Source organism: Camellia sinensis, chromosome 13 (genome assembly GCF_055761805.1).
Source record: "Camellia sinensis isolate YWXY chromosome 13, ASM5576180v1, whole genome shotgun sequence".
NCBI classification, from domain to species: Eukaryota; Viridiplantae; Streptophyta; class Magnoliopsida; order Ericales; family Theaceae; genus Camellia; species Camellia sinensis.
This window is the reverse complement of record NC_138973.1, coordinates 120,656,557-120,728,645: the sequence shown is the minus strand read 5'-3', so window position 1 is coordinate 120,728,645 and position 72,089 is coordinate 120,656,557. Positions and strand designations below refer to the sequence as shown.

At 39.5% G+C, this 72,089-nt stretch overlaps 2 protein-coding genes and 1 pseudogene across 4 annotated transcripts; all 3 read right to left on the bottom strand.

Moving 5' to 3' along the window:
- Nucleotides 1-3,279: 3,279 nt before the first annotated feature.
- Nucleotides 3,280-10,720, bottom strand: LOC114271869 (zinc finger CCCH domain-containing protein 32). The gene is made up of 3 exons (XM_028213514.2): nt 10,425-10,720; nt 9,565-9,675; nt 3,280-5,302 (listed from the first exon to the last, which is right to left on the bottom strand). Exons 1-3 carry the CDS (start codon nt 10,494-10,496, stop codon nt 3,857-3,859), a joined length of 1,629 nt encoding a protein of 542 aa, XP_028069315.2. The 5' UTR covers nt 10,497-10,720; the 3' UTR covers nt 3,280-3,856.
- A 26,537-nt stretch (nt 10,721-37,257) lies between these two features.
- On the bottom strand, nt 37,258-38,118 carry LOC145806413 (uncharacterized). Of its 2 annotated transcripts, none has more exons than XM_082903284.1 (3): nt 37,885-38,118; nt 37,672-37,787; nt 37,258-37,566 (listed from the first exon to the last, which is right to left on the bottom strand). In XM_082903284.1, the coding sequence occupies exons 1-3, from the start codon at nt 37,981-37,983 to the stop codon at nt 37,407-37,409; spliced, it is 375 nt and encodes a 124-aa protein (XP_082759410.1). In that variant the 5' UTR covers nt 37,984-38,118; the 3' UTR covers nt 37,258-37,406. The 2 variants fall into 2 exon arrangements, with proteins under 2 accessions (XP_082759410.1, XP_082759411.1); XM_082903285.1 differs by having other exon boundaries at nt 37,270-37,546.
- A 1,160-nt stretch (nt 38,119-39,278) lies between these two features.
- LOC114313721 (GEM-like protein 1 pseudogene) lies at nt 39,279-41,447 on the bottom strand (annotated as a pseudogene). The gene is made up of 2 exons (XR_014349500.1): nt 40,597-41,447; nt 39,279-39,495 (listed from the first exon to the last, which is right to left on the bottom strand). The product of XR_014349500.1 is annotated as a GEM-like protein 1 pseudogene (transcript).
- Nucleotides 41,448-72,089: the final 30,642 nt, after the last annotated feature.

The window sequence follows — 72,089 nt, the reverse complement described above, 5'->3', positions numbered from 1 at the left end:
ACGGTGTGATATGTATGTTCTCTGTTGGATCGACTGCGTTGCATTTGTGATGCTCTGTGATCTCTCTTTCCTTCATCTGCTTGTTGATGATCTTTTGGCTTTGTTTGGTTCAGCTTTCCAGATAAGAACTTGTCATCCCATACTAATCCTGATGAGCCTTGTCTTCTGAATGATATTGCAGACCTTTGCAATCCATCCATTCTCTCTCTCTCTCTCTCTCATATGATCTAAGGTATTCTATGGTCTTAAATGAAAAGAAAGAGAGCTCAACTCTAGTCGAAGTTTTGGACTGGTTGGTCTAGTTTTCATGGTTGTAGGTTAACTTTGGATCTATTTTGGTGATCCAAGGCAGCAAATTGTAAATTTTACTGAGCAGATCATCCATGATAAAAATTAAATTGATCAAACATTATAAGCTACTTAATCGGACTACATTTCATTTTAAAATTTTTAAAATAGTGAATATTCGAAAATGAATCATTCATTTTTTCAGACTAATATAAATTGATCGTGTGATTATCCATATTCAATTAATCTAATTTTTTTCATAGATAATTTGCTCACGAGCGTTACAAGAACAATTAGGATCACTATGATGAGCCCAAATTGGGCCCACACCCATGAAAACCTACCGTTCATACAAAAACTAGGACCGGAGATAATCGTGATTCAACTAATAAACTGGATGTCTACTTTTATCATGTGGAAATTTGTTCTTAAATTCTAAACCTAAACAATGTTTGACTCCAAGCATACAATGTGCGTATATAAATACGGATTAAAAACAGCTAAACTGTAACAGCCAAGTTGTTTACAAGGCGTGAGAGATTTTAATATCTGAATTAGAAATTTAAATTTTTAAAATCATACTAAATTGTTGTATTATTTTTATGTAATAGTACACATATAGCAAAATGGAAAATGATAATCGAAGAAATAAGGGGTGAGATGATGAGGTGGCATGCACGAGCTGACGATCATATTAAAAAATTCTACCTAAAAATACAATTAAGTCTACCAAACCCTCACATCTTTTTGCTTTGTTAACAAAACCACAACACATGGGGTATGTTCTTAGAAATCTTCTCTTTGTTGACTTAGAATAAAAATTTATTAATAGCTGGTATCCGCATGGAGCACTAGGAAGCATAACTCACTCCCCAACCCTAATCTAACCCCTAATCCAAGCAACCTTCTAACTCAACCACGGTTGTTCATTGGCCTAACCTTATATATATATATATATATACACTGATATATAACTCCCTATTTAGATTAGCCTTTAACAGGATAAATACAGTGTTATCAACACTGCATTTTGTGTATTTTTAATAAAAATCTCAATGTTTATGATATTTTTAAGGGCACAGTCACTTTTTTTTCTTTATCGGCGAAAATCAGTTATTAGTTGTTAGATTAGCAATTTTGGGACTTAGTCTTCCCACCCTTGTAAAGTACCAAATACTTGCCTCCTAATGACCTCCCCCTTAGGACTAAACTGTTAAGAGAATCATGATGGCTAACTTAGGCCTAGTTGGTTAAGTAATCACTTTGCCACTCAATGTGTGATTTATCTCACAATATTTACAAATGTGCACCACCTTGAGCGAAAATACTAAAAAAAACTTGTGTACATTAGTAATCTCATTGTGTAAACTAAAACCATTTTTGTCATTCATTTAACATTTAAAATGCACTTTAATCCCTCATGTTTTACTCCAAATGTGGTTTATTCCTTGGTATTTGGATATGAACACATAATTTCATTATAACCCGATATGCATTTCAAACTTCTTGTTAATTTGGATGATTCACAAATCAAAAAGAGTTATGTACTTATTTTCAAATCACAAATGAAACAAAAGTAAAAGTAAATCATAGGGAGTAAATGAGGTTTTTCCATCTTTTTAATTACAACACTCCTATATAGATGGACCTATAATAAAACTTTTGGGGTAATACAATCATAGATACAAAATATAGGAGTCATTTGTGAATTTCAAAAGATGTAACAAATGAGAGACAATCAAACAAAAACAGTATTTTTTTTTTTAAACCTAATAATTGATTACGTTTAGGGAAATGTTAATATACACACCTTAGAAAAAAATATACTGTATGCACATCTAACTATGTCATTTTTTTTTTCATTATGATCGATTTTCTTCTTTAATTATGATATTATGTTAGCTATGACTTATAAGATTTTTAATTATGCCTCATATACTATTTAATTATAACTCAGAAAATATGAAATTATATTATTTTATTCTTTAATTATAAAATGTATATAGTACATTAGCATATACCATAGTCTTTCCCTTATGTTTATTGTTCCCATGCGAAAAATGACTATCCATGCTTTGGATTTGACAAATTCTTGGTATATTGGCTAACTGGCGTGATCTGGTCATCACTGTCAGAAAGCTACTTACCAATGTCTTATATAAACAATATGTACATATCTATAATTACCAATATATATATAAACAAATAGACAACTTGTGTACATTTTGTTCTTTGCAAACCATATTTTAACTCGTGCACTAAACTACCTTTTAGTCAAGGGCTTACCCTTGGGCAAAAAGTAAACGATGTGAGAAGAATAAAGTTAGACTCTCTGTTAGCACTGAATAAGTCAGGGGAAATTGGAGGCTTCCTCAATGGCATAAAAAAGGTTGAGCAGCATGAGGAATCGAGTGGGAGCTAAACTTCGAGGCCAAGGCCTAGGGTTAGAAAGTGCAATTGCACTTGGGTGCATCATGACTCCAGTGGCAGGTTTTGTCAAGCAGGCTTTGAGTCACAAGAATTAGTCTCTACAAAACCAAAAAAAAAATACTGTGTACCTACTACCTCCCAACACCATGACACTTGCTATTCTTTCAATAAAAAAATATAAGATGACCCCAAAAAAAAAAATAACAATAATAATAAATTAATATTCAGTGTGAGAAGCTAAAAAGAGTGCATATCATTTCTTTCTTTCTTTCTTTTCTTTCTTTTCGATAAGCAATAATCTTTTCTTTTCCTTGACTGTTTAATATGGAATAGGTTCCATGGCTAATCCAATAATAAATAAATAAATAATTATGGAAAATTTCAACATATTAAAGAGCCATTAGAGTTAGCCTAGCCTACCCTGCACTACAATACATTACCAAATCATCTGCAGAAGTAGAAAGAAACTCTAATAGCACATTCCAGCAAATCATTGACCAACAAGGCAACAACATATGATGGTCAAGGAAAGAATACTCAACATAATAAGATGAGACCTAGTGAACATAATCACTGCCATGCATAAAAAAGTAACCCTTTGGAGGTATGCAAATGCACCAACCAACCAAATTGTTAACTATTAATGACCAGCTATGTACACAGGAAGACAAGAAGCTCCATGACTTGATCACGACAATGATGGTATCAAGTCCCTAACTCAAACCTATATATGTAGAAGACAACAAATAGCCTGCACTAGATTACATTTCTCATTAGTAATTAGGATATTCCGACGCAAGAAACAGACCTTGAAAGGTTCCAGGTTCTGGTGACATTTTGAAAGGGCCCCCATCGCTATGCATGCAAAAAATAGACAGTTCCAATGCATGAGACTCTCGCCATTGCAGGGTCTGGGGACAATTAGTTCTATGCAGCCTTACCCCACATGCAGAGAGGCTGTCTAGCAACCTAAAAAACAAACAAAATTGTTCTTATAAAAGAAATAACAAGATCCCCGCACACAAGAACAGAAAAGATCTCAAGCACAAGCTAGTAGGCTGCTTGTTAAATCAATTGTCTGTCATCATCATTGGAAAACTGCTCACATTGTTGGCCCAAATGATCATAATATAGCAGTTTAGCTGCTATCATTATTGGCATCAATTATTGAACGCAGCTTCCTTTTGTCCTTGAGGATTTCACTCAAAGGTTTAGGACCCTGAAACTCTTCTGATATAGCTCTGCTTGAATGCCCCAGCTTCCCAGAAGAATCGCCATTTCCTGTGGCTTTTCTCTTTTCTTCTTTGATTTGAGCTAGGGTCTTAGGCCCGGTAAACATATCAGATTCCTCAGCAGATCTCTTCTTCTTTGAAACCGTATTCCTTGAGACTTCAGATGAATGAAACTGCTGTTTAGGCTGCCTTTTTTCCTTATAATGCTGCCCAACCTTGTTTGAACGTGATTGTCTAAACCAGCTCTGGGGGTTGATGCTGTTTAACAGAGTTCCGTTCTTGCCGTGTGATCTATGCCCATTACTATTCTCTTCCGTAATCAATCTTCCATGCAGCCACTGTGTACCATGTCGTCGAGACCTTTCCTGGCTTTGATCAACCTGACGAGAAGAGTTATTCCTTCTTGAGAAACTGGTCACTTGACGACCATTGATGACCCTGCGTTTCCTAAGGTGGTCTCGGAGATCCATACCTCTCCGACCATCAATTGCCATATCCACAGGCAAGAATTTCCTCTTCCGTGGTAAAACAGGATAAAACATTTTCTCCCTTGAGCGCCCAGGAACTTTTCTGATGTAGTCGAATCTCTGCTCATTATCAAATTGATCAGAAGAATCAAGCCTCTCATGTTCGTCCAAAATTCCTGCATCAGGGTATGCAGGATCATACTCGACAGGGTCTTCATAATCATAACCTAAGAAATGACCATTGAGCTCCCTGCCATCCCTATCAATGGCTATTAAGTACTCTGGATCTTCTTCATATCCCAAGTTCTCTGATCTATTATCTACAAGAACATCAAAACCCGGAGATGATTCTAACCAGTCCTCTTGCTCAATATAATCATCCACTTGCTCGTCTGAACTCTGATCAGTGCATACAAGAGATCTGCTTTGAATTAAACCCTTCCCTAGAATCAGAGTTTCTGACCTAACTGCTGCAGCTTCTTCGCACTCAGATGCTGATAAATGAGGAGAAGCACTTTGATCCTTGATATTACCAAGAGCTGGTAGGTGGACATCCTCTTTAGGCTCAATCTGTATTTCCACAGCTCTCGTAGGAGCAGCTTCTGATGGATTACAACGCGTCTCTATTGGTGCAGTTCCTGTATCACTTCCAGCAGACATCTTATTTTCCAAGGGAGGTGCATCACTGACTGCAGTATCTGTCCTTGAGGATTTCCAAGCAGGTATACCATCATCAGGTCCATGAAGGAAAGAGCATCCATCACCTTTATTGCAAAACCCATTGAAATAAAAATAACAGGGAACATTGACCTTGTTCACAGGTGCAGAGCACCGATTTTGTGGAGGAGCAGATTCAGATGACACCTCAGTATGTGCATCTAATGGCTGTAAAAGAAGCAAGAAGAGAATCAGATGCATTCTCCAATAACTGAGGAATGATTACCAGACAAAAAAATAAACATCACACAAACAATTTAGATTTACTAACATACAAATACAAGGGAGATGATCAGTAAACGTTTCAAGGATCAAGACAACCAGAGAAAGTAAATCAACTTGGAAAGCCAACTAAAATGCCAGAGCATCGACACTGACTTAGATTAGAAGGATTCAATTGTCTTGCCTACAACATGCTGAGGTTTCAAGTCCCATTTTCCCAAGCCATACTGGTCAGCCAATTGAGATCAAGATCTTACATAAATCTTGGATTCTGCCTAAAATTTGACATGAGAAATCATGATCCCACTTCCCCTACATCCATCCTCCTGTCATTTCCATGCTCTAACAAAAATTTAAAGGATGGCATCTGGACCTCCCAAAATAGGCCTGGTTGTGCCCACCAAATAATTTCCAATTCTTCTACTCACATTGCAATTTCCTTCAGGCATCCCTAAAATTCACCATAATGCCATGCAACAAACTCAAGATAAGTACTCTGAAATGCCTTTGAAAAATAACTTGGAAGCAGATACGAGGTGATATGTGAACCTTAAATTTCCCTATGAAAGAGTGAAGCTCTGGAGAATGGAAAGTTTCAAAACATTCATTTTACAAAGATAGCAGCAAAATGTTACCTTACTATACTACAGTAGAATTTCTCTAAGGGGTTGTTTCGGAATGATCTAAATAAGTGCACTTATTTTGGTTACATCATCTCTCTACTTTTCTATACATCTTTTCATAAAAAGTCAAAAAGTGCACTAAATAAGCATCGGAGGTGGTGGTAGGATGACAGTGGTAGTAAGGTATTGCTGCTAGTGGTGGCTGTGGTGGTGGTAGCTAGGGTGGTACTTGTAGTGATGGTACTAATGGTGGTATGATGGTTGTGGCAATGGTGGTGGTAGGATGTTTATGGCAATCGCAATAGGATGGTGAAGGTTGTAGTGGTGATGGTGGTAGGTAGGGAAGTGGTTGTGTTGTGGTAGCGGTAGTATGGTGGAGGTGGTAGGCGGTGGTGGTAGCAGGATGGTAGTTGTAACAGTGGTAGGGTGGCAGTGGCAGCGTTGATGGTAGGGTGGTGGAAAGGGGTGGCGATGGCGATGGCGATGGTAAGGTGGTGGAAGGGGGTGATGGTGGCAGTGGTAGGGTGGTGGTGGTAGTAGCCAACAGACATGGACGTGTCATAGGATAACTCCATGATGGAATGAGATGCCTATTCCTTAACTTGGAAGAAGGAATAGATATTCCCACTTTTTTTTGAATGGCTATTCCCACTTACTAAGAGCATGTTTGGTACGATAAAATCAAATGAAATGAAGTGTTAATGGAATAATAGTGGGAATGGAATACATAGTAGAATGGAATGGAATGGAATGGAATAATCATTCTCATTCCATTGTTTGGTTGACATTGTAAAATGATGTGGGAATGGAATGACCATTCCCATTCCCATTCCCATTCCCATGTTTGGTTTGTTAAGCAAATTGAATGGAATAGAATTTTTACCAAACTAATAACTATCAGATTAAATATTGTATAACCATATTAAATTTAAAAATTGAATAAAAATTATAAAAATTTCATCAATATGAAAAAACAATAATACCACAATCATAATAAAAATATTCATTAATCTTAAAATGTATAATTATGCTAGAAATATATAAATACCATAGTAATGGAACAAAAACATTAAAACATCCATAACCAAATGTCTACTTCACGAGTTAATAAAATCTAAGCACAAATTTTTTATCTACCGACAACAAATAACAATCACTTGTGCAGTGTTTATCTACGAAATAAAAATTAATTTTTCAAATTAGTTCACATGGAAAAAAAGAAAACAAAAAGTTGTGTATGTGAAACAAACTTTGAATTAAGGGGGGGGGGGGGGGGGAGAGAGAGAGAGAGAGACAAACTATATAAAAAAATAAAAAACCATGATACACCACTGAAAAAATACATATATATACTATCATACAGTTTATATGATTTCATGAAGTTTCATATATATATATATATATATGCCTTACAACTAACATACAAATAAATTGAAACATAATTTTAAAAATTTAAAAAAAAAAAAATAAATTCATTGAACTTGATTGAAGAACAATGATGGAGTTGTCTATGGCAGATTGTTTAGTAGGTGAGAGTATTCGTAGACAGAGATTGTGAGAGAAGAAAAAAAAAATTTCCCCTTAAAGCAATCATTTTTTGTTTTTTATATTTATCGAAAGAGTTTGTTGTTTTATTTTATGATGATTCCATGTTGAAATAGAATAGCTAAGTTAGCTTCCCACATGAAATAGGTATTCTTACTTTTTGTTGGAATAGTCATTCTCATGTAACAATTATTCTCACTTAAATAAAACATACAAAACGAGGAAAAGAGAATATAAAGCTAGAATGGACATTCCATTCCAGCCCATTACATCATACCAAACGTGTTCTAAAGGTGTAGCAAACATGGAAAAGGAATGCAAAACTAGAATAAGCATTCCATTACAGCCCATTCCATCATACCAAACATGCTTGCAGTGCTCCACTCCACAAATCTAAATTACCGAGCAAACTCTACCCTGCCATGTAACACTAGAATCCAACTTATTTATTTATTCATTTATTTATTGATAAATAAATTTATTGAAGAAAGAGCATCAAGAAGATGCTAAAGAATACAAAAATCAAGAATCCCAAAAAAAAAGGGAAACACACGCCCTGACACCCAGCCGCACAAAACTTGCAAACCTGTCTTCTAACCAGCATACTGAACGAACAACACTGGAATCCGACTTAAATGTTCATTACAAGATTTCAAAAGATAAAGGTTAAACTTGCTAACCAAGGAAGAAACTAGAGTGTAACTGCTAACTAGCTCTCCAGCTGATCAACGACACAAAAATAGAGAACTGTATAGCTAAAACAAATACAGGCATGTAGTGAGTCTACAATTTTGCTTTCTAGTACAAAGTGGTCACATCTTGAACCATATCAAGTATATTCTTTTGGCTAGCTGAATGAACAGGTTCAAAACAGATTTGTATGGGTTTGGAAAAACATATATACATTGATTTTAGAATAAGATCTTCCAATCATGTTTTTTTTTCCCCCACAAGAGTCTACCAAGTGGACCTCCTTTACGGTTATAATTGGGCTTCAAAATATTGATATGAATACCAGGTTAAAATGTCAATTGAGGTCCCAAAATCAACCCAAGATCATGAATAAGACTCAACCCCTAAGAGTATTTTAGTTTGTATGTTTTTTCAAACAAACAGCAACCCTGCAAGCATAGAATCTACTAAATATAAGATTTAACTTGTAAATAATATACAACAACAAAACTCCTGCTACAATGTTCTCTGACAAAGTCATGTCGAAGGCTACTGAGACATCAACAACAACATCACAGTTCATAAGCTTTCATTTCAGATGTTAGATCCCTCTTTTCAATGATGAATATCTAATACACATGTCAATGCCCTTCATAGCAACTAATAGTCTATATTATTAAATAAAATAAAGAAGGAATAGCTCTACACCCATGTCAAAGTCCTTTATAGCTTGCTGCAACTGTAAAAGGGTCTATCAAGCATGAAAATGTAGGTTGAGTGTGGATGTAGTCACTATGAGCAAGTATAGGCGAAAGACATGACATACCAAATCCATCACTCCTAACAGTCTAGATTGAAAAACCATCACTGCTTCTTGGTATTTGAGGAGAGCACTATGTTTCACAAAAGCCCTATACTCATATAGATTGATATAATATAGTCATATTGAGCATATAACATCATATAACTAGTGCATACAAATGATAGGCATCGTCAAAAGTTTCTGGATTTTCTAACAACTTAATAAATAACCAAATCCCAACACCCCTTGATATCATGAAAATCCAAGTGCATTTCAGACATATATCCCTGATATCCAAGTTGTACAAAACGAAAGCCCTGAACTTAAGATTTTCATGGTGATATTGTATACATTCAAAGACATGAAACCCCACAAGAAGTCAAGATTCATGCAACCAGCCAATGGATCCATAAGAAATTAAATTTACACATGATACAGCAAAAAATAAAGACAAGTGACTCATATTAAGGGGGAAAAGGTTTCCAAGGCAAGTAATTAATGAATTCCAAAGAATCCAAATCAACTGTTATAGAGAACAGTGCAATCCAAAGGTAATAAGAGCTTACAGGATGTCGAAAAGCACAAGAGGGATTAAGACAGCTCCCTGCCAACCAGTACCAACAATCTCTAGGGTTGAGCCTCGCAATCTCACTGTGTCGATACTCACATTCAATCCCCTGCAAAAGAAAAAAGTATTTCACTTGTAAAACTCACAACTTGCCCTTCACAAACCCCTATGCCAGCTCTTCACATTCAAAAGGAGTAATGCACAAAACCAAAAATGCAAGAGCATGGATGAGCATATTTAATTCAATATATCACCCCAAAAACGCACACACACCATATATACAAAAAAATCTACATAGGAAAAATAAGAAGTTAAAATCTTCAGAAGTAACAGATAAATTGGAAATGGATAGTCTGACTAGCACTACATTGATTTGCAATTAGTTTTCCCATTTCCTATTTATCTGATATTCCCCACTAAAATCCACATACACACTCGTAGAGAGACTATGTAGACATAAATACACGTATATTGGTACCAAACATTGTAGACTTTGTTTCTTCCGAGTGCATGGATCATGAACATTTGATACTAACTCAAACAATTTAAGCGCATTAATCAGGAGAAGAAGAAAAAAATGAGAAAGCTAAAAAAACCTACATTTTTGCAAAATCTCAATTTGATGATCAGCAAACAAAATCCAAAAACAAATACGAGAGAATCAGAAAAACGAAGTCTGAAAAGGGTAAACCATTCGTGTAATGGCAAGCAAAGCAAAAACCCTAGACCATTGGTGAATAAACAAACAACAAACACATTTGCCGCAACAGAACTCAAAGAATCGAATCAGTTTCGCAACATTGAAACAAAAAAACTCAGTTTCGCAGAAGCTTTGCAATGGCGGAGCGTGGTACGAACCTTCTTGCAGGTGAGAGGAGAGGCCAAGAAGTAGACGCAGTCGGTGTTTCGCTTCTGCAATTCCTCATCCATTGAGAGAGAGAGAGAGAGCGGGGGGGGGGGGGGGAGAGAGAGACTATATGAGGAGTGAGAATCTAGGGAGAGAGAAATAGGGAATATATGTATATGTTTGTGTGCTCAAAGTCGATGATGCCATGGCGGAGAGATCGTATCATCAGTTACAGGAGAGAGAGAGAGAGAGTTTTCTAAGCAAATTCTATTTGCACACCATATAAACCATAAAGTTTGAGGGCTCCGTTTGGCGAGGAAGTTTGGAGTTAGTCACAAAATATGAAATAGATTATTTTAATCACAATAAATGAAATATTATATCTAATTTATAATTATTACATTATTCTCTCATAAAAAAAGTCAAAAAAATCAAAAAGTCAAAAAGTCAACCCACTTTCCAAACGGAGGCAAATTTTTAAACCAACATCAATTGTTAAGATTTGGAAAAATTATTTACAAGTCCTATTAGAAAGACTTATTTAATGTAAAGTTCTGTGTAATTTTTTATAGAGTTTTAAGTTCGATTTAGATTAAAATGTGGGACCGTGCTATTCGAGCTCCCCCGAATCCCCCTAATTTCTTTTTTTTTTTTCAGAAGCAGAGAAGGAGAAGAGAAGGAAGGAGGAGGAAGGAGGAAGGAGGAAGGAGGAGGAGGAGAAGGAGGAGTGGACTGGAGGGGGCCATAACAGTGGGAGGAGGGAGAGGCGGGCCGGAGGCGACGACGGAGCTGCTGCTGCAACGATCGGACCTGGGCGACGGGCTGGGCGATCAGCGGCGACGGGCTGGGCGACGATCTCTTCCCGTTTTGGCCATTAGGGGGATTTGAGAGGAAGAATTTCGGGGGACAAATCATTTTCCTAAAATGTGTTGCATAAGGTCATATGAGTTGTGAGTAAATAGTATTAGTATACTATTATACCCTTTATATGTTATTATAGGTTATTCTATCATTCAGCCTATTAAGTTTTTGGAGAATTTTAGGAAAGTGGATTGTTTAGGCTTCGTTTGTGGGCGTAAAAGTCGCATTGATCGTGGATTCCAGGGATTTTGAAAATGTTGCTGGTTTGGATGTAGATATAGGTAATTCCGTTGTTAAGGTTGGGTGCTTTGTTGTTTGTTTTTGCCGATTTTGACTCCAAGTGTTTGAGGGAAGGAGGTAAGATTCTTTGCTTCTGCAATTGGTGAGTGTTGTTGTTGTGTGTTTGTCGATTGTTCGTTTTTCAATGTCATCTTATCTGATATGGCTTTCACAATCTGTTACAGCCATCCATTGGCCCAATTTCAGTGCCTCCATTGACGTTACATTTAGGTTGAAATGTTAACTAACATCTACAATGTTGTTATGTCTTGTGTGTGTTACGTTCGGTTGTATTTGTCTTTGAATTTGTATTGTGACGTTATTGTATTCAGTGTTTATATACGTATCACATTACGTTTCACAAAAGTAACAGGTTTTTAATTTTTATTTGAATGTAAAAATGTTGCTGGTTTATGCAAACTGTTACAGCCATCCATTGGCACACTCTCATTCGCTTCCAATGACGTTATATTTTGGTTGTAATGTTAACCCACATTTGCAATGTTGTCATGTTTTGTGTGCATTACGTTCGGTTATATTTAATTTGTGTTGTGACATTGTATTTAGTGTGTACATACGTGTCACATTACGGTTCGCAAACATACTGGGTTTTAATTTTGTTTAATTGAATGTAAAAATGTTGTTGGTTCATGGAAAGTCTTGGAATCTATGTGAATGTTACTCTTAGTTTTAGTTAAATATTATTGAATTTGGAGTTAGATTGTTTATCTGTAAACTTTCTTGTGATGGTATATCACATTACGTTTCGCAAACTTACTGAGTTTTTAATTTTTTCAATTGAATGTGAAAATGTTGCTGGTTCGTGAAAAGTCTTGGAATCTATGTGAATGTTACTCTCAGTTTTCATTATACTAGTTGGGGGGTGCACGTGCGCTGCATGTGGCATATGAATTGATTTATAACCAAAACATGGGTCCTTATTTGGATTGTTTTCTAGATAATATTGTATTAATGTGGTTTCTGTTTTATATAGTGATTTTGTGCTTAGTTTACAATACTATAGTTATAGTAGATTTTGCTAATACGGTCACTCTAAGGTAGAAATAAGTCAAAATACAGGCTTGTCTGGGATGGGCTGCTCGTCGTAGGTTATAATAGTCAATAAAATAAAACATCCTATCACGTTTACTTTCTTTGCTTTTTTGCACGCGTTTTCGTAAAAAAATCAAATAGTTAACCAAAATAACATATTCCCAAACGGGTTTGGTGATCATTTATGGATCTCTAATTCTTTAGAAGTGAAGTTAGTCTTTAGGTTTTTTATTTTTTATTTTTCAGACATTTGGTAAATTTACAATTTTTATTTATAATGTTAAGTGCAAAAAAATAGAATATAAAACATATAAAGAAAAAATGTCTTAGGCAGTTAAAATTCATTTTGAGTGTGATGTGAGTTAGAATTAAAAAAAATTTCATCCAACACTTTTATGTGTTTTATTTTTGTGAGTCTAACATTATTATTGCTGCTATCTAAAAAAAAAAAAAAAAATATTATTCCTTTCCTTTTACATAATCCAACTATTGTGAAAAATTTATTGAATACAAAAATTTAATACATTTTAGTATTTTGTTACATTTAATGTTTTAAAAAAAATTGTACAAATTATATATTTTTTAAGTGTATATATATTAAGTTGATCTAAAATTAAAAACTCAAAAAATTGATTTTGAAAATTTTAAACCATAGAGAGTGAAAATTTTGTTGACGCAACCTTTTAAATTATGAAAAAAAAAAAATGAATATTTATAACTGGTGCACAAAAGGAGTATAAAATAAGGAATAACTTCTTTCCAGCCTCGATCGAACTGGAGCGTGTTGTTGGACTCTGTGGGTCCACCATAAAACCCACATTGATAATCTGAATTGTTCAATGTGTAGTCCTTGTCGAGTACTTTATCCTTATAAAAAATCACATTAATCGGATTATCAGATTATCGATGTGAGCTCCATAATGGAGTCCAGATCCTCTCCTTGGAGGATCTCTACTTGGCTCCCTACTTGGTGGGCCATTGGGCTCACTTTTGGGCCCAATTTTGATAATCCAAACCGTTCACATTATAAGATTTGCTGAGTATATCATATCTGTAAAACATTAAGTTAATCGGATATCAGAAACCATGCGTTCGAATCATCAAACTAAAAATTGTTTATTAAAAAAAATTAAAAGATTAGGCCAAGTTTAATTGCGATTCAATTAAGAGAACGAACAGTAATTATTGAATTACAAAGTATCCATTGCTGGGAATTCAGATTTTATCTCTTTTCATACCACACAAGCAGCAGCTAGTTCAGGACTCCATTTGCTAGCCTCACATATAATTTCATTACCCTCACGAGCAAGATCACGTCCTTCATTACAAACATGTACACATGCTTCTAGAGTTGCTCGATTAGCTACGGCACCCGATGCATTTCCCCAAGGGTATCCTAAAGTTTCTCTGCTGAATTGTAGTACAGAATCATCCCCAAAGATCTCAGTCAGAGCAGGCATATGCCAAACATGAATACCCCCTGAAGCCACAAGCAGAACACCTGGTAGAGAGACCTAATCTTGAGTGAAATAAATACCGCGGCTTCGGTCTTTTTCAACATAATCATCATGCAGTAAATCAACAAAGCCTAAAGTGATCTCTCTTTCCCCTTCAAGTTTACCTACTACAATACCAGAGTGCCATATTTGACTTTATTTATTATTATGAGAATCAATCTTGCTACTTCTGGTTCTGGCGTTTCTGTGCTTGAAAAAAAAGAATCTAGGGTGTATCGTTCAAATCATTGGTTAGGTACTCGATGTATCCTTTCCGCCGAGCAAGATGCCTAATATTTATAACGCTCTAGTAGTTAAGGGTCGAGATACTGTTGGTCAACCAATTAATGTGACTTGTGAGGTACAACAATTATTAGGAAACAATCGAGTTAGAGCTGTAGTTATGAGTGCTACAGATGATCTAATGAGAGGAATGGAAGTGTTTGACACAAAAGCTCCTCTAAGTGTTTCGGTCAGTGGAACCACTCTTAGACGAATTTTCAACGTACTTGGAGAGCCTGTTGATAATTTAGGTCCTGTAGATACTTGCACAACATCTCCTATTCATAGATCTGCGCCCGCCTTTATACAGTTAAATACAACATTATCTATTTTTGAAATAGGAATTAAAGTAGTAGATCTTTTAGCCCCTTATCGCCCAACAATACACTCTAATTGGAAAACCCAACTAGAAAGAAGCTTGAACCTATAAAATATATTCAAGAGTTGTTTTCTTTTCTTTACGCATACATGAACAAAAAATGAAAAAACAAAACAAAAAGGTTGCTACTTGTATAAGGCCTAGCCTGATAAGTGGGCAGTTTGTCTACGAATTAGAGTGTGTTATGTTTTTCTTGTATGTTCAGAAGCAAGTTTTAGCACTTTATAAAATTTGTTATTCTTACCTACCCGTAATAACAATAACAATAGTATAATTTTGAATTAAATTATTTCTCTTGCTATATATATATGTTACTAATGTGACACTATTTATGCATTTGGTAAACTTGCCTTATTTTTGGATGCTATGAATACAATTGCTGGACATCTAATAATTTTCTTAGTCGCTTCAAATAATGTGACATATAGTTGTCTTTCTCCATTTCCCACTATAAGCTTCATCAAATATTTGATATTTGATGTGACAAATGTAAATAAATTATGAGGTTGTAATTTTGTTATTTAACAAATACAAAACATTAATTTGTGTTATTATGTAGAACTATCACATACCTTGGATGATATTCTGAATTTGAATTCTTGCATTTATTACATTCTACTCCTTGTTCAGTTTGATAAACTTTTTTTATCGCATACTTTGCAAGCAATATACCAAGGTTGGTCTAGATTATCTATACGAATGATTGTCGCTTTGAAGGAACAATGTGTACTCTATTTAGATATTTATAGTCATAGTGAATTAATATTAATATTAATTTGGTGAAGTATAAAAAATAAAAATAAAAAATAAAAATCATGATATTTGGAATTATTACAATTATTATTAGGATGATAAATTACATACCTAAAAATCAAGTAATGAAAGTTCTATCGAATGTTCTATCCTCACTGGTTCAAAGCTTTGCTTACTTGTTGCCCATAATGTTGTACCTGACTTGCTTTCAATTGTTTTTTTATTGCAACTACACATAATATTTGTTAATTTTCTTATTGTATAAAAACTATAAATATAGAAATAGAAACAATATGTTTTTTAATATATCATCCCCTAATATTATCAGCTTTAGATGTTGTCGAGTTTATTTGAATTGTAGTTGTTGAGATTGTGGATATAGATATTACACCTGTTAGAAATGAAAATTATGACTATATATTAAACAATGTAAAATTGTAAATATATATAATTAGTGATTTATATATTTTCATTATGAGGCAATAATAATAATGTTATATATAATATTATTTTAAGTGTTTAAATGTATCTGCATATGTTAACACTTTTACTTTGGACATGCAACTACATGTCTTTTTTTTACTCTATCTTCTAGAATTGCTCTTTTGTTTTGGGCTACATTCCCCCATAATGTAAGAAGAATAGTTTGAGAGTTGTGACAATGGAAAATATAAAATTTCAGTATTTTAAGTTTTTTGTATTTTTGATTTTGTAACTTAAGAGTTATTATAATTCATACCTTGAATCTATCAAATAGACATTCCTCTTCAATAATTTACCAATTGTTCCTATTCTGGTAACAGATGAAAGAGGCTCAACATTGTGTCCTAAGTCAAATACATCTGACATAATAGTAAAAATTAATTTAAAGTTTACTATTATTTGATAGTAAGTTATATATAATAATTGTGTAATAGTTTTTTTGTTCATGTACAAAAGAAAATGTTGAAGACATACCAATAATGTTGTTTTGTACATGTTGTTTGATATGAGAGAATGAGACAAAGTCATATGTAAGCATATCCAACTTGATCGTCATTTTGGCATCTTGTACTTGTGTTTGAATAGAGAGTGATATTTTAATTTCTTTGTGGACACTTGCAAATTTTTGGTTCAAGGGTTTAACAAGTTCACTGGAAATAAAATATGTACTGTCCGTCTGAAATGACTCTCCAAGCATATCAATGACTTCATTGAATGTCGTTGCTTTATTTTTGTGCCCTTATTATAAAATGATGAAATGGAATAAGTGCACTAAGTTATAACTGATATTAGAAATTAGAAATATCAAATGAAGGAGAAAGAAATTCTATTTGTATAAATCATTAAATGATACATCTATTTGTCCATTAATATAATTTTCCACATTGTTCCTTATCCTTTTGAAGTGCTATAATGTTCAATGATCCCTTTTCTGAGAACAATTGCTTTTATTGTCCAGTCTCTATCAAAAGGTTGAAGTTCATTGATGAAGATAAATCATTTTGAATCAATTTCATTTTCTTGCATTTCTCTTGCAAAACAATTTGAGATTTCATGAATGGCTATTGATTTGTAAGTTGAAAGAATTTTCAATTACGATGAATTTTTTTCTAACCTTGCAATTGAGATGAGTCCTCATTGATTGTCTCTTTCATAGTTTCGGTACCATTAGCAGGAATATCATTATCTATGATGGTAAACTTTGCAAGCTTACTCTTTCTTCTCATCTTTTACTTGAGTCAAGGAATGAACGGTGTTTATGTTTTTCAATTGTGCACTATGTACACAAAAAAGATGATTTACATAAGGACTAAGTGTGTTTATATTTAATCACATAATAATACATAAAATAGAGGTGTGAATCTCTATGGAGAATTGTGGAGACACTGGTATAAAAGTAAGTAATCGATAAGCAAAATTTAGTTAGACTGAATTTTTTTTTAACAATGAATCATAACAAAATTAAATGGATGAGTTAGTGGTTAAATTTTTTTCGTATAAATTTTATATATAAATAGATTTTTTGATTTTTTATTATTGACAAACATATATGAAATAGAAATTTTGAAAATTTTGAGGAGCAGTCCCATGTGAGCCTTGTAATTGGCTCATCTCCTAATAAGTTCGTAACACGTTTTTTTTGCTGCTGTGGCATTATTATTATTATTATTATTATTGAGGCAACAAACTGCATTACCTCTTTCTCTTAAAAAAAATTCTAAAAAATTTAAAATAGGCCAACCCTAATTTACCTCGGTTGGGGGTGCGTGGTATATACTATTTTTTTTCTTTGATTTTGATTAACGAAAGTAAGAAAGTGATTTAAATTGAAAACAAATTAAAATATTAGAATTTAAATTAACAAAATTTTTATAATTATCCCAAATATTTATATGTTTATTATACATGAATGAAGAAAACTTGAAAATTTAGAGAGCTTGGAATTCTTTGTTTTATTCTTATATTTTTTTCTTTTTTTTTTTGGGTTTAATTTGGTTGCTATAGTTTCATTTATACATTTGGTAGTCACATATTATATTTTGTTTGTATTATATGATTGCTACAAGTTATATAATTGAAGTGTTAAGTATTTTTATTTCAACATTAATTTGCTTTTAAAATTTGCTTTTACAAAGTGATTTTGAAACAAATAAAAATATTATATAACTCAATTTTCATACAATTTTTTGTCTTAAATTTTTTTTAGTAATCAAACCCATTGAATTTTTTTTTCCAACTAAACTCATTTAACTAATCAAACGGATTAATGGAAATTGGAGTTCATGTTGTGCCAAATACCCATATTGTGAGACTCGAGATTTTTGTTATTATAATGGTCAAATAATGAATTTTTTTTTTTAATAATTTCCCCTAACTATTTTGTTGCCTCATATGTATTCTGTTTTGTGTAACTTATTTATTTATATATATATATATATACCCCAACCCAATTTATCCCCATGATGATCATGTTCAACGATGTACATAGGAAACGTTTGTTTTTTTCTTTGAACTATTGGCTTTTGTGTTATTTTTTTTTTATTTTAAATTTTATTTTATTTTATTTTATTTTTTGGAGTTGGCTTTACAGAATTGAGGATAAAACAATATGTAAGATAAAAATAATTAAGACTAATCCTAATTTATCAGATTTACTAACAATTTATAAAATCAGAATATCAAAACAAAGAGATTTAGTATTAGGGATGGCGATGAATAACGGTATCCATAGAGATCCAATCCAAATATATAGGTTTTTTCCTCTTTTTCTTATCTATTGGGTAGGGTAAGTGATATTCTTTAAATATCCACAGGGGATGGGTTGGGGATGGGTACCCACTAATTTCTCCATGTTTTTTTTTTTTTTTAAGATTCACAACCAAACTAAATATACATTCAATCTTTTTTCTTTTATTTATTTATTTATTTTTTCAGGTTCACAACCAATTTTTTTTTTTTAAGATCCACGACCAAAGCTAAATATACATCAAATCTTTTTTTTTATTATTATTTTTTTATTTTTAAGGTTCACAACCATTTTTTTTTTAATTTTTAAGATTCACAACCAAAGCTAAATATACATTCAATCTTTTTTCTTTTGTTTTTTTTTTAAATTTTTTTTTAAGGTTTACAACCATTTTTTTTTTTAAGATTCACAACCAAAACTAAATATACATTCAATCTTATTTTATTTTATTTGGCTCAACAATAAAATCAAATACATATTAATTAACATTGTCACATTATTCTTGTCAAATTTTATGCATATCTAGAATTTTTTTAATTTATTTAAAAAAATTAAGGACACTGTCTAGTGTAGGTTTCGGTTTGCTTTTTTATGTTATTTTATTTTGTTATGTATTGTAATTTTCAGAATGGTTTGCTTGTTCTGAAATTTCAATTAACGAGTATGAATCTATTTGTTTGATGTTATCACACAATTTATACAACATATATATATATATATATATATATATATATATATATATATATATATATGAATGTATTTGAAAATAAGGAAATTGTAAAGAATCAAAACAAGCATGAGTCGTGATTGGTTAGAAATGATGGGTACAAAGATTTATTTGCTGGAAAAACAAAAAGGGGATACAAAGTCTTACTAAATAATTTTTTTTAAATTAAAAGAATTTTTCTTAGTTATGAACATATTTAACTGAAATTAGCTTGTTTCCCAATGTTATGCTTCATTTATTTAGATAGAAAATATTTTTTAATGAAAAATATTTTTTATAAGAAAAATTAAAAATATATATTTTTTTAATATTTGGTGGTGGTGGTGATGGAACGAAGGTGAAAGTAAAGATTGTTACATAGTGGTGGGGTGATGGCGGCAGTGATGATGGTAGTGGTTATGGTGATGGTAGTGTGACAGTGAAAGTGAGAATAGTGGTGATGGTATTGTGAAATTAGTAAAAATTTAATTGAAAAAATATTTTTTGTTTTTTAAAAGTAACAAACAACAAAATTCGTGGGGGACTAAAGGAAGAAGATGGAGGATGGATTGGGTGTGGTAATGCATAGATATCTTAAAATGAGTGGTTCAGATTTGTTAAAGGTATAATTAGATTTTGGATAAATTAAAATGAATGGTTCAAATTTGCTAAAAGAAAGATGGTTTAATGTCTAAAATGTTCGTGGCTAAGAGATCAACAAACAATTCTTTGTTTATGCCCTGATGCAATTTAATATGGGTCTTATAACACTTTCTTTAAACAGGTTCTTTCACATTTTATTTCTTCAAACAGGCTCTTATAACATTGTAATCAGGTTCTTATAACATGTAGGGAAGAGAGTGAAAGTGAGAAAGAGAGAGATGGTTGTAATTTTTTTTAATCTTCCACGTTTTTCCACATTTTTTTTTTCAATTACTAAAACTTATTTGATTGTCTCAAAATTATATATTTGATTATTATAAAACAAACTTTTTAATTAATTAATTAATGTGTATTTGATTTTGTTGTTGAACCAAATAAAATAAAATAAGATTGAATGTATATTTAGCTTTTGTTGTGAACCTTAAAAAAATAAAAAATAAATAAAAAAAATAAGTTGTTAACATTAAATATATTAAAAAAGAAAGAAAAAAGATTGAAGGTATATTTAGCTAAAACCTTTATAAAATAAAAAAAAAGAAGGTTGTTAACATCAAATATATTAAAAAAGAAAGAAAAAAGATTGAAGGTATATTTAACTTTTGTTGTGAACCTTAAAAAAAAAAATGTTAACATTAAATATATTAAAAAAGAAAGAAAAAAGATTGAAGGTATATGTAGTTTTTGTTGTGAACCTTAAAAAAAAAAAAAAAAGTGGTTGTTAACATTAAATATAAAAAATAAAAATAGAAATTAAAGTGGGTTAGGAAAAATCCATACCCATTAAAAAATAGAGAGGGTGGTACCCATGGAGAATAGGGAATGGAGAATGAAAAAAATTTATTATAAAAAAATAGGAATAGAGAATTAATATTCACTCCATTGCCATTCCTATTTAGTAACCATTTAGAAAATCAAAACATCAAAGGAGTTTTCTTAAGTGTGCAAGTGCACACCATGTGCCACTTACACAAAAAGTGTAAGTGTAAGGTGTAAGTATAAGTATAAGGTGTAAGTGTAAGGTGTAAGTGTAAGGTGTAAGGTGTAAGTGGGTTGCATATGGTGTGCAACCTCAAAAAAGGTGTAAGTGTAAGGTTTAATTTTTTACAAAAGGTGTAAGTGTAAGGTGTAAGTGTAAGGTATAAGGTGTAAGGTGTAAGTTGCACACCATAACCAAACCCAACATCAAAACAAACAAAAAGGTATGAGAATAACTTGTGAAGAGAAACGTACATCTTGAGAACGGAAATATTGACAACCGTCAAATCCAAAAACTTTATGACTACAAGACTGTTACTTTTTTTTTTCTCATAAGAATGAAGTAGAGCATCTCTTCCTTGATGGTCTTATTACGCAGTGGGTGTTTGGAAAGTTGTTATTGTAGTAGCTTATTTTAGTTTTTTTGTTATTTTAGTAAGTTAAAATTTTTGTATTTGAAAAGATGATTGAATTTTTTTATAGTTGAATGTGGTGTTTATGAGAGAAAAAATAAAATGATTATAGATTTGATATAACATTTTATCTTATTTACTATTTTAGCCTATTTTATCTTTTTGTGAATTTTAATCTAAAAAATGTTAAAATTTTTCTTACCAAACACTCCATAAAGAACACACAAAATCCGAAACACTGAAACATTTTGCGAAGTTGATCTGATCTTACTACGAAACCCACCCACTAAAAGTTTGAAATTCAAAATCAAACAGACAAAAGAAAAAAAAAAATATTGATGAAGTGATAGTATAATTGAATATGAGTCATGAGTCCAAAACATTCAAGGTGTTTGATAATAGATTATGATATTTTATGATTTTTAATTATTTTAAGGTATTTGATGTTTGAAGGTATTTGAATTTCAAAAGATATTTGTGATTGTTTGTGATTTTGTTGATATTTAATAAGTTTGGGAGGGTATTTTCAAGATAGGTAAAAAGTAAAAAACATGATAATTCTTCACACTTTTATAATAGTCGTAGATATTATTGAATTCAGAGTTAGATTGTTTAACTGTAAACTTTCTTACAATGGCTTGTGAAGTGGGTTGTTAATATCGGAACCTTGGTTCTTTTATTCATGTTTAGAAGCAAAATGACCGTATTGAAATCCAAGCATAAAAAGAATATAGTGTCTGGTTGCTCTGGGTATACCTTGTGCTTCTTCAATTTGATTTTGGTTAGGATATCTCTTATTTTTTGTTTACCATCCAAGTCCATACTTGGTTCATTGACGTTATTGTGGAGATTATTAACATATACATTCTTTTTAGTTTACCATCCAATCAAGATTATGTAGACAAAAACAAAAAAAAAAAAAAAATCACCGTGTTTTAATTTTTTTCATTGAATGTAGGTTGAACCCCATCGTATGATGTCAAAGTTACTGGGCTCACATTTGGGCTCACATTTGATTATACATCACATATGTTGCATGCCTTATTTTTTTGTTTGGTTGCGGAATGTAGTGACACGGTTATTGTTTCATTTATTTTGTTGCTCAGGATATAGACATCATGCTATTGTGTATGTTCGGTTTATCCACTGTTGCTGTCAGGAGTGTTAATGGATTGACATTCACACAGTTGGTTGATAATTTATGTGAGGTGTTGGCGGACGTGACACCATCATCGATTTCCATATCTTACGAATTATCATGTCACGAGAACCAATTCATGATGAGTACTGATGTGGACATGGAAAACATGTTTTCCCTTGCAAGATCCTTTGGCGTTACTCATATCTACGTTGCGGTTGGCTCACAGAATGAGGTGGATGCTCTAATTCAAGGTAAGCAATACGGTGGGACTATCTCCGCAAGTCAAATGGATCCTAACATAGAACAATTTTCCACGGCCAAAACGGACATAGATTTGTTGCCCAATTATTGTTGCCACAGTAAGAAAACGTTGATGACAGTTGATTGGTCACATGGCATTAGTCATGTAGGCCAATGTTTTGAAGGGGGTGTTGCTGCATTCCGTTTAGTTCTGTCCAAATATGCTATTGAATGTGGGTTTTGACTTCAAATTCGTGAAAAACGATTCAGTGTGGGTCACGGTTGTGTGCACGTTGCGAGAGCAAAAAGGGTGCACATGGTTGATACATAGAAGGGTTCAAACATGCAATGGCTACTTTTACTTGAAGAGGTTGAACAACTTGCATAATTGTGCTGCTGTTGTTCGCACTAGGAAGAATAGTAGAATCAACAATGATCTGAATTGATTTGCAATGTTTTTGGTGATCGGGTGCATAACAAGCCGCTTATACGTCCCACTGACGTCGTGTTTGACCGAAAAAAAGAGTACGGATTGACTGTTAGTTACCACATAGCCTGGTTAGGTGTAAAGAAGGCAAGAGGCGAAGTGTACGGTGACTGCCATGTTTCATTCGTTCAACTTAGGTGGTACGCTGATGCAGTTATGTAGTACAATCTCGGGAGTTATGTGAACTTGGATTTCGAGTAGTCAACTGGTTGATTTAAGCGGTTCTTCATATCATTCAAAGCTTGCATTGATGGATTCAACCATATCCACCCATTATTGTTCCTTGATAGCACATTCTTGAAAGGGAGATTTAAAGGCAATTTGCTTGCAGCGACGGGGAATGATGGCAACAAAGGTACGTATCTTATGATAATTACTTCAGTATTTCATATAGTAACGCATCACATGGCCACTAAACACTTTATTATTAGTCCACTATATCATTAGGGGATCCCCCATGAAAAATGTGTTTCCAATTTATTGTTATTTTTATACCATTGTCCATGTTGCGGATCGAAATGTGAATCGTTGTTAATGTGAACGTAAACATTGTTAAACCCATTACACATCTAACATAACACTTGTCATAACTCCTAGGTTTATTCCCATTAGCTTTCGCTATCGTTAACTCCGAAATGACTGCAAATTGGACTTGGTTTTTACAGCAACTTGCTAACATTATCAACAATGCTCGAACATTAACTATCGTATCTGATTGGAATGATGGGTTACTCAAATCCTTGCTTATTGTATTCCCATCTACATATCATGCGTACTGTTTGCAACATCTCTAAACAAATTTGAGAGACAAATTACGGTGGGTTGACAACCATGTCCATTTTGGTCTAATGGCCAAGTTGCGTGAATGTGCATACGCTCCAATCGAGGCTTCGTTTCAGCATCATTTGGCCAAGCTAAAAGGATCAGAACGATCTGGGATAAATAATTTTTTGGAAGATATGCCACCGAACCATTGGGCTAATGCATATTTCAGGTTTGTACGATACTTACAGATACTACTTGCATTTGCTTGTCAGTACATATTTTACACTATACGACCAATTTACATTTGAAAATACCCAATATTTGATAACATTGTCATGATGTTTTCAAAATGTCGACAGGGGCAAACGCTATGGAGAGATGACCTCCAACGCTGCAGAATCGTTCAATAAATGGATACTTGATGACCGTAATTACCCAATCACTAGGTTGCTTAATACAATCAGAAATCAGATAATGACAATGAGGGCTAATCGTACATTATTGGCTACTAATTGGAATGACTTACTTTGTCCAAAAATGGAAAACCGTGTAAATGAGGCATACTCCAATGGTTGCACGTGGATTGTTAGCTAGGAAAATGAAGACATATATGAGGTCCATTCATTTCCAATGGTTTTGGTAGACATTGGCAAGCGTTTATGTTTATGTTTCTAGTGGCAACTGAATAGATTCCCATGTGCACATGCGGCAGTTGCAATACAGAATAGTGGAAGGGATTTTAGTACATGTGTTGAACCATTTTTCATTGTCGATCAGTACAAAGCGGCTTATTCCGGATACATTCAGCCAATACCAATAGTTGACAAACTGTCATTTTCGGCAGATGATTTCATTATATCTCTGTTGGCACTTAAACGTCCTCTAGATTGACCGAAGAAGAATCGGATACCATCTCGGGGAGAGAAACTAAGTCAGATCAGGTGCGGGTGATGTGGCCGTATGGGGAGCCACAGCCGAAAGACATGTAAAGAACCAATATAGTAATAGACACTTAGCAGCAAAGTTTTATAATCACTTTTGAATAGTAAGATCGTATTATTGTAGTAGAATGCAGCCAACAAAATGATGAAAAATTTTAATAATTCAACACATTGTTGACATGTGATAGTTTAGCTGGTTTTGTTCTTCACGCCATTTTTTAGTTGGATCACCATTTGAAGCAAACAAACTAAAATCCTTTCCAAACAAATGTGCTTTTTACTCTTATATCTTTTACCAAAAAAACTAAAAATGTGATTCGCCAAACGAACCTTAGTGTCATTGAACAATGTGACCATATGAACGAGAATGTACTACCTGAAGGGTGACATATAACACACTACGAACGCGAATGTGACACCCTAAAATATACGACAATACACAAATTGATATATACCAACAATGTCAAACATGATATAACAACATATAACATAATGGTATGCATGCCGATTTATCGAATAATGTGACAACATAAACGAGCATGTGAAGTGCAAGGATTGATGTGTGACACAACCCCAACATTAATGTGACAGCATGTATAATGGGTATATGACAATTTGAAAATGTGACACATTGAAAGACAATGTGACATATGTTATTTGAAACGTGGATCAAATCTGCCCAAACAAAAACCACCACCCACAATTGTGTTAGTTGTATTTTGCAACTCCTTGCAACAAGTAACAAACACGCCCATACATTCACATTCACATTTACAATCTAGTCCATAAAGATGGGAAGTCAAATTTGGTGAGAACAATCCACCATCGACACGTAACGTGAATGTCAAAATCAACAATTTAGACAACCTAGATATTAAATTAATGAGTATAATGTGAATTACAAAAAATCAAAGTCAAATCTCATGTAATACTATTCAAATGTCAGCTCATCAATTCTCATTCGTGTTAGTTGTATTTTTCAACTCTCTGCGACAAGTAACAAACACTCCTATACATTCACATTCACATTCACAATTTGGGTAGTAAAGATGGGAAGTGAAATTTGGTGAGAACAATCCACCATCGACACGTAACGTGAATGTCAAAATCAACAATTTACACAACCTAGATATTAGATTAATAAGTATAATGTGCATTACAAAAAATCAAAGTCAAATCTCGTATAATACTATTCAAACGTCAACTCATCAATCCTCATTCGTGTTTGTTGTTGAAAATCCTAAGTGATTCGTGATTAGATCAAGATTAAAATATTCCAAATCCCAAAAATCCAAAGCACACAATCTAAATTAACAAGCACTTACGAAAGTGATTTAGATTGTTTGTTTTTCAGAATAAATAATAAATCGACACAAACAATTTTTACGTGGAAAAAACCACAATTGGACACCTCCAACTGTGATTAAAAAACCACGGGCGAAACGCCACTAATCAATCCACTACTGAAAAAGAAAGATTACAAAGATAACATACAAATTACCCAACTCAGTCAATTTGTCTTCGAATCTTCTGTAACTCTTTCTCCACGACTTCGTCTCGGAACTGATCAATCCTGAAGTTGATTCCACAACCTCACTTGTCGAATTAACGACTACGTATAGAATCAAACCCCTTTTGAACCTATACGCTTGAATCTTCGGAATCCACCGAAGAAATCTCTCTCTTTAATTCAAAGTAACCAACTCCTTGATGTATGTATTTTAGATCATGATTGTAGAACTCTTCTCAAAACATCAAGGAAAAACTCACAAAACAACCTAGAATAATCCTATGAACAAAACCCTAGGACTCTTGAATAAGATCTAGGAAAAGTAAATCTGAAACAGACCCAACAAGCGAATTTATAAAATCTGGGATCGCGTGGTCCGCTCGAGCGTGGGTCTTCCCGCTCGAGCGGAGACTTCAACTTCTGTGATTTCATACAGGCTCCACGCTCGAGCGTCGAATCACACCATCCAGTACTTTGTCAGGCGACTGCAGAGATGCTGAGAGCTTCCAATCCCCGCTCGAGCAGAATTTGAAAAACTGGAAAACTGAAACCTGTAACAACCTTGGTTTTGATCCATGGATTTTGACAACAAAGGGTCCTAACAATCTCCCCCTTTGTCAAATCCCGGACAAAACCATTCTAAAACAGTTATCCTAACAAAAATCACAAAAGAACTCAAACAATATTCCAAACTAGTCTAAAAAAACAATGTTCCAACATAAATAAAAAACAACACCACCAACAACGATCCAACAGTCACAACCAAAGCTCAAATCCATGCTTGTGAACAACAATCCTGAAAGAAAACAACCACACACAAGCCAACCAAAAATATGTGGAACTGGATTAGATGAATGAAATAAGAAATAACCAAGGACAAGAAAAAAGAAAATCATCCAAAACAAAAAAACCAATCCAACTGTACCAAAGAAGGATAAGGTAAAAGCAACTGTACCAACATCAACTGTACCAAAATTAAAATTATCCAAAACATCACCAAAAACACCAATACACTCCCCCTTTTTGTCCGGGAGGGAACAAAAGAAAGAGAAACAAAACAAAGTAGCAAAGCGCAAAGATCACGAAGCCGGAGGGGGAGACTGCATCTGAAGCAAGGTCAAGATCTGAGCCAACTGGGATGAAGACTGTGCCACAGAATCCTCAATCCGCTGGGAAGAAGCCTCCAAGGCACTGAAACGAGCATCGGTAGTGGTCTCAAGATCGGTGAGTCTGGCCTCAAATATATCCATCCGCGCCTCAAGATGATCAAACCGGGAACCAACAGAGCGCTCGAGGGACTGAAGCTGACCAGGAACTGTACGAACTGGAGGGTGCTGCTCCCCCTCACCAAGATCTCCACCAGCAGCAGCATCATACTCGACCTCCTCTGCCATGGCCGCAGCAGTACTGGGACCTGCACCAGATCGACCCAAACCAGACAGAATCCCCCTAATGTGAGATTGACTCTGGGAGACAGTCTTTTTGGTAAACGGACGGGAAGGAGAAGCAAGTTCGTCCTCATCAAAAGCAGGGACCTTCAATTTTGCTAAAAGGCGGTTAATGAGACAGCCATAGGGTAAGCCAAGATTGCTGCGCTCAAAAGGAGCAAACATCTTTTGAATGATAAGGGTGGCAAGATTGATGGGATGGTTGTGGGCTATACACTGAAGAACAAAGCCTTGATCATGGTTAATCTCAGAGCAGTGAGTAGTAACTATGATATTGGCACACACAATTAAGTTGAGTAACCTAAATTGTGGAAGAAGTTCATGCTGTTTGATCAAGGAACCGGAAGGCCAAGAGCGAGGACAACCACAAAGAAACTGAGCAACCTCATCAAAATCACACGTAGGGCGCACTGGAAAAGGGTAAAAAATAGGAAATCTCTCACGAATCCCTAAAAGCTCGCGGATAAGGTCAGTGGTAACAGTGATTTCCTTGGACCGAACCCAGGTCTTAAAAGATGTTCCAATGTCATTAAGACCATCCATATTGCAATAAAATTCCTGAACCCAAGTAAGATTTTGTGACCCAAAGAACAAAAGTACATGATCCCCACCCAAAGAATCAAAGAAAGATCGGATAGAAATGGACTCAAAGGTGGAGGTTTGAACATTACGTTCAAGGTGGATGGAGCGGGAGGAGTAGGACTCGCGGTATAACTTGGCTTTTTCAGCTGACGGGAAGCGGTCAGTGTTATATGTAGGGCGAGAGGCTGTAGACTTACGTCTTTTGAAGGTGGACATGACTAAACAGGATAAACAAACCCCAACCCAATACAACCAAAAACCAACAAGGACAAGAGAAACAACAGAAACATTAGTAACACAATGATATAGCAACATGAGACAATAAAAGAAATCTAGAATGCAAAAATGTATGCAGCATGGTGAGGACTTATGCAAAAAAAAAATCAAGTAACACAAGATAATAGAGGTAGACTAAAATCCCCAATTTCAAAACCAATCAAAAACTAGCAAAGAGCCCAAAATACTAACCCTAGATGCAAGATATGGATAGTATAACATTATTAACTAATCAAAAGCAACAATGAAGGACCGTCAACAAGATGAACAAACGCATAACAGACCCATCTATATACTGTAAAACAAAAAAAAAAAAAAGAGACGAAGATATCAAAGAACAGAGATCTGACACAAGCAAAGGAGAAGAGAGAATAGACAAACCTGAGATGTGGTAACACACGAAAACACCAAGACCCCACGGAAGAGCAGAGGACGGACGCGCAAGGAAAAAAAAAAAAAAAACCTAGGAGAGAGAGAGCACTAGAAAAAATGAACTGAAAGGACGAAGGAGGGAAATATATAGAAAGCCAGTCCGCTCGAGCATACGATTTGACGCTCGAGCGTGAGACAAAACACGCAGAGACCAGCTCGAGCGGGAAAACATACGCTCGAGCCTCAAATCACCCCTCTCAGAATTGTAAGGCAGAGAGCAAACTACTGCAAGGCTCAAAACTATGCTCGAGCGTAAAAAGTGCCGCTCGAGCGGGGGAAAAAAAACTTTTTTTTTTAAATAAAAACAAAATACTCAATAACAAGCGGTGAGACCCGAAACACAAGTAGATGAGCACATTCAGCCAGAAATGAAATACTAAGATGAGATAATCCGCAATTCATGAAGTCTGGAAACTTGCAGTTGTAAAAAAAATGACACTGAACATCATGAGCAAAACAGATAAAATATAATCAATGATCATAAACTACAAGAGAATGAACAACTCAAAATCCAACATGAGAGCTCACAAAATAATGTGTGTGTGTGCAATCCATGAGAGGTCACTGAGCTAGAGTTAATCCTAGTAGTGATCGGATGGCTGGACCTCCATCAAGAGTAACTCAACAATACAGAGAAAAGTCAAACCACTAGGAATCACGGGGTATTTGTTGAGTAAATGTGGAGGCTCCCCCTCAATCAATGAGTCCCATTTTTTTATTTTTTTTTCTTATGGGCACTCACTGGTGGCTTTCACTCTCAAGAGTATGGAAACCAAACCAGAGAAGAATGAAATCATAAAGGATGGCCTGGTTGGTGCCTCTGAGGTAGCCTTTTCCTAATGCCCGGACTTCAAGGAACTGAGGGAGAAATCGTGGAAGTGAAAAATAGATGGTAGATGGTTAAGAGACTCAACATCACCCATGATATGCTAGTATTGGTCAATTCCACTGTAAAAGTACAAGAAACACTGTTAGTGGTCCATAGAGAACTTTGATCACATGTGCGGAAACCCCTGCAACAATTAATCTCAAGGATGTGTATAGAATGAGATCATGAGGTTAATGAGCATGGGCATTCAAAATGAGCTATGACCAATGATCAATGAGATCTTGTAAGCAGCATGAGTAGCGTATATAAAAAATTGGATGCAAGTACAACAGATATCAATGACAATGAGATTATAACATCCAAGCATACATAAGGCAAAAACACTTTCACCTACTCAAGTAACAAGTAACACTCTAGTGATCGAGCATGACACCCAAGGTCTTTCTAAGGAACTCAAACCGAAGAAGATCAAGGGGTTTTATAAAAATATCAGCTTTTTGATGCTCAGTGGGAATATGCTCAAGAACAACAAGGCCCTCTTCCACTAACTCTCGAATAAAATGATGACGAATGTCAATGTGTTTGGTGCGAGAGTGCTGGACAGGATTTTTTGAAATGTTTGTGGCACTTGTGTTATCACAGAAAAGAGTAAGAGTGTTCTGTTCTATCCCATAGTCATGAAGCATTTGCTTCATCCACAACATTTGTGCACAACAACTCCCTGCAGCAATGTACTTAGCCTCAGCAGTCGAAAGAGAAATGGCATTTTGCTTTTTACTATGCCAGGAAACCAGATTGTTCCCAAGGTAAAAACACCCCCCGGATGTACTTTTCTTATCATCAGCACACCCTGCCCAGTCGGCATCAGAAAAACCAGTAATCTCAGCTGTAGTATCAGTAGAAAACCAAACCCCATACCCCAAAGTCCCATTAACATATTTAATGATGCGTTTGACAGCAAGTAGATGAGACTCTTTAGGACTAGCTTGGTAACGGGCACAAACACCTACACTGAAAGCAATATTAGGACGACTGGCTGTGAGATACAAAAGACTCCCTATCATACTCCTATAAAGGGTAGGATCAACATCAATACCAGAGGAATCTTTGGAGAGGTGAAGACTGGTGCTCATGGGAGTGCGTGCATGTTTGGCAGACTCAAGACCAAACTTAGACACCATATTTTTCGCATACTTAGACTGAGACACAAAAATACCTGAAGGAGACTGTTTAATTTGAAGACCCAAAAAATAAGACAACTCTCCCATCATGCTCATCTCAAATTCATGTGTCATGCAATCCGAAAAATATTTCACAAGATGTTCAGCAGTGGATCCAAACACAATATCATCAACATAAATCTGAGCAACAAGAATATGAGACTTAGTATGTTTCACAAATAAAGTCTTATCTACACTACCCCTTTGAAAATCATTATCAAGAAGAAAAGTAGTAAGCCTATCATACCAAGCTCGAGGGGCTTGTTTTAATCCATACAAAGCCTTGTCTAACTTATAGACATGATTAGGACATTTAGGGTCCTCAAACCCTTTTGGTTGCTCAACATAAGCCTCTTCTCTCAAGTACCCATTCAGAAAGGCACTTTTCACATCCATTTGAAACAATTTAAAGCCAAGAAAACATACAACACCAAGCAAAATACGAATAGATTCGATACGTGCAACTGGGGCAAACGTCTCATCATAGTCAATACCCTCTACTTGTGTGTAGCCTTGAGCAACCAACCTTGCTTTATTCCTAACAACTGTACCATTCTCATCAGATTTATTTTTAAAGATCCACTTGGTACCTATCACATTCATGTCTCTAGGTCTGGGAACTAGAGTCCAAACTTTGTTACGTTCAAATTGACCTAATTCTTCATGCATAGCATTGACCCAACTATCATCTAGCAAGGCCTCTTTAAAATTCTTAGGTTCAATTAGTGAAACATAACACATATGTGATACCTCATCCCGAATCTGTCTTCGGGTTTTCATTCGATCCGAGACACTTCCAATCATCTGTTGAGCTGGATGATTCAGTTTTACCCTTGCTGATGGCTTAAGCTCAGGACTTGCGGTGACAGAAGCAATAGGAGTGATGTCCCTAGGAGCACTCTTTGGACTTGACCTTACCTGTGAGGATGGTTCTGTAACCATTTCTTGTGATTGGTCCACACATTCTCCTTGATTTTGTAATTTCGTATCCAAGGTTGGAGACTCATCATTATCATCCTCATTTGTTGCTGGAGTAGGTGCACCTGTGTCATCTATAACTACATTGATAGATTCCATTAAAGATGAAGTTCGCAGGTTATAGACTCTAAAAGCCCTACTAGTGGTTGAATACCCTAGAAAAATACCTTCATCACTTCGGGAGTCAAATTTGCCCAAAGGCTCTCTATCTTTGAAGATGTAACACTTACTCCCAAAAGTTTTGAAGTATTTTACATTAGGTTTCAAACCCTTCCACAATTCATATGGAGTTTGTAAAGTGCCGGGCCTTAAATACACGCGATTTATGACATAAACAGCAGTATTTAAGGCTTTAGCCCAAAACTTAGGAGGAAGTTTCTTGCTAAGGAGCATGACCCTAGCCATTTCTTGAACAACCCTGTTCTTTCTCTCAACAACTCCATTTTGTTGTGGAGTAATAGGAGCAGAAAATTCATGGTTGATTCCATGCATATCACAAAAATCCGAAAACAAACTATTTTCAAACTCACGACCATGATTAGTTCGGATTCTTATGATACGCCCAATGGAAACACCCTGTTCATTTTGGATTTTAAAGACTAGGGCCTGGAAAGCATCAAACGTATCAGATTTTTCCTTCAAAAAATTTATCCAAGAAAATCGAGTAAAATCATCAACAGTTAAAAAAATGTATCTTTTACCTCCGATGCTTTCAGTGCGAGTAGGACCCATTAAATCCATGTGAACCAATTCAAGAGGACGTTTGGTTGTAAAGCTGTTCACCTTTTTATGAGGGGCAAGGGTTTGCTTTCCAAGTTGACACGGTCCACACACATGGCTCAAATTCTTACCCAGTTTAGGTATTCCCCTCACAAGCTCTTTGTTGGCTATCTTAGTTAGGTCTTTGAAATTCATGTGACCTAATCTTTGATGCCACAGGTCAATGTTACTAATGATGGCAGAGTGACAAGTGAAATCATTAGTAGTAACAATTCCATAGCAGTTATCAGATGTGCGAACCCCATGTAAGACAGTATTTCCCTTTTTATCCAAAATTTCACATTTATTTTTTGAAAACAATACTTCATGATGGGAATCACACATTTGACTAATGCTCAAAAGATTTTCTTTAAGACCATCAACTAGTAGAACATTATCTAGCTTGGGAAGACCAGCAACACTTATAGAGCCCTTACCAATGACTCTCGAAGTGCCGCCATCTCCAAAGGTAACAATTCCTCCTTCATATTTTTCAAGGGAGGTGAAGTAGGATTTGTTACTGGACATATGACGAGAACACCCACTATCAAGATACCACATGTGTGAATCACGTGCTTTTAAAGCAGTGTGAACAACTAAACAAGTCAAATCATCTTTTCTCACCCAAATCTTTTTAGTCTTGGTATTCCGCCTAGACATGTAAGGTTGTCTCCTAGCCCAAAAAGTATTTGAATTTCTACTCTTTTGAGACACCTTACCAAACAATTCATAGCAATAAGGACGAATGTGGCCATACCTACCACAGTGATGACAAATAAAACCGGTTTTACCTCCTTTTTGTTGATCTTACCAGCTTTAGGTAGATGAAGAGAGAGATCAGCCTGGTCTACCTTCAATTTTCCCTTTGCTTGAGTCTTCTTGTCATGTGAAGTAGAGGCCTGTCCCTTGTGAGTTGTTGCACCATAGCCTAACCCGCTTTTGTTGCAACCCATTTGTTGAGACCCGAGGATGTCTTCTAAAGATTTGGAACCTTTGTTCCACATGGCAATAGTGGCTCTAGCAACACGGAGCTCTTCATCCTTTTGACAGACTATCTCTTCAAATCTGGCTTGTGACAGCTCAAGACTTTCAAGCTTTTCTTCATATGTGGAATACACCTTCAGAAGTTCATTCCTTTCAGTTTCACAGGATAGTTAGTTTTCCACATAAGTCTTGCCTGTCACTCGAGATCTTGACGATATTCTGCTTTGCTGCTACAAGTTCTCCTTTCAGCCTGACATTCTCACTCTCACATGTTTTGATCTTGAGAGAGAGTTTGTCGTTGGTTTTGGATAAATTCAGAGATTCCTCGTATAGCTTTTCGTAAGCTTGTTGTAGTTCATCGCCATTGATCTCATCATTGTCATCAGATGTTTCATCATCCTCTTTTTGCTCTTCATTCTCCTTTGCCTCTTCCAATCTAGCAACTAAGACTGAAAAGTTGCTGGATGGTGGTGAATGTGAATTTCCTCCTTCATGGAATTGGCTCAAAATTTCCCATGCCTCTTTAGCCTTTGTGCAATGAACAACCCGTTGCTGTTCTTCAGCAGAAATTGCTCTACGAATAGTGATAAGGGCTCTCAGATTGCTCGGATTGTCAGCACTTTCTGTATCTTCTTCAATGGCCTGCCAGCCTTCTGGATCAAAGGCTCTCAGAAAAGCCCTCATTCTGATCTTCCAAAATAGGTAGTTACTCCCGTCAAAGGTGGGAGCAAGATGTAAGTTCTGACCACGAGCTAACTCTGCTGGCTTTGGAGGAGGTTGTGTGAAAGTAGACCAAAATGCCACGAAAGCACTATCCCCGTCTTCTCCAGATTCAGGTTCTTCGGGTTCTTGCTCTGACCCGCTTTCATCATCCCAAGTTACAGTGTAGACTTTCTTTCGATTCTTTTTCGAAGGGCATTCAAGGGCAATGTGACCAAACCCTTGACATTCATAGCACTTGACCCCTTGCCCCTTTACAATCTTCTTTTTAGTTTTTGGAGCAAGTTTTGGTGGAAAAGTTTTGGGTTTTTCATTACTCTTGTCTTTAGAAATAGGGTCTCTGAAATTAGGCTTCTTTTTCTTCAATTTTTTTTTAAAATTGTTTAGTAAACATAGCCGTCATTTCAGATTCTAAATCAAATTCAACCTTTGGAGTTTTTGCAGACTCATGAGCACTAGTGAAAGCCATACTTTCTTTTTGTTTTTTCTTTGAAATCTGGTGGACTTCATAAGTCTGCAAGTTTCTAACCAATTGATCAAGCTTGAGGGTATCAACATCCTGAGCCTCAATGGCTGTCACTTTTGGTTGGAACCTCTCGGGTAAAGACCTCAAAAATTTTCCAACAATTTTAGCTTCTGAGATTTTTTCCCCGAGTGTGAAACAGGAATTCACGATATCACTAAGTTTTGCATAGAAATCATCAAACGTCTCCTCATCGTGCATAAAAAGGGTTTCAAAGGATGAGGTGAGACGTTGAAGTTTTGACCTTTTGACAGAAGTAGTACCTTCGTGAATTGTTTCAAGAATGTCCCAAGCCTCTTTTGCTACCTCACACGTGCAGATACGATGAAATTCTTCAGGTGTGACGGAGCAAAACAGGGAATTGAGAGCCTTACTATTCCAACTCGAGTTTTGGTAATCAGTCGTGTCCCATTTATCAAAGGGGTTTAGGAATATCAACACCATTAATGGTGATAGTAGGTTCACTCCACCCATAGATTACGCTGTGCCAAACTTTCTCATCGATGGATTTTAAAAATGCTCTCATACGAGCTTTCCAATAAGAATAGTTTGTACCATCGAGTAAAGGAGGTCTATGGGTCGAGTTACCTTCACGAATAGAATCCATATCACTAGTCACACAAAATCACACTCCTATATTTTTTTTTAAAAAAAAGAGTGACCTGCTCTGATACCAATTGAAAATTCTAAGTGATTCGTGATTAGATCAAGATTAAAATATTCCAAATCCCAAAAATCCAAAACACACAATCTAAATCAACAAGCACTTACGAAAGTGATTTAGATTGTTTGTTTTTCAGAATAAATAATAAATCGACACAAACGATTTTTACGTGAAAAAAAACCACAATTGGACACCTCCAACTGTGATTAAAAAACCACGGGCGAAACGCCACTAATCAATCCACTACTGAAAAAGAAAGATTACAAAGATAACATACAAATTACCCAACTCAGTCAATTTGTCTTCGAATCTTCTGTAACTCTTTCTCCACGACTTCGTCTCGGAACTGATCAATCCTGAAGTTGATTCCACAACCTCACTTGTCGAATTAACGACTACGTATAGAATCAAACCCTTTTTGAACCTATACGCTTGAATCTTCGGAATCCACCGAAGAAATCTCTCTCTTTAATTCAAAGTAACCAACTCCTTGATGTATGTATTTTAGATCATGATTGTAGAACTCTTCTCAAAGCATCAAGGAAAAACTCACAAAACAACCCAGAATAATCCTATGAACAAAACCCTAGGACTCTTGAATAAGATCTAGGAAAAGTAAATTTGAAACAGACCCAACAAGCGAATTTATAAGATCTGGGATCGCACGGTCCGCTCGAGCGTGGGTCTTCCCGCTTGAGCGGAGACTTCAACTTCTGTGATTTCATACAGGCTCCACGCTCGAGCGGTAGTTTCCACGCTCGAGCGTCGAATCACACCATCCAGTACTTTGTCAGGCGACTGAAGAGATACTGAGAGCTTCCAATCCCCGCTCGAGCGTCACTTTCCCCGCTCGAGCGGGGAGACCATAATTTGAAACACTGGAAAACTGAAACCTGTAACAACCTTGGTTTTGATCCATGGATTTTGACAACAAAGGGTCCTAACAGTTGTATTTTTCAACTCCCTGTGACAAATAACAAACAGTCCCATACATTCACATTCACAATCTAGGTTTAGAGATGGGAAGGGAAATTTGGTCAGAACAATCCACCATCGACACGTAACGTAAATGTCTAAACCAACAATTTAGACAACCTAGATTCCTACTGACATTAACAATCCTACTACCATTATTGACTGATACATACCGCCTTATTATAACAAACAAGTGCAAACAAAAAATTATGACTGAACCATTCTAACGTATTCCCAAAAAAAATGTACGAATCAGAAACCGTATTGACAGTGCTACCTAAAACATCCAAAATCATGATAATAACAAAATTTGTTTAATGTCAAATGTACCGTGCTATTCAAAAACTAACTAAATGTGCATTTAGACCACAAAAAAAAAAAAAAAAACACGATGCACCCATTTGGCACCATTGGAAGATTGTTCCGATTGTCAATTGTCATCAACAAATGACCTTATTGGGTTGTTCACAAATGACTTCACCATCCCGGCTTGCATCATCTTGCAACTCTTCCGTCCCATTGACTTGTCCACAACATGGTGACGCACGAGTTGCTTCATAATGAAGCATGCTATAATTTCACAATCAGCCCTGTTAAGAAAATTATAGACATTAGTAAATACATTAAAACGAACCACATGCAATGTATGGAAACATTAATAGCATTCATTGCAAATAAACATAATTCACACTTACGAGTCTGCTTTTTGTTGCAGACAATAATCAACCACTAAAAGTTCCTTCACCAAATCTTGTGTTTCAACTGTGCCAACCTTCAGTCTATGCCTTATGTAATCCTCAAAGTATCCCTTCTACATTATTGTCAAATTTATATTACCAAGTAATTAGTATTGTTGTCAAATGTAAATTATGAAGGCTAGTGAAATTAACTAATTCACGTTTACCAACCAATAACCATGCTTCCCAGTAATGTTTGTCTTCTCTCCTACGTCTTGGTTTCAATGAGTTGTAATGCATCCAAAATCCCTCCTTGGTGTCATAAACCATTAGTGTCCAATGGTTATCTAAGTGGATTGGGAATTGAATATATCTGACTTTGAGGGCATCAGGGGCATAGATCGCCAAGTATCTGTCACGTACATCTTCATCCACATCTCTAATCGTAGGCTGCACGCATTCGATTTTGTTTTAGTTACCACAAACGTAAAATGTTTAACAACAATTTACCAAACATCACATCTTACCACACAAAGTGCTAAAAATATATGATTTCTCCTCATCCATGGATCTAGATGACATGATTTGCTGCTCATACATCAGCATTTCTGCGTACGCATCAATTACCTATGTGCACAAGTAAAACATCTATGACTTTACTTGATGCATATACATTTATGTTATTAAACCGCGCTCGCAAGTTCACAATCTTCAGACGTTGCATGAATAATTATGTATACCATACTTACATTGCCTTGTAACGTCAGTCCCTTAATGAGTGCTCGTATGTCATTGAAACACACATAATTGGAACCATTCTGCCTAGCCCAGACTTGCACACTAACAATTCAACAAGACATTGTTCAACACTAAATTCATGTACAATTGCAAATTGGTAAAAGTAAGTTTGGAAACGTACCTATCCCCGTCTTTCTCATAAGCTTCTTTAAGCTTGTCTTTCTCTTGTGTTGATAACAACTTCCAAATTGGTCAACGATTAGTCAAGTCAAACCGAGAAAATTTTCTCTTCGACTTTGCAAGGTTATCAACCTCTATAATATCATCGTGCATGATCTGCTTATCAGCACACTTATCCACCTCGACCACACCACCCTCGGGTGGTTTCTTCAACTTCTCCAAAACCAAAGGGTAATCATGCTCTGGTAGTTTGTGCTCCTTCCTGTTTTTATTTTTAATGTTTCTCACAATCGATATCTATGGTAATATTCAATTTCCTATATATGGTTTTACCATTATTTATGATATTAACAACTAATATTGAGAGTAAATGTGTTAACAAACTTCCCACAGGACTTATGGGAACGTAAATTTTTTACTAGGACCATATGTAACATAAATCTCCCTAACAGGATTTATAAATAATTTTCCCATAATTATATCAATCTTTCTCAAAATTCTAATTTATAAATTATTTAGGTTATTTTTATCAATAATGTAACACCCCGAAAATTTGGCAGGATATATCTATTTATGCAACAAAATTCACTTGATAGACAAACACATATATATAGCTAACTAATCCATACACCCATTTCCATTAAATCCCAAATGCCAATTACATGTTGTTCACATCTCAATGCCCCAGTTCCAATCCCAAATATGCATTTTACAACAAGTATGAAATGGAAGCCAAACAGATAACAAGCGCCCTACAGGCTTACAAATTTATCCAAGAACATTCTTGGTTACACAAAATGGAGTTTCAATTCAACACAAATTCAGCCCTGGGCTTACATTCAACAAATAATAATAAAATAAAAATGAAGCCTTGGCTCTGAGTCCTTCTAAGTCACTGCCTTGGCGGAGGCATAGCATCTGTACCTGAAATGGTTTCCCTTATATGGTAAGCCATAACCCAATAGAGATATACTACACAACATATGAATAATGACAAGACTAAAGAGGAGTATGCTCATGCTATACTCATGATAAAACAGTTTATCTCTCTTTTTATAAAGCATGCAATGCTGAGATGCAACAACAAATATAAAACCATTTCTATTTTAAACCATATCTGTTACATGAATACGGGCCCTGTGAATCTCTAGGTGAGTGTTTGCAAGTAGGCCCTAATGCACTACCACTGTCATTTTTACCAGTAAATTGGAAGGCTCGACACCTAACTGCGCGGTTCCACACCCCCTACCTAGATTCACCAAGTATTCATCTTTTCGCAAATAGATACATTTCCAAACATTTCTCAAAAACAGATACATTTCCAATGAAATGAATGTAATGCAATGTCCAATGCAACAAATGAGAAATGTGATTCGATTTACCTAAGTCTCATGCATTTCTATTACAATCATGGCTATCTTCCACCGATAGCCCAAAACAGATATTTCTAAACAGATATTTAGACAATTAAATTCCAAAAATTTTGATAAATACAATCTATTCCACATCTCATAAAATATGAACACTACACTAGTTTTCATATCACAATCACATCTGGTAACCTCTCAAGGTCCATTTCTAACCGTATCGGTTTTATTCCAACAGATACATTAAGCAAAATAATACCGTTAATGCTCAAGAAAATATTATTTTCTTTCCAAACTCATTCTCCAAGCATTATTCAACTATGACATCTTATTTTGATCAAAAGCTCCCAAAATTATATAATTCCTTTGTTTTCTTTAAAAATGCTCTTTTGGTCACAAACCGGTAAAAATTTCAAAACTAATCGAGTCGAAGTCCATTTTTTTTTTCAAATTTAAAACATAGTTCTTTCATAACCTTACAAACATATTCCAAGTTTACACTTTCGCAATTTGAACATTAACTCTTTATTTTTCTCAAAATTTCTCTTTTAAGCAAATAAATCACAAATTTTTCAAAAATTATAATTAAATTATATACAATTCTAAACTCCATATAATCAAGTAAAAGTGCATAAAAAAGTGTAAGAAAAATCTCTACCTCAAGCCAAGAAGCTTTCAAAATTTTCAGCAACAGAAATTAAATTTTTTTAAAGCCAAACGATACATTTTCCGCCCTCTACGTTTTGATCTAAATCACTTCAATTTACGACCCCAGCAGAACCTTATAATAGCTCCATTGAGTCTGATCACCAACTTTGTAAGAAAGAGGATTGTCACGGCAAAATGCTAGTTTTGCAGTGCACATATAGTGTTCCCATAACTGGACCCGCAGAAGTGGATAGGTAGCAGGCATATGAATTTAACAGTTTCTCCTCAGGAACAGTCTCAAATGTTTGTCGAAAGACCTTCTCATACCCACCTTCTGCAAGAACTTTTGTTCCTTGAGCAATTCTTCCAACAGCAGCATCAGCAAAACTGGGACCCATTTTCAAGTGCTGCTACATATTCCCAGCAAGATCCTCAGCCATCTTGGTCGCCTCAGATGCTTTCTTTCCCCATTTCCCAAGCACGTCCTTCACTGAATCCATCGTATTCTTCATGGAAGAGTCAGGGACCGAAGAGGGAGTTAAGTAAGGGTTGGACTCGGGAGGCATGGTGGTGGCAGAGTTGCCGGAGGTGGTCCAATCATGGGCCGGGGAAGCGACATCGTTAGGGTCCAACTTGGGGTAGGGAGCGTACTCGGAGGAGTGAGAAGGCTGTGTGTTGGGTTTGGTTCGATCACCTTGATTCTGATTCTGATTCATGGTGGGTAGTTTTGGTCGTTTATTTGGATCGAAAATCAGATATATATATATATATATAAAGATAAAAATTTCCAGATGGATTGAATGCAACAGATACCGACACGTGTTCTCGCCAGCTCAAGCATTGTGATGCAGAGGCAAAAGAAAAAGCAATGGAATCTACAATGGATTTGCAGGAAATCCATGGAGTCAAAGGAGGAATGCTCTGTTTCAATGGTGAAGGAATTAGAGAAGATAATGGTTTGACTGTGGTTGCCAAAAAAAATGCATCATCTACATGTTGCTTTTCTGTGCCACTAACTCAACGTCATGATGTTCAGCAATTGTTAAAAGCATCAGCTAAAGTGTAAGTGGTGGGTCCTATTTTATTCCTTCCTCTAAAAATTTTCCAATTGCCTTGCAAGTAAATAATATCTACTCATCATTCTCACGTAGTGTTCCAGAGAAGGCCTGCTAATTTAATTTTTTTTTTTTTTTTTTGGGTCATTACAAATAAATCATTAGATATATGAATAAAAAAAAAAATGACATTGTCATATTTTTTTATATTAAAATGTATAATTATCTTTGTTTATTTTAATATCTAATCATCATCTACATTAGTTTCAGTCAATTTAACCTTACTAAAAATGAGGTCATTGTACTTATATCAAAAGTATATGCTGCTGTATTTTTTTTTTTAAAATCTCAAGGGAGATAAATGTAATTTACTCAAACTAAAATTAAAACCATATTTGTTTAGACAACAAGGGAGTAAATATGATTAATTACACCAAGGCCCTTCAATTATTAAAAAAGATATCAATTTACATCTTTATGTATGAACCCGTACATATTGATCATTTCAATTATAAAAATATATCACCTTCACCCTTTCAAGACCATCTCCAAAAATGGTATATATGTATGATTTTCACATTTTAGTGGATCAATACGTACGATTCACAAATAAGAGAGTAAAGCGATATTCAATAATAGTTTAAAGGTCTTGATGCAATTAACCTAAATAAATAATAATACTGATATATAAATATAGGATAAATACCCTTATATTTTATAAAATATGAATTTTGTGTCACCATAATAATTCAAATTTTAATTTTGTCAATTTTTTCTTCAATTTTAGTCAAACTTATCCAATTTCTAATGATCATTATGTATCTAATATGAACTATGATTCTTAGAGTATATGTGTAGACGAACGTCCCGGGGGAAGATCCCGTTTTGTTCATTGGGCTCACTACAGTTCGGACTCAAATGTCACGGTTCTGAATCTAATCTTGCAAAGTGCAATGCGAGACTGATAAATCACCAAAGAGTCAAAATCCGGCAAATCATTTTGAAAAACTGATTTTTAGAAAGAAGTGCCAAACATGGACTGCTTTGCCAGATACAAAGTTGCTACCTAAATATTTTTTATTTTGGGGGAATTTATCAAACCCTGACTCGTTGCTTAAGGCCATGTGTCCGTCATCACCAAAGTTGCCTCGGCTCGGGAACCTGGGTACGATTGGGGAGGGTCAGCTATGAGCACCCCCGCTCGCCCGATCAAAGATCGGCCACTACTAAACATGATATTTTGTTTTGAAAACATATGCGCTCTTATTCCGGTGTATTAGCCTAGAAATACTATGTGATGCGCGCAACAAACAAGTATAGACTGGATCGCCTGAGTTGGAACAAAACATTTCATGTTTGTTTTTGAAAGCGGTTTGCTACTCGTAAGTAGGCTAAAATGCGGATTTTGCCACCCTCAAGTGGGCTTAGAAAACATGGTGATTTGCCACTCTCAAGTGGGCTTAAAACTCACAATCAATGAATTGTTCCAATTCAAGTAACCCAACCTTCACCCACAGGCATTCAGGCAGGTATATCACATAAGCAGTTAGCCTCATGGCAAGCATGCTATCATGGCAGTCACTCACACGCATGCAAGGATGCTAAAGCATAAACACTTATCGAGTACTCTGAGCCAAAACAAAAGCTATGTTAGAAATCAATGCATAATCCTAGCTATGTTAAGAATGCCTAATGCAACACATACAAAATGCAACTAGAAGTAGGCTCAGCTATTCTAAGATGGCACATGAGATGCTACAGGTAATACGTATTCAACTTGGAATTGAAATACAATGCAGTTAGTAAGATGCGCTGAGCCCGGTGCATGCAAGACAGATGAATGGATGCAAACATGCGAGCATAAGGATGCTAATTGAAACATGCCCTAAACTAACCATCATAAGCTAGTAAATAAAAAGGAGAATGACGTGGGGTTGGAAGACATGCATCACACACACGCACACTTATTACAACAGTTGGCCCTCTCGACAGAGGGTCCGAATGAATAATACACAACCCAAATGAATAACGAATTACAGCTAATTATTACACAACACTAGCTAATTAACAAATTAAGTAAGGAAGCAAATAAACTAGCATGTAAGCTGCATGAAATGGATTGCCTCAGCTCTGCCTTGAATGATGAAGAATGCATGCATGCTCGAGTCGTCTTGTCGGGAAATCCATCGCGATGCGTCGACTTGCCTTTGTTTGCAATTGATTTCAGAAAGTTGCACTAGGCTCCAGAGAGATGAAACTCCATCCAGGGAAGTTGTGGAAAGGCTACCGACCAGCTATAGGCAAGGAAGACCACCTGCCGACCACCCTTGGTGGTGAAGACCAGAAAAGGTGGTCGGCTTACCAGAAAACCTGGTCGGCCGACCAGTTCATTCTCCTGGTTTCTGCTTTTTTTACAACAAAGGCAAGAGAGAGAGAAGGCAAGGTATTTTCAACATATGTATGCCCGATCATTCTCCCCATCATTGCATAAGCTCTAGGGAGTGTAGTCCTCGATCCTCGGGCCACCAATCACGCATCCCAATGCATGATGGCCGAGGAGTCGAATTGCGCGAATCAATGGGACATGAATGAACATAAAAGCAACTAAAACCAACAACTCCATCATGGATGGTCAAGAGTGTCAACGACCGGGAATCGAGGCATGTTTCATCACTTAGAATATGAAACGTTCCTCGTTTCCCGTGTTTGGACTAACTCCTATTCCAAATACAATGCAACAAGTAGAATGGCATGCATAATGCGACCTCAAGCATGCAATCCTAAGGCGATGCAACCAAGGCATGCAAACATGCAAAGGATGACGTGCAAACATGCAAACTAGCATACGCAATGCTACGAACTAACAATGGCATACTCAACGCACATGATACTATATGTCATACACAATGCACATGTGATGACTATCATACACAATGAAATGAACAAGGCATGTGCAATGCAATGATCAAACATGCGACAACGCGACATACTCAATGCTATGAACTACAATGGCATACTCGATGCAAAATGGACTTAAACCAAAATGAATAGGCCTCAGCTACACCCAAATCAGTGGCCATACATGATGAAAATGAGGCAACAAAACACATGCAAACATGCAAACACGCAAGATGCAAGGGCCTAAAGTCTAGGGCACAAGATACAACTGTATTAAAGCATGGAAATGATGAAATATGGCATACAAAAACACATGTTCCAGCTCTGAAATGACATACCAAATGGTCCTGAATCATGCAAACAACTCATGTTATGCATGTTGAATGACTTAAATACCGAAACTAGTGAAGTGCATTACACTAGAGGTATGCAAAGCAATGCCCAAATGAACAAACCAACCCCAAACAGTCCCTATGCAGGCCCAAAACAGTGGCAAAATGGACTAAGATGATGGCTTGAAATGCACAAAAATGAAGCTCATGCAATGGCCCATAAACGAGGTATACAAGCACAACTCTCAAACACATTTAAAGAGTGGCAAACATGGGAACATGGCACAAGTATAGGCTCTGAAATAACATACTCAATGATGCCAAGACATGATAACACCTCAAGTTAAGCATGCAAGGAGCTCTAAAACTCAAGGCTAGGCAAGGATATTACACTACAAGTATGCATGGCAAGCATCATTCGACCAAGAGGCTTCAAAACAGAGCTAAGGCAGCCCAAAATATGAACAAAATCAGTTTGAAGTATGGCCAAAATATGCTAGAATCAATGGCCAAAACAACATGCAATGTAAGCTAGTGAGCATGGTTTACACTACAAGCATGTGAAGCATTCAAGTGGCCACTAAACCAGCCAAAGGCAGAGCTATGATATGCCAAAGAATGACCAAAAACCCACTAAAACATGACCAATACATTCAAGAATGACATGCTCCTTTGATAAGCTATGAAGAGGATTATTCTACACATGCAAGAGACAAACATGAGGTGACCAAACCAGCCCTAGACAGAGTCTAGGAAGGTCCTAAAAGTCACTAAAAATGGCCTAAACCAAGGCTAAGAAGTATGAAAATATAGGCTCCTTGGAAAGGCCAAATATGCAAACAAACCAAAAGAGAGAGGGTCACCCCTCTCTGATTTTGGCTCTCAAAACAGCATGCCAACCACTGAAAATCCACTAGATTTCAGTGGTTAAAAGGCCAAGCAAAGGTCAACACAAAGGCCTTAAGGCATGGCTCAAAACAACACTAAATGAAGCATGCAAGAGGGTAGATGACCTCCAACAGGAAAATGGCCTTAAACAAACATGAATAATGCTTAAAAATAAAGCTTTTTTCAGTTGACAACAAACCTCAAATAAGCATGCAAATGAGGCTAAGAGAAGGATCAAAATAATGCTTTAAAAAAGGAGAAAATGAGTTATCCTAGAAGCTCAACAAAGATAGCAACTTCTGGACCAAAAACCCAGCTCCTTAACCTCTAAAAATGAGCTCCAAGAACCTTGGGTTGATGGTGGAAGTGTTAGGCTATGAGGTGTGGTGCAAAACGGTCAAGAACAATACACTTCCTAAGCCTAAATATAGAGACAAAGAGAGAGATATGTGTATGTGCCTTAACCAAAATCTGAACCTGGTATAAGGAGAGGAAGGCCCTCCCTTATAGAGGTTTCAAGCCAAAGCTTCTTCAAGAAGCTAAAAATCAAGGCTCAAGATCCTCCATACATGTGTATAGAGGATGCAGTCTGTGCCTTCCAGCTGGCACAGCTGGCAAGCACTCACAGAGACAAAACTAGAGGGAGCAGGCCGACCAGTTAAGGTGGTCGGCTGACCATTTCCCCTGGTCGGCCGACCAGGGTGAGTGGTCTCCCTCAAAGCAAACTGGTCGGCAGCCCCATTTGGTGGTCTCCCAACTGAATGCAAGCCAGTGGTAGTATGGGAGACCAGTAAATGTGGTTCAAAGACTAAGGAGACCAGTTTCCTGACAAGAATATTGGCTGGCGGAGAGAGAAGTGGTCTCCAAGAGAAATGCTAGTCTCCCACCCTTGTATCACCTTCCAAACATGGAAAATAAGGGTTGTGCCAAAAAAGAACCAACACGGATGCAAAACGAGAGTCTGGGAGGCAAAACGCGCAGCCGGGAGCCCCGAAAACTGGCTGTTGAGCTCAAAAAGTGGCGTGCGACCACAAAAGTGGTCTCTCGGGCCACAGTGTCTCTCTAGACAGAGGAAACAAGGTGTGTTCCAAAACCGGGGCAAACGGAGAATGTTAAGCGGTCCTGAGCCGAGGCGCATGGCCGACGGCCCTGAAAACCGGAAACTAGTCTCCAAACGGGAATAGTGGCCTACGACCATGAAAAGTAGTCTACAACCACTGAGAAATGGTCTACAAGACCACTCCCTCCCTTCGGGAAGAGAAAACAAGGCCTGGTCCGCAAACCGAGTCAAAGCACAAAAAGTTCCAAGGCCTGGAGGCAAGGCTCTCAGCCAAGAACTCCGAAACCTTAGGACAAGCACAACTTGCACCATCACCGAGCGCTCAATCGATGACGTCTGAGTCTTAAGGTCGGTCAAAAATGGGGTGTCTACAGTTGGCCCTCTTTGACAGAACTCGAAAGTCATAACAATGATGGGAGTGAATGTCAAAGCCCAGAGACGACCCATTTTTGATAAGGCCGAAGACTTAGACAAACAGGCGAGATAATCAAGGAAAAGTGCCCGCAGGCAGGGGCAAAATGCAAAAGACATGCACAAAGCCGAGCATAACTTATGATCATGCAAAGAAAGCTGTAACGAGGCATAACATGCAACAGTTTTAAGCAATCATACACAAATCTAACTACATTTCAACACATAAAGGGTGTAAGAGAATTATTCAATTCTCGTTATGTCTCACGCGGAGAACACAATACCTATCCGGTCCGATTGGTCGCGCCAGCTTCAAATGAATTGTACACACAATATTGTGCCTAAGAAAGAAAGAAAACTTAACAGGTACAATATTGTTAGAAACATGTATAACAATGCAATTGAAAAGTGTGTGACAACGCGGGTAAAGGGATGCACGACAATGCAACCTAAGTGTGACGTATAACAATGCGAGAGGGATGAAAGCCAATGCAAGCTAAGTGTGACGCATAACAATGAGGAAGGGATGCAAAACAATGCAACCTAAGTGTAATACATAACAATGCGAAAGGGATGCAAGACAATGCAACCTAAGAGTGACGCATAACAATGCGGAAGGGATGCAAAACAATGCAACCTAAGAGTAAGGCATAACAATGCGGAAGGGATGCAAGACAATGCAACCTAAGAGTGACGCATAACAATGCGGAAGGGATGCAAAACAATGCAACCTAAGTGTAACGCATAACAATGCGGAAGGGATGCAAAACAATGCAACCTAAGTGTAATGCATAACAATGCAGAAGGGATGCAAGACAATGCAACCTAAGAGTAACGCATAACAATGCGGTGGAGACAAGCATGACAATGCAAGTAACACGTGCGCGACAATGCAAGTGAGGGGTGCATAACAATGCGATAGAGGAAAGCATAGACACATGTAAGTAAAGCATGCGCAACAACGCAAGCAATGTGTGTAACAATGTAGGAAAGGCGTAAACACATGTAAGTAAAGCATGCACGACAACGCATACAATGTGTGAAGCAAGATGTAGACACATGTAAGTAAATCATACGTGACAACGCATGCAATGTGTGAAGCAGGAATTGAATACATGTAAGTAAAGAATACGCGACAACGCATGCAATGTGTGTAGTAAGAATGGCGTGTGCGACAACGCAAGAAAAGAAAGTGCATAACAATACAGGAGAGGTATAACTTTAATAGCATGCTCGAAATAAAACATTGAGTAAAGAAATATGAGCCTCGAAGAGAGCAACTCAAACGGGACCTCCGATTTACCTCTCGGAGGGGTCTCGATGTACTCAAAAAGGATACGCCTTGCTCTTGGTGAGTAATGATGAGCCACGCGTCGAAGATTGGATTTGAAGTTCCCGCGGAGGCATTTCGTGCCGAAAAGTGCACTTTTCTTGTACTCTCTCGAGAGTCGGGGACTCCAATCATCACCAAAATTTACAGGGAGAACAAAGGGACATTGGAGACCATGAAGGAGGGCCACCGACCGGCCAGAAGAGCCATCGACCAATTTTTGTTTAAGGGGTGGTCGGCCAGCTAGAAAAGCTGGTCGACTGACCATTTTACCAAAATAGGGATAGTTTTGTCCTTTTATGCTCGGCTCTTTAAATCCATTTGTCCAAATCACTGTTGCTCATAACCCCAAGGCCGAAATTAGCTCCTCTTCCTTCCTAGACCATTTTTCTCCTCAGATCTGCACTTTATATGTGTTTTCCAACGCCCCACGCAAAGTTATTTCGCGACAATTTTCAGTTCTCTTCACTTTGAAGCGATTAAAATTTGATTTCGGAGCTTCTTTCTCCATTTTCACCACTTGAGGTATGTTTGTCTCGAAGTTTGGCCCATTTTCTCGGGAGTTGACTTTTGTTGACTTTTTGCAATTTTGGCTCATTTCTCTCATTTTTGCAGATTTCTTCAGATAGCAGATCACTTTCATCATGGCGGAGGTCCTCCATAGGCCAGGGGCGAGCCAGATATCATGTCATTGCCTCTGAGGATTCGTCCTTTCGACCCGGAGAGGTACAACCCTCAGGAGCACATCCTACCTCTTGCCACCTTTTATCATTTTACCGACTTCAAGCGGCGAGCACCCCCAGATTTGCTGCTTCGGGAGCCGGAGTCCCATTTATCTCACCAGGCACGAGAGAGGTATGTACTTCCCTTTTACATTCTCTGCAATGTATCTTTGCATTTCTTGCACACTTCATGCTATGTATTATGTCTGGCTTATCGCGAACACATTTACACATGCCATCCGGTCCATTTGGCACACAACTCATTTTCGGGCACACAGCTCGTTTCTCAGGCACACAACTTGTACGTTTCTAAACACACAGTTCATAGATTTTCATTTGTGAACACATAGTCCATTCACTTCATTTGCACGCAACTTATACATCTCTGAATACGCAGCTCATTCACTTCATTTCTGACACACAGCTCATTCACTTCATTTCTAAACACACAACTCATTCACTTCATTTCTGAACACACAGCTCATTCACTTATGTTCATTCTGAATGCAGGTATTTTCTCGTTCTACCCGAGGTTATGGATCGATCCTTGCTAGGGAGTGGTATGCGGAGCTCCCGGATACTGTTCACCATATCGTCGATGAGGCAGGATTTAGACTTTTCTGTGTGGGGTTATCTCGTTACCCGGTGAGTACGACCCTGATGGGGGCACTTGTGGAGAGGTGGTGGGACACCACCAACTCGTTCCACTTTTCAGCCACTGGGGACATGACGATGATCCCATATGACTTTACTATGTTGACGGGCCTTGACGTGGCCGGCTGACCGGTCCCCTTCGATGCAGACATGGGTGAGTGGGAGGCGGCTTGGGTTTATCTGCTGGGAGTTTGCCCATAGATCGACAGATCATCCTGTTGAGTCAGGTACACCTAGTTCTCCGTGCAGTATAGGGGGACTTTGCCCGAGACTATTGAGGAGATAGAGCAGTATGCTCGAGGGTTTTTGATGTTCCTCCTTAGGACCACTTTGTTCTCCGACAGGGGGAACACTGTTGGGCTTTATTTTCTTAGTGCATTGGTAGACCTATCACAGGTCAGCCAGTATGATTGGGGTGGTGCTGCCCTTACTACCCTTTATTGCTACATGAGCGCGACCTCCTGCGGGCGGGAGAACATAGTCGGTGGCTATTGGAGAGCTTGGGAGGTACATTCTGCCCTCTTGATTTTCATTTCTGCTTTTCATTACTTGTACACTGCACACGGCATGCATTACTTTCTGTATTCTGCATTCTGCACTCAGCATTCTGTATCCTCTGCGTTCCCATTATCTGTACACTACACACGGCATTTTGTACTTTCTGCACTTTGTATTCTGACAACCACTACCTCGCCTTTCACAGCTATGGGTCTATGCATACTTTCCGACGCTGGCCCCAGAGCTCGAGGTAGAGGTACCTCTCGAGATCCCTTACTCTCACAGATTCGAGGGTCGGTGCCGGCCTCGGCCTCGGGAGACTCTGCCATATCTACCGCAGTACTTTGACACTGTTCGGGCGATAGAGGTAATCTAGAACTCTCAGTCTTTCATGCTTTCAGCTTTGATTTTCCTTGCATATTTATGACATCTAATCAGTTCATGTACTTGTCATCCGCAGATTACTTGGCAGCCATGGGCACCTTTGCTAGCAGCTACCGGTTTCAGTTCCCTGGAGAATGGTCCGCTTCTTGATACAGGACTTTATTTGAGGGGCCAGTTGGCAGGGCCTGGTTTCTGGGGGATCATTTTTTGTGTCAGACGATGGGCCACCCTGATCAGGATATCCCCTCAGCACCTCTAGAGGACATGCGGTCCACTGAGGGACATGCGGTCCACTGAGGGACTCACTCCCCAGGAGGTCGAGGTCGCTATGTTGGGTAATGATGCTATGCTGTTCCTGGAGGAGGGGGAGTACGCGACCTACCGCCATACGTACTTGATGCCTCCACTGACGGGTGTCCGTACTCCCACGAGGAGGGCTGCTGGTGCATCATCATCAAGTCGAGTCTGGGCTGCGGATATCCCTTCGACTAGTAGGGTTGGCACATCGAGAGGTGGGGTTGGACAGATTCCCTTGACTTACCAGCATGCTAGGGTGGCCAGATCTCCCGACCGAGCTGACAGGCTGGCGATATGGGACATCCTACCCGATTCCATTGGAGCCTCCATTGCCTGACCATCGATACGTCAGCGACCCTGACTCGCCACCGGTATGCTTTACAGTTTTGATTTATCACTCAGACATTTAGACATTCATTCATTTACTGATGACTTGCACTTACATCTGCAGCCTCCCAGTGAGTATATGGATGGATTGCTCGGAGTGGTGGCCTCGCTCGAGGGCATGGTCCTGCGGAGGGAGACGCTACTGTTTGTCGCCGGCGTTCAGGTACTTTTCAATTTCCTTGCATTTATCATACTTCTGATGACATACTGAAGTTGAATATTTCACCACATTGGTTGACTGCATGTGTAGGGCACATCTGACACACCACATTCCCATACTATATCTGCATGCACTCACTCTGTGTATCATTCTTGCATCTGCATTTGAAGTACATGTTGGCTAATGCACTCAAACTGTCCTTTTCAGGTCTCACCGCTACAAGCTGGGCCATCCAGGCCTTCCCGAGGAGCTGGGAGAGGGGGCTCGACTCGCAGCCGAGGCAGGCGTAGGACGCCTATCAGAGATGATGAGGAGTCTAGTGAGGAGGAAGAGTCTGCGCATCCTCAGTCAGAGACATTTGCAGGCGGAGCGGACGACTCTGGCTCCGGTTCTGAGAGTGGAGGTGATGCCGGGGATGATCCCGAGGATGGCAGCTCCGATTCGGATGATGGCGCTGGTAGGGGTGGTACAGAGGCTGTTCAGCCGAAGAGGATGAAAAGAGCCTCTCGATCTTGAGCATGATGGCACCGATGCAAATGTTCCTGCTTTATTTTCCTTTTTACTAGTAGTTGTAGCACATCAGCTTAGGTAGTTTTATTTTCTTTCAAAACTTGTACCCCGCTGTAAAATGTTGTAAAAAAGAAGCTATGATGGAATGAAACAGCTTTTGGTTAAAAAAGTGTTATATTTTGTATTCTTAGCATCGCATTGCATCATTTTGCACAAAAATGAGATTGAATGAAAATTGAACATTGTACATTGTCAAGTGAGGCAGTGAACTGACGCAACAAACTAAACAACTTAACTTATTAAGAAACAACAAAACCTTAGTAAGTTTACAACTCGATAAACAAATCTTGACAATGTTGATAAACAAAGAGTAACAACTCGATGTACAAAACTCGACAACTCGATAAGCAAACTTAACAACTCGATAAACAAAACTCGACAACTCGATAAGAAAAACTTAACAACAACTCGATAAGCAAATGCATTTCTGACAAACCGGGCGACGGAATGCATCCGAAACAGAGGTAAACTCGGACCTTCAACACTCCCAACACATGGAAAGGCTGGGAGCTCTCCTCTAGAGACTAGGAAAAGACCAAAAACCAACTTTCCCACTTGGCCGACCACCTTGTGTGGCTGGCCGACCAGCTATTTGCCTTGGAGACTAGTTGTGTGGTCGGCCGACCAGAAAAAGTGGTCGGCCGACCAGTTGGCCCGGCGACCTCCAGATTTTTTACACGTGTCCTCCCAACTTTGCCTTATCCTCCATAAAAGTTCCAAATTCGTGGCTCTCTCATTCCATCTCAATTTTTCATCAAAATGGAGGCATTTCTCATTGAAAATCTCACAGCTTGGATTGCTACTTTAGATGGCTCGGAATAGTTGAACTTTCGGGGCTTCGGCATAAATGCACTATTCACTCTGAGTCGCACTCCGCTGCACTTTCCGTTTCTCCATGCCGCGGCAAGGTTTTGGAATCCGGTAACTCATGTCTTTAGCTTTGGTGGGCAAGAGGTGTGTCCTACCTTCGAAGATTTCCAAGCTTTGATAAAATCTGAGCGTAACGAAGAAATCTTGCCCCAGCTTTGCTTCGGCCACGCCCAAGCGTTAGGACGAATGTGTGGGCTCACTATGCACGATGCTCGGTCTTTGATCCGTGACGGAGAGTTGGACATCCTCGGCTTGATTCATCGTTTTTTTGGTGCCGGCGACCGCGATGCTCATCATTAGCAAGGTTTTCGGCGACATGCCCTTTGCTTGTGCATGTTGTCTCATTTCTTACTTGCCTCAGGCTTCGGAGGGTCTAGTGTCTGGTTGATCAAGGTTGCCCAAGGCTTAAAGGAGGGCAAGAGCTGTATTGCCATGACACTGGCTGAGACGTTGATGGGCTTGGATGCCTTTCATCGTCGAGAGACGACCGGATTTGCGGGGAGTCCACTACTGCTGCAGGTAATGTTTCCCACTTTTCCTCACATATATATTGCTCACATCACTCGGCCCTCAGGCTCAGTTTTTCTCTCAAAACCCTTTTTCTCACTTTTCTCTCAACGTACATTTCTCTGTTCTTTAATCTCTCATTTTTCATCTCTCCCCAGGTGTGGTTGATGGACAAGTTGCAGGTTGTGGATTCTTGCCCAGCGTACTCAGCTCACAGCTACTTCTTCCGGCGACGTCTAGTCGATGCCCTTGATGAGGGATGGTGGTTTGACTGGATGTGCAGTTTGTCCGCGGACCGTATTGCTTGGCGTTGTCCTTGGCTCAATCTACCGGCAATGAGCTACAGCATGTCCCGTCAGACCGGGATTCAGTTGATTTGCCTGACACACTACGTGTTCTACTTTCCATTCCGGTTTCAGCGCTAGTTTGGCCATGATCAGATTTGCCCGGCAGAGGGGATAGAATACCCCGCTGCATTCCCGATCCGAGGTGCACAACTAGCTCGGTATGCCACGGCATGGAGGACGAGAGAGCTTCTGGCCCCGCTCCCACTTTCAGTTACACCCTTTCTGATGAGTGCATATCTGGCTCAATGAAGAAGAACGGATTGGGCCCAGCTTGGCATCAGAGGCTTCGACCAGCTCTGGGAGGGGACGTAGGAACACCTGACTATGCCCCGAATTTATTTGCTTTAATCAGTACTTTCAAGTTTTCTTTATGAATGTAATTAAAAGCAACTTCAATTTGTATTCAAGAGTAGGAGAACTCCGTACTAAAATCAATGTAATTGAAGGTTGTGGGTACTGAAAATCTTCCACTTTGGTCTAAAAATGGTCTAAGTTGTAAAAAGATTAATTTGAGCAAAATCAATTTTTATTAAAACTTTTCAAAACCATTTTTGATATGGATTAGAACTGGACACGCCTGAGATCTGTCATTAAGATGTACAACCCCAGATTCCAGCAACTGGAAAGTTGCCCCTAGTCTGAATAGCACTGCGCTGGAGATCACAGTCGAGCTCTTGAATGCAGGGTAGACAAAGATGACCGAGATGATCAAATGGACAAAGTTGATTGGGGAAATGTTTATGGCTGGACTTCAGGATGAAGTTGCCTACGTATCCCAAAGATGAGAATCAAGCCTTACGTAGTTCGGCTCAGGTTCACTCGTGTATTAACCCTCACCTTTTACGCTTCAACTTTTGCCAAGGCCGCCCTTTGCGGGTTTTCACCCTTGCGAGCTCAATCAATTTTTTTAATTTCCAATTTTCTGTGCTCTAACTTTTGCCTAGGTCGCCCTTTCGGGTTTTCGGCCTAGTGAGCTTCTTAGGGGTAATATTTCTTCAACTTGTCCATATTGATCGGCTGTGAGAACTCTAGGCCATCTAGGTTTATCAGAACGACAACTCCACCCGACCAGATAGACTTGATGATGTAAGGACCAGTCCAATTAGGTTTGAACTTGCCCCTGGGGTCGTGGATGGGAGCTCGATTGTCTTTGAGTACCAAATCTCTTTCCTTCAAATTTCTGGACTTAACCTTCTTGTTAAAAGCCCTGGCAATTCTACGCTGGTAACCCTGAACATAGTACAGTGCTTTCAGTCTTCTTTCGTTAAAGAGCATGAGTTCTTCAAATCTGCTCTGCTGCCAATCTGCTTCGGCTATTTAACACTCAGCCAATACCCGCAATGACGGAACCTCAATTTCGATAGGTAGAACGGCTTTCATCCCATAAACTAATGAATACGGAGTTGCCCCAGTAGAACTTTTAATTGACGTCCGGTAGCCCCACAGAGCAAATGGAAGCTTATCTGGCCAGTCCCGGTAGGTTTCTACCATTTTCTGCAGAATGTGTTTGATGTTCTTGTTGGCGGCCTCAACTGCTCCGTTGGTCTGCGGCCGATATGTAGATGACTTATGAAAAGCCACATTGTATTTCTCCAATAAGTCGATCACTTCCTTCTTGAAGTGGGAACCATTGTCTGAAATGACCTCGTTCGGGACCCCATAACGACAGATGATGTTGTTCCTGATGAACTTCGCAACATGTGAAGCCTTCAACACTGCATAAGATTGGGCCTCAACCCACTTTGTAAAATAATCTATCGCGACCAGGATGAACTCATGCCCATTGGACCCCTTTGGAGTGACAGCCCCGATCACATCGATTCCCCAAACTGAAAATGGCCATGGCGAAGTCATATTGTACAGCTTCGACGGCGGAATATTCATACGATTTGCATGGATCTGACATTTGTGACATCGCCGAACAAAGCCGATACAATCCTCCTCCATGGTGGACCAGTAGTAACCTTGTCTGAGAATTTTCCGTGCTAGCATCACCCCGTTCATGTGCACTCTGCACTCTTTTCCATGGATGGCCTCCATCAGGCTCTTCGATTCTTCGGCGTCGACACACAGTTTATGCATTCCCAGATGACCTCTCTTATACAGTTTACCCCCGAAGATGATGAACTAAGTGGCCATTCTTCTGATTGCCCTTTTATCCTTGGCGTTTGCCCCTGGTGGGTACGCTTCTTTCTCCAAGAAGTTCCAGACATCGTAATACTAGGGGTTCTCATCTTGAACCTCTTCTATGGCAGCAATCGATTCGTAAGCTGGCATAAATTTCTGGTCAATGATGATCGGACGCATCCGGACTCCAAAAGGAATGTCTATCATAGAAGATAGAGTTGCTAGCGAATCTGCGAACCTGTTATTGTCTCTTAACAGATGAGCGAATTTCAGCTTCTCAAATTGAGGAATTAGCAAGTCCAAGGTCTGATGGTAGATACTCATCTTTTCTTCTTTGACTTTCTAATCTCTCTTAACTTGGGATACAACAAGGGTCGAGTCCCCGATGACGTCCAATCGTTTTACCCTTAGTTCTAGGGCTGCTTCTAAGCCAGCAATGCACGCATCATACTCTGCTTTGTTGTTCGAGACTTTGAACTAGAGTTTGAATGCTAGAGGGATACGGGAATTGTCGGGTGCTATTAGCAACACCCCTATCCCATACCCGTATTGGTTTGACGCTCTGTCAAAGTACATCGTCCAAAATTCTTCTTCGACATGCAAAATGGCCTCGTCTGGGAATAGGTACTCAACTGCTTCATCCCCTTCAACTGGGTGATCGGCTAGGAACTCCACTACCGCTCTCCCCTTTACTAACTTTCGCGTTACATACTTCAGATCGAATTCGGAAAGCAGAAGCAACCAACAGGCTAGCCTACCTGTAAGTGTTGGTTTCTCGAAGAGATATTTGATGGGATCTAATCTCGAAACCAACATTACAAAGTGAGCTAACAGGTAGTGCCGCAGCTTCCTGGTAGCCCATACCAAGGCTATACAAGCCTTCTCGAGTGGAGTGTAGCGGGTCTCGTAATCCAATATCTTCTTGCTCAGGTAGTAGATAGCTCGCTCCACCTTGTCCTCAGACTCCTGTGCAAGCATGCAACCCATTGTAGTTTCAGTCACTGAAAGGTACAAAATCAATGGTTTCCCCGGCTCAGGTGGTGACAACACAGGTGGGTTCTACAAGTATTACTTGATCTATTCAAAAGCAGCTTGGCATTGGCCGTCCCATTGGAACTTCTTTCCTTTCTTCAGGAGACCAAAAAATGGTTGACAAGTCAAGGTTAATTTTGCGATAAATCGTCTTATGAATTGCACTTTACCCAGAAAGCCCCGCACCTCCTTTTCAGTCCTCGGTGGTGGCATTTCTAAGATGGCCTTGATTTTGGAAGGGTCGACTTCGATACCTCTCTGTGTAATCAAGAATCCCAACATTTTCCCTGCTGTTACACCAAACGTACATTTCTGAGGATTCAGCCGCAATCGAAATTCTCTGATCCTTTGAAAGAACTTTTGCATGGCAGTGTAGTGGCCCTCCCTTTCCTTGGACCTGACAATCATGTCGTCCACGTACACCTCCACCTCCTTGTGAATCATGTCATGCAATATCGTGGTCGTGGCCCGTTGATATGTAGCTCCAGCATTCTTCAACCCAAACGGCATCACTCTGTAACAGTAGGTCCCCCATGGGGTGGTGAAAGCAGTAGTTTCCCGGTCTTCAGGTGTCATCACAATCTGGTTGTAGCCTGAGAAGCCATCCATGAATGAAAGCAATGCATGCCCCGTAGTAAAATCCACTAGCTCATCGATATGCGGCAGAGGAATCGGACTGGCTCTGTTTAAATCTCTGAAATCCACGCATACCCGAATCCTGCCATCGTTCTTTGACACTGGAACTATGTTGGCCAACCAAGTTGGGTATTCAGATACCAGCAGGAATCCTGCGTCAATTTGCTTGGTGACCTCTTCCTTAATCTTGAGAGCCCAGTTCGGGCGGATTCTTCTGAGTTTCTGCTTAATGGGTCGGGCCTTGGGGTCAAGAGGGATCCTGTGCTGTACAATCTCAGGATCGATTCCAGGCATGTCTTTGTAGGACCATGCGAAAACATCTTTGAAATCTTTTAATAAAGCGACTAAGCGCTCGCGCTCCTCCGAAGATAACATGGACCCGATTTGGACCAGCCACGGGTCCTCCTCAGTACCCACATTAACTGTAGTGATTTCATCAACCAGGGGTTTAACAAATCTCTCCTGCTCTTGATCAATTAAACGTTGTAAAACCAGAGGAATTTCTTCCTTGTCGTTTTCATCAAAATTTTGAAAGTCCTGATTAATGCAATAAATCAAAGGCACCGAAAAGTACTCAGAAGCCACAGCCATTTCATTCTCATTAAGCATTTCCAAATCGTCTGATTCTTCTGTTACAATAGACTCAAAAGAGAAAGAAAAAGACGACCTAGACAGGACTATGGCATCTAGGTTGTCACCCCCAGGAATACCGGACTCAGACGAGTTGGAACCTGATTCTGACTCAATAGACTCGGTGGAATCAGATTCTGGCTCACTACCTGACCCGGTGCTACTTGACAAAAATCCCTCTTCGTACTGCCAGATGAGAGATGGTGCGATGGATGCATCCAAAATGTTTGACGGTGGGCTCGCAGCCGTTTCATTCATGATCATGGATACCGAGAAGTTATCCCCCAAGCACTTCTGTTTGATCGGAGGATCTGAAAGTAGACAAGCCAATGCTACCCCCATTTCAATTTCGGCGCTTTCGGAATCCACTTCCTTACACTGTTCAACCTCAACTGATGGGTCTGTCTGCTCTTTGACAACATCATTCCCGGATAACTGCAGGTCGAAGAAGATCTCAAATCCCTGTAGGCGCCTCTTCTTTGCATTCAGCCATGGCTCTGGGAAGCCACAAAAAGGAAAGTCTTCCCCTTCCCGAACAAAGCGTCCGTTTAGGGTACCCTGGATGGGTCGATGCATTAACTCAAATGGCTTCCCTGCCTGCTTTGCTCTGGCCCTCCCAGCCATCTCATTGCCTTTTCTCACCCAGTCCTCTTTGGTGGGCAGATAACCTAAACCAAAGGTATGCGGATTGTGCGGCACTTCGGTCGGTGCGGCACTTCGATCGATACGGCAATGCCCTTCCGGCCACTTTTTCCCAGTCCCATCCTAGGGATATGCTGAAGCTTGTTCATGAGATACACTGACTGCGCGCTGATATACAACCCCTCCTTATCAGCCAAGATGTTCTGAACGACCTGGGCCTTGGCCAGGGTAAATCCCGATAAAAAGACATCCTCCGTGCCATGCTCGATTTCCAAAACCGGTGTAGACACCTCTGGCGGCGAATGTATCGATGAATTCCCAAAAATTATAGCCACCCCTTTCCCATGGGGGTATTTCAACATCTGATGTAGGGTGGAAGAAACCGCATTTACCTGGTGCAACCACGGCCGCCCAAGGAGTAAATTGAAGGTTGCAGGAACGTCCAAGACATGGAAGTCAATCTCGTGTTGTCCTGGACCAACCTTGGTCTGAATCTGCACGGTCCCCATCACCTCTCTGCTTGTATTGTCATAGGCCCTTATCACCTGGGCAGTTGGCGCAAAGTTCGCAGGCTTCAACCTGATTGCATATGCCGTCCTCGACGGGCACACATTAATGACGGATCCCGTGTCGACAAGAACCACTGGTAGCCATTTGTCTCTACACTGCATAGAGATGTAGAGTGACTTGTTATGATTTGCACCCTCAGGTGGCAGTTCCTTGTCGGAAAAGGTCAACGTCGGGAAACCTCCTCCCGGAAAGATCTGTCCTACCAGCTGTTCAGGTGTAGTGTCTATTGAGAGTTTGGCTTTGTCCATTGCCGATAAGACAACTTGTCTATGAACACATGAAGCCATAAGTAGTCCCCAGATGGAGATGTCTGCTTGTATCTTTTTCAACTGTTTCAGCACGACCTCATCTTCAAGTAGCTTCTCTTTTTGCTTTTCCGCCTCCTTGTCCTTCCCGGATGCCTCTGGTTGGTCTAAGTGTGGGGGCTTGAAATACCGCCCGCTTCTAGTCATGTGGTCTACTTCGCCGATGTACCAGGTATCATCTGGCTGACCTCGTCCCCAGTCTTCGTCTATGTGGGCAAGACATAGGTCGTCATCTTCCCACCACATGCCATTGACGGCCGACAGACACCTGTCCGGCTTCGTTACAACCATTCCTGTGCCTACAGCACCTTCTGTTCCTATACTCGCAGCATGTTCTGTTCTTGTGCACACAGCATGTTCCATCTCCTCAAGGGCTTTGGCTTTCCTGATTCTCTCAGAATCCTCGAACATTTCCCGTTCTAACTGCTTCAGTGCAGTCTGCTGTTCAACATTTCCTGTATTCAATATACCCAAATCTCGAGCAAAATTCTTGGCACCGGCGCTCTCCGGCGATGCAAACTGATTCCCAGCCACAAATGATGTCCTTGTCTCTGACGCCTTATTCTGGCTGAGATTCTTCAACAACATCTGGTTGGTCATCAAGCCACCCTGCGACCTCTGCCGACCCCTCAAAATCAAACCAGTTGACTGTCATGTCTACTGGATCTTGTTCGTTGAAAAACTAAAGGTTAGCAATGTCCTCTTCCAGATTTGCTAAGTCATCTAGCCTCTGATCAAACCGATCCTGCACTACACAAATCTCCGCCCCCATTGGCAATTCCATTGTAACGCCCTCAAAATAATAACATTAAACCCTACAAATAAGACAGGCATTGATATTCAAAAGTTCCACATTCTTTCATTTCTCAGAGTTTCATTACATAAGTATTACATGTTAACATCATAACAAAATGCCCTACGGGCTTACAGCTTTCCAAGTTAACACTTGGTTACAACAAAAGAGTACTAACTCATACACATTAAGCCCTTCGCTTGAAGTTACATGTAATACATCAAAAGTTAAACGACAAAAGTATGTCCGCCACTAGCCTCCCAGCTATGTCATTGGAGGTGGCATGCTATCTGCACCTGAAAATGATATTCCCATATAGGGTGAGCCACAGCCCAGTAGAAATACACTAAACCAACCATGAACAATGACTAAAATATTAGCAATTGATAGATGGCCAACACTGATACAACCACATAAATCACAGATTTATGTCATACAACTTATGAGTCTAAGTTACCTTTCATTTTCCCTTTTTCAACAGATAAGCATGCTAGCTCTATCATCATTTCCACAGATATGTATAAAAACTATATCTCACATTCAGATAAGCATAAAAGCTATATCCACATTCTCAACAGATATGTATAACCACAATATCCACAGATAAGCATAAAAGCTATATCCACACATCACAAAGATAAGCTTATAAGCTCTATCTTCACTTCTAGACAAGCATATGAGCTGTGTCTACGGAGTTCATCCCCTATCTTCTCCCAACACTATCCGGTTTAGAGGTACATCCCCTATCTTTCCCTAAACCGCGGAGTACATCCCCTTTCTCCTCCTCTACACATAACGTATACAAACACAATGGTTCTATATACAATCACCCAATACATACAATTAATGTATTCTATTAACCGTCATGTTCCATGACACATTTCATTGATTAGTTTCAGTTTGCCTAATCATCATGCATTGTCTACAACAATCACGACTATCCTCCACCGATAGCCCAAGCTGTTATTTCTAAACAGAAAATAAATGCACAAATGGATATTCAATCAACATTTCATTTCCTCTTTTCTCGCCATTAATTATCCCAATTAATGAATAATGTAATTAGGTCATTATCCATAATTACCATTTCAACCCTTAGGTCCCATTTTCATCAATGATTTAACATTCATTCAATTTCTCTATGCCAAACATGCATCCAGGTTTATCATGAATAAAACCCCAACTTTTGTAAAATTACACAAAAGCCCCAAACTTTCACAAAATTACCAAACCAAGCCCAACATCTCAAAATACCAAAATTTAAAGACAAAATCCATAGAGAGGAGTAGGATATCCCTACCTCAAATTCGGAGTTCCAAGGGAGAAGACGACAAAACCCAACGTGCTCCAAAACCAGAGATTTTCAGATTAAAATGAAGCCCTCGACGATCAACAACTTTTTTGTAAAGGCCAAAGGTGAGCAAATCACTCCTACTAGATCAAAACCTAGAGAGAAGGTAGAGTCTAGAGTGAGAGGCTCAACAATGGTGATTTTGGAAAAGTAAGAGAGAGAAGAGAAAGTAAAAAGTGATTTGAAGAGTCACAAATTCGGGACTTAAACCCAGTCGCCCGCTCGAGCGTAAAACACCCCGCTCGAGCGTCACTCACAGACTCCCGCTCGAGCGTCCAAACTTCCGCTCGAGCGCCGGATGCACTCTCCCAGCATTTATACAGAACCAGGCCTCCGCTCGAGCTTCCAACTCTACGCTCGAGCGGCACTCAGACAACCCCGCTCGAGCGGCCAATACCACGCTCGAGCGTACAACGCTGCACAGGAAAATACTGAATGGGTGTAATCTCCGCTCGAGCGCCAAAACCCCCGCTCGAGCGTACAGGCCAAAACCTGGGCAACTAGTTTTGGTTTCTAAACTCAACCAACCTGTAACAAACCTGCACAACACATCCTATAACTTAATTACGAAGTAAAAAGGATGTAAACAAAATAATAAACAACTACCAACATCCACGGACACATGTCCGGATCACTGTACAACAAGGGTAAACCCGGGATCGCTATAACCTCCCCCCCTTAAAGAATTTCGCCCCCGAAATTAAGCACAAGTTTTCAAAAATAAGTTTTTTTTTTTTTTTTTTTTTTTTTCTCCATTTTAAACAATGTTACACTTTAACATTCAACAATTCGACCCATTACCGGTCATCCCATCCCTTTAACAAGAGACATATCACAATATGCAAACAACATATGTATTTTCAACATGCATCAACATTATGCACTATCCTTCCAATTTCAACAATATATTCAACACATATAGTGTCACATTCAACTTCCATATAAGGCAAGTTCCAAAACATACTTCCATTAACCAAAACATTTTCAATGTTTCACAACTTAAGACATATATAAAAGCTCTTAAGTTCAACAAAATGCAAAATTTAAATACAAGATTACATATCAACAAACAAGTCCGGATATTTCTCACGGACTCCCAACTCACGTTCCCAAGTGGCTTCCTCCACTCCGTGATGTTTCCACAAGACTTTCACCAAAGGAATGGTCTTGCCACGCAGGACCTGATCCCGCCTATCCAAGACCCGAACCGGTCTCTCCTCATACGAGGCATCCTCATCTACCTCTAAATCAGTCCAATCCAGCACATGTGATGGATCTGGTTCATACTTCCGAAGCATACTCACATGAAACACGTCATGCACTCCGGACAACTGCGGCGGTAAGGCTAACCGATAAGCAACCTCGCCAATCCTCTCAAGGATCTCAAAAGGACCAATAAACCGAGGGGATAACTTCCCACTCTTCCCAAACCTCAACAGACCTCGCCTAGGTGATATCTTCAGAAAGACATGATCACCTACCTCAAACGCTAAAGGCCTCCTCCTACGGTCGGCATAACTCTTTTGTCGACTCTGGGCTGTAATGAGCCTCCTACGGATAAGCTCAACTTTCTCCGTCGTCTCCCTAACCAACTCCGGACCTAACAAAGGTGCATCACCCACCTCGGCCCAACAAACTGGAGACCTACACGGTCGGCCATACAAGGCCTCAAATGGTGCCATACCGATGCTAGACTGAAAACTGTTGTTATAGGCAAACTCTACCAAGGGCAAGTGCCTCTCCCACGTCCCACTGAAATCAAGGACACAACCCCGAAGCATATCCTCGAGGATCTGAATAGTACGCTCGGACTGCCCGTCAGTCTGAGGGTGATAAGCCGTACTAAAGGTCAACTTAGTGCCCAAGGCACTCTGCAAACTCTGCCACAACCTAGCAATAAAACGAGGATCTCTATCTGAGACGATCGTCACTGGGACCCCGTGCAATCTCACTACGTCCCGAATATACAAATCGGCAAGATGATCTACCGAATCTCTCACGCGCATAGGAATAAAGTGCGCCGATTTAGTCAACCGGTCTACAACCACCCAAATAGCATCACTACCCTGTTGAGTCCTCGGAAGACCTACAACGAAGTCCATAGTGACATGCTCCCACTTCCACTCGGCAATAGGCAAGGGTTGCAACAAACCCGCTGGCCTCTGATGCTCGGCCTTCACTTGCTGGCAAGTAAGACACTTCGATACGAAAACAGCCACATCTCTCTTCATACCCCGCCACCAAAACTGGCGACCCAAATCCTGATACATCTTAGTACCTCCCGGATGCACCGCAAGGCGCGAATGATGAAACTCTCGGAGTACTTCCTCTCGGCAAGACTCCGGTACAAACAAACGGTCTCGGTATCTCACACTCAGGTCGGGATACACCGTCAAACCCTTCTCAACTTTCCCACTGGAGATCTTCTCTCGGAGGGATTCTACCTCAAGGTCACCTCTCTGTGCCTCTAACACTCTAATCACAAGTGTAGGCTGCGCAACAACAGAAAACAAGGCCGCAGCCTCAACAGATTCGCCCAGTAGCAAATCAAACTCGCCAAGTGCTCCCAACATCTCCCATTCCCGGATGGCTATACTAGCAACATCACTAACGGTCTTCCTACTAAGGGCATCGGCCACAACATTGGCCTTTCCCGGATGATAATGCAACTCAAAATCATAATCCTCGATGAACTCCATCTACCTCCTCTGCCTCAAATTCAAGTCTCTCTGTGTAAACAGATACTTCAAACTCTTATGATCCGAGAATACCTCGAACCTCTCACCATAAAGGTAGTGCCTCCAGACTTTCAAGGCAAAGATCACTGCTGCTAACTCTAGGTCGTGTGTGGGGTAATTCTTCTCGTGTATTTTCAACTGACGTGAACCATAAGCTACCACTTTCCCCTCTTGCATCAGCACACAACCCAAACCCTCTCGTGAGGCATCACAATAAACCGCATAACCCAACCCTCTCTCCGGAATAATCAACACCGAAGCGGTGGTCAATCTAACTTTCAGTTCTTGGAACGACTTTTCACAAGTCTCACTCCACACAAACTTGACTCCCTTCTGAGTCAGCCTAGTCAACGGTGACGCTAACTTGGAGAAATCTTTCACAAACCGACGGTAATACCCAGCTAATCCCAGAAAACTGCGGATCTCAAACACACTCTTAGGCTGTGCCCAATCTTGCACTGCCTCTACCTTGGATGTATCAACAGACACCCCTTCCCCGGATACCACGTGGCCTAAGAATTTAACTTCCCTCAGCCAGAACTCACACTTCCCAAACTTGGCATACAGCCTATGGGCTCTAAGCAACTCAAGCACTACACTCAAGTGTTCCTCGTGCTCCTCCTCTGAAGGCGAATAGATAAGAATGTCGTCCACAAAGATGACCACAAATCGGTCTAAGAACTCCCGAAAAATCCGGTTCATCAAGTCCATAAAGACTGCCGGTGCATTGGTAAGCCCAAATGGCATCACCAGAAACTCGTAATGGCCATACCGCGTACGGAATGCCGTCTTCGGAATATCCTCTTCCCTGACCCTCAACTGGTGGTAACCCGATCTCAAGTCTATCTTTGAGAAACAACGGGAACCCTTCAACTGGTCAAGCAAATCATCTATACGGGGCATAGGATACTTATTCTTAACCGTAGCCCTATTCAACTTCCGGTAATCAATACACAATCTCAAGGCACCATATTTCTTTTTAACAAAGAGGGCCGGTGCTCCCCATGGTGAAACACTAGGGCGAACAAAGCCCTTATCTAGCAATTCCTGAAGCTGAACTTTCAACTCAACCAACTCTGCTGGAGCAAAACGGTAAGGTGCCATAGAAATCGGCGCCGTACCAGGCACTAAATCGATAGAGAACTCTATCTCTCGGTGAGGTGGCAAACTAACAAGATCTTCGGGAAAGACATCCGAATACTCACAAACCACCCTCGGCAATACATGCTGGGTCTCACCACTCTCACCACTCTCAAAGCTGGCAAGTAGACTACTAAGCTCACTTCGCCCTCGCGAATCATACCCCGGTGGCAAAACACTACCAACCCGGTCTCCCAAGAAATGGAACCACTCCCTGCTCAAGGTACATAACGTAACCCTCTGGCGGTAGCAATTAATAACAGTCCGGTATGACGATAACCAGTCCATACCCAAAATAACATCAAAACCCTTCATGGGCATGACAACAAACGAAAAAGGAAGCCTATAGTCGGCAACCTCTATATCACATCCTCTAACACCCTGTTTCAGGATCAACTCACCACCCAAAGGCGATACCACACAAATAGGAGATGCTAACTGTGCTAACTCCAATTCCAAAACAGATGCAAATGCAGCAGATACAAAAGAATGAGATGCACCAGTGTCTATCAACACACTAGCAACCGAGTTGAAAAACAGAAAAGTACCTCTCACTACTGATGGAGCCGGTACTAAATCCTGCGCGGTAACAGCATACACGCGCCCCGTAGGCCCTTGGTCTACCTGCTCACCTCTTGGAGCAAAAGACTGCTGCACAGACTGGGATGACGAAACTCCCGGATTGGCCCTCGAGGCCTGCACAGACTGAGCTGGCTGAAAACCCTGCGTCTGCCTAGAACCAGGCGCTCCCGAAGTGGCACTCAACTGTGGGCAAAACCTCTTCAGGTGCCCAGGCTGTCCACACTGATAACAAGTCAAGGGCTGCCCCCTGCCCAAACTCTGACTCTGCGGTCTAGCTGAAGAAGAAGCAGCTTTCTGACCCCCACCCTTCTGCGGGCAAACTGAAACCTTGTGACCCAGCTGGCCACACTTGTAACAAGTGAAATCCCCCTGACCACCTCTCCCGGAGCCTACACTCGGCACTGGGAAGGTCGATCTAGCAACACCACCCTGCGACTGCTGAGGGTTAGAACCCCTCTGCCTCCTGCCATCACTCTGACTATCCTGGCTCCTCTTGGAGCCTCTCTGCCCCTCATCCTCCTCCTGCATCATAATCTCCATATGAGCAGCAGCATCAACTAGGTGTCTATACTCTCGGATGTAAGACCCACCAACTCTCAACTTGAGGCCCCGCCTCAACTTCCGCTCAAACTCATAGCAACGGCGTTCCTCAGACGCCACCAGTTCAGGTGCAAACCTGGACAGACTGGTAAAAGTAGCCTCAAACTTGGCCACTGACAAGCCCTGCTGATTAAGCCGGCTAAACTGATCCCTCAGCTTCTCCCTAGCTGCTACAGACAAAAACCTCTCCTGAAAAGCATTCACAAATGCCTCCCAAGTACCACCCACACGAGCCTTCTCGTACTTCCACCATTGACCCGCATCTCCCTTCAGCTGGAAGGATGCCAAGGTCACTTTCAGTGCTCCGTCCTCGATGCCAAGCATCTCGAACGTCTTACTCATTTGCTCTAGCCACTCATCAGCCTTCAGTGGCTCCTTCGGATCCCCGACAAACTCATCCAGATTAGACCGGAAAAACTCTCTCTTCAAGAAAGAAGGCCCTGTCTCAGCTGCCTGATTCCCAGCTCTAAGAATACCCAAAGCTCCTGCTATCTCTCTGGCCAAGGCACCCATAGCCTGCTGACCTACTGGCTCGGCCACAGTGGCCTGCCCAACTCCCTCCTGCACTGCCGGAATCTCACCCGGTAATGGTACTTCCTGCCTCACAGGTCTACCACGCCTAGCACCTCTTTCTCGTCCTGACATCCTAATAAAGGCAACACAGAACGTTAGCACATTCACAAATGTGCCGAAACTAAACACTCACGTCCCAATGCATGGACAACTGTAATTCACTCCACATAATCACATAAACACATAAGCACTTACGAATTTCATTTCCGGATAATGATAGTCCCGAGACGTTACTAGAGTTCCGGTTAGAAACAGCATTGATCAAGTGCTTTTCCAACAAGACTCCCAGAAACTCAAGGATCCAATCAACATCCCAGAAATTAAATCCCATACCCACATAGTCACATAAGCATGTTATCAATTAAGCACATAGCATATGATACTACATCTAAGTCTCTATCAAGCGAGACAAACCCATTGTGATACTAATCACTTCCCACGTACCCAAAGTATTCGAACCCGGTACGCTCTGATACCAAGTTGTAACGCCCTCAAAATAATAACATTAAACCCTACAAATAAGACAGGCATTGATATTCAAAAGTTCCACATTCTTTCATTTCTCAGAGTTTCATTACATAAGTATTACATGTTAACATCATAACAAAATGCCCTACGGGCTTACAGCTTTCCAAGTTAACACTTGGTTACAACAAAAGAGTACTAACTCATACACATTAAGCCCTTGGCTTGAAGTTACATGTAATACATCAAAAGTTAAACGACAAAAGTATGTCCGCCACTAGCCTCCCAGCTATGTCATTGGAGGTGGCATGCTATCTGCACCTGAAAATGATATTCCCATATAGGGTGAGCCACAGCCCAGTAGAAATACACTAAACCAACCATGAACAATGACTAAAATATTAGCAATTGATAGATGGCCAACACTGATACAACCACATAAATCACAGATTTATGTCATACAACTTATGAGTCTAAGTTACCTTTCATTTTCCCTTTTTCAACAGATAAGCATGCTAGCTCTATCATCATTTCCACAGATATGTATAAAAACTATATCTCACATTCAGATAAGCATAAAAGCTATATCCACATTCTCAACAGATATGTATAACCACAATATCCACAGATAAGCATAAAAGCTATATCCACACATCACAAAGATAAGCTTATAAGCTCTATCTTCACTTCTAGACAAGCATATGAGCTGTGTCTACGGAGTTCATCCCCTATCTTCTCCCAACACTATCCGGTTTAGAGGTACATCCCCTATCTTTCCCTAAACCGCGGAGTACATCCCCTTTCTCCTCCTCTACACATAACGTATACAAACACAATGGTTCTATATACAATCACCCAATACATACAATTAATGTATTCTATTAACCGTCATGTTCCATGACACATTTCATTGATTAGTTTCAGTTTGCCTAATCATCATGCATTGTCTACAACAATCACGACTATCCTCCACCGATAGCCCAAGCTGTTATTTCTAAACAGAAAATAAATGCACAAATGGATATTCAATCAACATTTCATTTCCTCTTTTCTCGCCATTAATTATCCCAATTAATGAATAATGTAATTAGGTCATTATCCATAATTACCATTTCAACCCTTAGGTCCCATTTTCATCAATGATTTAACATTCATTCAATTTCTCTATGCCAAACATGCATCCAGGTTTATCATGAATAAAACCCCAACTTTTGTAAAATTACACAAAAGCCCCAAACTTTCACAAAATTACCAAACCAAGCCCAACATCTCAAAATACCAAAATTTAAAGACAAAATCCATAGAGAGGAGTAGGATATCCCTACCTCAAATTCGGAGTTCCAAGGGAGAAGACGACAAAACCCAACGTGCTCCAAAACCAGAGATTTTCAGATTAAAATGAAGCCCTCGACGATCAACAACTTTTTTGTAAAGGCCAAAGGTGAGCAAATCACTCCTACTAGATCAAAACCTAGAGAGAAGGTAGAGTCTAGAGTGAGAGGCTCAACAATGGTGATTTTGGAAAAGTAAGAGAGAGAAGAGAAAGTAAAAAGTGATTTGAAGAGTCACAAATTCGGGACTTAAACCCAGTCGCCCGCTCGAGCGTAAAACACCCCGCTCGAGCGTCACTCACAGACTCCCGCTCGAGCGTCCAAACTTCCGCTCGAGCGCCGGATGCACTCTCCCAGCATTTATACAGAACCAGGCCTCCGCTCGAGCTTCCAACTCTACGCTCGAGCGGCACTCAGACAACCCCGCTCGAGCGGCCAATACCACGCTCGAGCGTACAACGCTGCACAGGAAAATACTGAATGGGTGTAATCTCCGCTCGAGCGCCAAAACCCCCGCTCGAGCGTACAGGCCAAAACCTGGGCAACTAGTTTTGGTTTCTAAACTCAACCAACCTGTAACAAACCTGCCCAACACATCCTATAACTCAATTACGAAGTAAAAAGGATGTAAACAAAATAATAAACAACTACCAACATCCACGGACACATGTCCGGATCACTGTACAACAAGGGTAAACCCGGGATCGCTATATCCATACTCGGCCTAACCTGGCCTACTGATGCAATGTAGCCACTCGGATTGTATACCTCCTCAGTAGAGCTCCCAAATTCCTCAGACCTTGAATCACTAGTCACCCCTGCTCCATTCTCAATAGTCACCACCATTGGTTTAGGTTGGGTTCGGGAGATGTCCAACCTGCACAAGTCAGTGCTGTCAGGAATGAACACCTCTGGCTTGGGTAGGTGGGAAGGAGTGATGTATATGCTAGGTTCGTATGACACAATCCCAGTTTGGATTAGATTGATGTGTTTGGGGGGTGGAGCTTGGTTATGTGGTGGGAGAGGGTTGGTTGTGACATTGGGTTTCTCTGGAGGCACAATCACCCTATTATCAATGAGATCCCGAATCTCATGACGTAGTCGAAAGCATTGGTCGGTGTCATGACCGTGCTGTTGGTGAAACGAGCAGTATTTGGCTGGGTTATGGGAGGGGGAAAGTTTTTCTGGCAACGGCCACGGCTCCAGGGGCTTCAAGTGCCATTTTCTGATTAAAACCCCTAAAGCCTTGGACAAGGACATATATAGTGGAGTGAAGGTTCTTTGGCCTCGGGGTGCGAATTTGGTTGCTTGCGAGCCACTTCCGGACGCACCGGTGAATGGCGTAGCTGCAAGGGCTCTTGGGGGATTGGTGGTGACCATGCTCACTTTTGAAGCTCTAGCAGCTGCAGCACTGCTTGTGCCTGCATTCGCACTGCGGTTGAAAGTTCTCTTGGGTTGCTCTCTGTCATTGTCAATCAGGCCCTATTTCAAAGCATCCTCGATCTGTACTCCCATCTCATGTAAATCTGAAAAGGTAGGGAAGGGGAGAACGATCATCTTCTGCATGAGCTTGGGTTGGAGGTTGCGCACAACCATCCGAATTTGATCTTTGTTAGTGGGCCTAATGGTCATCATTGAGGCCTTGGCCCTCTACCGGGTCACAAAATCAGAGAAGCTCTCCTTCGGCTCTTGCCTAGTCGTTTCGAGATCACGGGTTGTAATCTCAATTTGTGTATTATAGGAGTATTGAGCGACAAAAGCCTTGGCCATCTCATCCCAATTCCTCTTAACAACGTCTTCCAGTTTTGCATACCAGATGACCGCTACATCCGACAAGGTCCAGCCAAATAGAGAAAGCTTCTGTAGTCTGGTGAGGCCCATCGGCCTTAGTATGTCTGAAAACAACCGCAGATGCACCATAGGATCACTGGATCCATCAAAACGATCAATGTGTGACATCTTAAACCGGTCCGGCAAGGTTATGGCCGCATCGGTATACCCATCCTTAATGTCCGGAATGGACTTCACACCTTGCGATTTCTTGAATAGCTTTTCAAGCTTGCTCACTTTTAATGCCGTGGGGTCCACCTCGAACTCGAAGGGAGAATCCGGTAGATTGATAGGCGTGGGTGCCTTGGATAGTTGAGGTAGAATCAGGGGCGGAGGTGGCCCCGTTGGGATGTCTATATCCTCTTGGACATTTTGGACATTCACCGTCTCCCCAGGTATTGGGACTCTCGGTGGGGGAGGAGCTTGGTGTGAAGCAGATGCTCCAGTTTGCTGTTGCAGCCTGATGATTAACTCTGCCTGCTAGGCCATGACCACAGCCTGCTGTTTGGAAAATTTTGCTTGACGAGTAGCATCTTCTTGCATGGCTTTCATACTCTCCTGGAGTTGGCGCATCATTTCTTCCATTCCTGCCATACTGCCCTGATCTAACTGAACTGCTGGTATATCTGTCTCTGCAGTAGACTCAGAAGTCTCAACCTACTACTCAAAGGCCACTGCTCTGGCAATCGTGGTACCGATACACTGCGCTTCACTAGCCTCCATCTAGCAACCAGGGGTAAAGAGCAGAACACCGATTGTCCATCTACCAGATCCTCAGATCGATGGAG

Bases quoted from the DNA above. Each gene is read 5' to 3' on its own strand.
- LOC114271869 (XM_028213514.2), bottom strand. From the start codon at position 10,496: ATGGATGAGGAATTGCAGAAGCGAAACACCGACTGCGTCTACTTCTTG. The intron at 9,676-10,424 runs GTTCGTACCACG...TTTCTTTTGCAG, and splicing joins CTCCTCTCACCTGCAAGAAG to GGGATTGAATGTGAGTATCG. The intron at 5,303-9,564 runs GTAAGCTCTTAT...CTTCTTTTACAG, and splicing joins CTTGTGCTTTTCGACATCCT to CCATTAGATGCACATACTGA.
- LOC145806413 (XM_082903284.1), bottom strand. From the start codon at position 37,983: ATGGTTTATGACACCAAGGAGGGATTTTGGATGCATTACAACTCATTG. The intron at 37,788-37,884 runs GTTGGTAAACGT...ACAATAATGTAG, and splicing joins ACTGGGAAGCATGGTTATTG to AAGGGATACTTTGAGGATTA. The intron at 37,567-37,671 runs GTAAGTGTGAAT...TTTTCTTAACAG, and splicing joins CTGCAACAAAAAGCAGACTC to GGCTGATTGTGAAATTATAG.